Source organism: Coregonus lavaretus (genome assembly GCF_964263955.1).
Source record: "Coregonus lavaretus genome assembly, chromosome: 13".
Lineage (NCBI taxonomy): Eukaryota > Metazoa > Chordata > Actinopteri > Salmoniformes > Salmonidae > Coregonus > Coregonus lavaretus.
Genome location: NC_140000.1, coordinates 15,365,234 through 15,427,457, shown reverse-complemented (window position 1 = coordinate 15,427,457; position 62,224 = coordinate 15,365,234). Strand labels below are relative to the sequence as shown.

The window sequence follows — 62,224 nt, the reverse complement described above, 5'->3', positions numbered from 1 at the left end:
ACTCAGTGTTTTGATCGTGTGTAATGTATACTCACATGCTTTTGAAGAATTTAGTACTAACCTTTGTGCCCTCAAACCAATGTATGAGAGTTTCATTTATATGGAAGCTTGGTGTGGGGTTGGTGAGGTATGAGCCAATGTTCACATTAGAACATGTTCCATATTTGCAGTCCCAGTGTACAATGTCGTAATGAGCCGGTGGGTCCCCATTCTCATCAAACTCTATACTTTGATTGTCCAATTTGAATTTGACCAGTTTTAGTGCCTCAGTGACCTGGGAATGCAAGATGAAATAGTCAACTTAAACGATAACGTCAATGAATAATCATACTTTTGGTGATGTGGTTGACCATAAGGTTTCATGTTGAAGGAGATGCAGCGCACTTACCATGTAAGGATAAGCGATGATTTCTGAGTTGGCACAGATCCGTGTCCCACACTGCAAAGTATTGTGGAGTGCATGAGCCACAGCATGCACTGCAGAGTAGATGACAAAGCTGTATGTCGGGTCCTCTCCAATAATTGTCTGGGCACTGGTGGAGATGCAGTCAGGGCAAATCTGACCACATCTTTCCTTCAAGTCCATGTCAGTGCATTCATTCTCATGTCTGGATTTTACTGTGTTGTTAATGAACTCATCAAATCCTCTCAGGTCCTTGTGCCTCTGGACAGTGACACCTAAGACCGTCCCTATGCTCTCAATCTGACTCTTCTTGATCAACTCTTTGTTCATAGACCATGTCTCACTAGCGATCCATATCTTCTCCTTCACTCTGAGATCTATGGCCTTCTGGATGAAAGGAATGACAAACTCCACATTGGCAAAGACTACAATAACCCGGACATTGAACATGGCTATGTTGTTGAATAGATGCCCTATTAAGGATTGGTTTTGGGGAATGGTGTCTTGGTAAGCCAAACAGATGTTAGCTGGTCTAATCTCATCCTGAAAAACTGTCAAGGCATCTCTGCTGTAGTCATTGTCACCACCGATGAAAGCCACCCAGTTCCAGTTAAACTGTTGGAGTATACGGACTATAGCCTCCACCTGATATTTGTCACTGGGAATGGTTCGGAAAAATGAGGGAAATCTGGTTTTGTAGCTTAGTTGGACACTTGATGCCCCATGAGTCACCTGTTGAAGTAAAACATAAAACGATAATGCTTTTGTGAGAACAAGGATTGTCATATTTGAACAAGCATGCAATGCCCTTCATATCCATTCCCTTAATTACTTTACAGCATTATTCAAATCATTACAGTACAGGTACATTTATATTGCAGTGTTCTACAGACCCAGTCCTGAAGAGTACAAACAAGGCAGCTACTGTATAAATAGCACCATTATGAGGTTATATTGTGTCATAAAATACTCCTTACCATTGGAATCATCTCCGACATATACAGAGGGGCGACACTGATGGTTTGGCTGCTTCCAAACGGGCCAGTGACTGAGATGACTTTAGGTCTGTGGTGTGTTCCGTTCCACACAGGGATGGATCCTCCTCCCTTTTGGGTCAGAAAGTCCAGAGCAGCCCAATAACTGAGCAAGTCAGAGCAGTAGTCGAAAATCTCATAGCCCAGGCTCACACCAGGCAACAGCTCTGTGGAGTTGTTGATCTCTTCAATAGCAAACCTCATGACTTGGATCTGCTGGTAGCTTGCTGAGGAAAATTTAAACCTTGGATGTAGAATAAAAGGTTGCATAGGTTTATTGTCAAAATGTGTGCAAAAACATTTGACATTTACCGTATAATTTTTTTCCGGTGGTGAAAGCAGACTTCACCTTACCTGTGACATTGAAACGCTTCAGGTTTTCTATTCTCAGTATCAGCCGCTGTATCAGTCACTCCATACTTCTCATGCAGCTGGAATAGACCTCCCAGAATGTAGTCTCCATTCAGACGGAGTTGTGGTAAAGAGGAGCATGTGTCACTTTGTTTCATCAGGTGAAATGACACCATCACCACAAGAAACAGCATTGTAGGTTTCTAAGTAAGAGTGAGTTGTTAGATCAGAGGCTGAAATTCTCTCCGTCTACTGAGGTGACAGATACTAATCATCTTTCACTCTGTTTTACACGTTGCGTTACTTCCTTGTTTGTGTTCCGTGCCTCAGATACCTGGAAAACCACATCCACCTATCCATGGTCAGGCTATTATGGAAACATGTCGAGGTTTATGAAAATGTCTGTCAGGTCTTTCACACATCCCTTTATACAAAATAGACATTTCCACCAGAGGAGGCTGGTGGGAGGAGCTATAGGAGGACAGGCACATTAATGGATGGAATGGAATAAACAGTAGCGGTGCGTGGATAAAATCACTGGGGAAGCCAAGCCAGAAAAAAAAGCCATATTACAACCTGTGTGTTGCGATAATTAAGTAGTTTGCTCTGTAACCTGTTAGTTCGTATGCCTTGCCACTGTGATATATAGGCCTAAGGCCGAGACAATAAGACACTGGCAGAATAAATTCAACCACACCTTTGTTTCATCACAAAACTGGAGAGCAACCACTGTCTGGTGAAGTCCACAAAGCATATTGCATGTAACAAACAGTTACATGACCTACAGCATGGTCAAGCAAGTTATTGTTTCCGACATTTTAGGACCACTAAACAACTATTGATTTAGAACCACGCAAAGAAAACATGAGCTGCCTCCACTATTCCAGCACCATTTCAACATCATCAAATCACCTGTGCTTAGTATAATACAGAGACAACTAAAAGACACCAAAAACAATTTAGTCCAATCAAAATAAGCTAAATATGTGGCTGTCCATGGTTCTGAATTCTGTGTGCGTGCGTGTTCGCGCAAATAGAAAAAACATGTTGACTCACCCTACATGTAGAGAAACGCCAATGCCATCCTCCGCTCTTTCATATTGACGAAACGACCTATCACTCTGTCATACAGTAGACACTTTCATTTTTTGTTGTCCTAGGCTACCTGTCTAAAATGCTTGCTCGCTAGCCTAATTTCCTTCCATAGGCAATGTTAGCTAGTTAACATTAGCCTTCTACGTCTAGCTACATATTGAACTTCCATTCTCTCTGGCCAGGGGCACAATGTATGAATTTATGGTTGGATCAGAATCATTATAATCATTGGCCAGTACAGAGAATTAAGTAAAACCACAAGTCCAAATCCCTATCTCCATCCATGGCTAATTTAGGAAAGGGACAATTTTAGCTAGCTAGCTAGCCACCAGAGGACAACAACACAATGAGATTCACAACGAGTTTCTGTCAATGATGTATGCTCTCGATGCAATGTGATTGGAGTGAAGCCAAATCCAAAACGGGCTTCCCTTTACACTTTTTTTTTGTGCACCAGGACCATTCACAGTTGAGCTCAACACTGATTGGCTATTCTTTTATACTTTTTTTATCATCAAGGGAGGCCAAATGCTCGCTGGCTTACCTTGCATTCAATGCCACACTCTTTTGGACCAGACAGTATCAGATAGATGGCCTACACATAGACAGAGGGGCGCTGTTGAGCTCGCTCTGATGTTTTCTCCAGTGAGATACAGAGTGACAAAATAAATTATTTTATGTTTCTTTTTTTCTTGGTCCAATTTTTTGGGAAGCCTGGCTTCCCTTGGCACTCATGAATAAATGGAACGGTATCAAACATGGAAACCACAATGCGCCGATCCGTCTATACAGTGCATTCGGAAAGTATTCAGGCCCCTTGACTTTTCACATTTTTGTTACGCTACAGCCTTATTCTAAATTGTATTAAATCATTTTTCCCCCTCATCAATACCCCATAATGACAAAGTGAAAACAGGTTTAGAAATTCTTGAAAATGTATTTTAAAAAATTAAACACTGATATCACATTTACATAAGTATTCAGACCCTTTACTCAGTACTTTGTTGAAGCACCTTTGGCAGCGATTACAGCCTATTTTCAGGTCTCTCCAGAGATGTTCGATCGGGTTCAAGTCCGGGCTCTGGCTGGGCCACTCAAGGACATTCAGAGACTTGTCCTGAAGCCACTCCTGTGTTGTCTTGGCTGTGCGCTTAGGGTCATTGTCCTGTTGGAAGGTGAACCTTCACCCCAGTCCGAGGTCCTGAGCGCTCTGGAGCAAGTTTTCATCAGGGATCTCTCTGTACTTTGCTCCATTCATCTTTCCCTCGATCCTGACTAGTCTCCCAGTCCCTGCCGCTGAAAAACATCCTCACAGAATGATGCTGCCACCACCATGCTTCACCGTAGGGATGGTGCCAGGTTTCCCCCAGACGTGACGCTTGGCATTCAGTTCAAAGAGTTCAATCTTGGTTTCATCAGACCAGAGAATCTTGTGGTTTTTGCTCTGACATGCACTGTCAACTGTGGGACCTTATATAGACAGGTGTGTCCCTTTCCAAATCATGTCCAATCAATTGAATTTACCACAGGTGGACTACAATCAAGTTGTAGAAACATCTCAAGGATGATCAATGGAAACAGGATGCACCTGAGCTCAATTTTGAGTCTCATAGCAAAGGGCCTGAATACTTAAATAAGGTATCTGTTTTTTGCAAACGTTTCTAAAAACCTGTTTTTGCTTTGTCATTATGGGGTATTTTGTGTAGATTGATGAGGATTTTTATTTATTTAATCCATGTTAGAATAAGGCTGTAACGTAACAAAATGTGGAAAAAGTCAAGGGGTCTGAATACTTTCCAAATGCACTGTAGGTCCTCCCACCAGCCTCCTGATTTCCACAGTTTTTAAACCCAGAGGCGCAACATCGCGAGACATCCGGGAACGCTTGCGAAACAGACAAAGCAGACCAGGCCAGGGTTTGGTGTTTGAGAAGTCAATGAGAGAAGTGAAAAATTCTTCCTTAGTTAATTTTCTCTAAATCTAAAGGCACAACCTAGATTCGAGCCAGTGTTTTAAGTATTACATTTACATTTTAGTCATTTAGCAGACGCTCTTATCCAGAGCGACGTACAGTTAGTGAGTGCGTACATTTTTTCATACTGTAGTTGAACATGTTAATACGCCAACCTCGTGAAAGTGACAAGTTTCATTTTTCGTCAAAAAAAACTTTATCTAAGGAGTGCCTTTGACTTGACCGCCTACACATGCGCAGTTCGGTGCAAGACCTCATTGCATTTTGGTACACTAGAAGTACCTTCATTTCCAATGGGACGCTGTGTTTGCATTCCAGCATTGCGTTCTGTGTGGTGCATACGTTGGATTTATCGAACGTATGCGTCAAACTGTATGCGTAGACGGCTGGACAGAAATGGTAGGGGAAGGTGAATATTGAACTTTTGTTGCACAAATATCCAGATGATGCTGCATACCATTTTACGCAAAGACAATGTCGGTGTGATCGAATCGTTAGACCCGATGACGAGTTTGTGCACAAGCTTAGCTAGCCAACTTCGCCATGACATTGCCTACAAGCGTTATCTGGGATTTCTATTGGATAAGTAGGTCTACTACGCTGAAAGAGTCAAGTATGTGTGTGTGACAGTGTGAGTGCAAGTTCTCCAACACTGCATTATGCAATTTACATATGCTCATCATTCATTTGCATGTGAAAGGCACTGTTCATGCACCACTTGTTGCCATCCCCACAAAATAGCTTGAAAGAGTTTTACATCAGTCCTGCCTAGGGTTGCATGTAGTGACCAAGATTGCGTCTATAGACATGGCAGCTCTGTTTCTAGCTCCTAATGCTAAATATGTGTATGCGACCAATACAATTTGATTTGAAAGGGAGGGTATATTACTGGTAACTTTCAAAGTTTACCAGTAAACTGCCAGAAGTTAGGTAATTTCAAGTTTCTTTTGAATTTTATCACAGGACATCTAGTGGCCTTTTTGGGTACTTCAGATTATCAAAGGTGTCTATCTCTGGCCCTCTGTGTGGACTCATCACATGTAAAATATATAAAATAAAGAACATGATTAAAATGTTTTAATAAATAGTATGACAAAGCTGTAAACATGATCCTAAATATAAACCATCAACCTAGTGAATACAATTGGTGTTTAATATGAGGATTTCCACATTAAATATTTTTTTTTTTTTACACTTTTTTGTTAATGTTTTGGCACCAAACTGGTGACAGTTGTGAAAAAACTTTATTTAAAATAATGCCATTGTTTCGATTTTTTCATTAATTAGGCTATTTTCTCATTAACCATGTGGTGTATCCACTAGAAACTCATGGACAATATGGACCCAGATATGAAAATAAAACACTATGAATGCATTTTTTAAAAGTTAAAGTATAAAGTTACCTACACTACCATAGATTGCCTGTTAAGTACCAAAATAACAATGTTCCAGGAACTTTGGTAAATTACCTGTGGCTTTGCAACCCTAATCCTGCAGTCTTCCCTCTCTCTGAGCTCCCTGTCATTTTTTGTGTGTAAAATAGTTGTACCTTTCAGAGAACGCCATACGTTTACATCTTCAATATGCACTCCCCCCCCCCCAAAAAAAAAGATGTATCCCTCAAATGCCCAGCTACCATGAAAACATTGAGCTTTGTTCATTGCTTATAACAATTCAAGTGTAATTTAATATTCAATCATACAAGGACACTTGTGTAATTCTTCTTATGAAATATTTCATTTAAGTTAATTTAATGTCAATGTTCCAATAGGGACAGAAGTTTCCAGCACAGCAAGCTTGTCCTGAAAATAAGAAAAAGGTCAATTTTAAAACAGCTGGTATGACATGAACACTTGAAATGATTGCAACCGAAACTGACATTAAAACTCAAGTACGCGGCATTGAAACATTCACTAGACTAGATGAAAACGCGGCATTGAAACATTCACTAGACTAGATGAAAACTAACCTTTGTGGATGGTTTCCAAAACCTCCCCAGCTCCTCCTCCTCTAGGGCTGGTCCTTGGTAGTCTTCTCTCCACTCGGCAGGCTCCACGTACCCCTGCAGAAACACTGCCGCTTCGTCCTCCAAAGGCATCTGTCCAACCCCCACTATCTTAACCTTCGACCCTTCTCCCCCAGCAACCTGCTCCTTAACTTTATTTGACACCTCAGCATTCGCGGTGACGACACTCAACATGTTCCTCTGAGCTACCTCCGTAACCATCACAGTATTTCCCTCAGAAATATTGCCAGTCTTGACCTCCTCAGGTACATGTTCCAAAGTTACACTTTCTGTCACTTGGTCTGTGCCATTCTCTACAGCCTCCACGTCAATCACCTTCTCAGCCCGTTTGTCCTCAATCACCTCCTCCACAGCCACTTCTTTTCTGGCTAACACCCCCTCCTCTCTCACGCCTATAACTGTCCCTTCCTGCGCCCCCTCTTCCACCACCTCTACCTTATTCATAACAACGACTGACATGTTTTTCTCCTCCTCCCCCCAAGGAGTGACTGCCAAGCTTTTAAACTTCACCTTCTCCTCCACTCTATAAGTGACTGCCAAGGTCTCCTCCACCCTTTCCTCACTGTCTGGCTGTCTCTCCTCAGCCTGAATGGGCAAACTCTTCTCCCTGCCCTCCAACACTCTCCAGGGTTCACTGGTGATCAGGCTTTTCACTGAAGGAGACATCAAGGCTGGCCCTGGTTACAAACATCAGGCAAAACCACAGGTTACAGATCAGCATACATTGTATCAAAGAATGAATCTAAGATGAGGGAAAAAAGCTGGTCCAGCTTGAACTATGTTGTATACTTACAAATCTCTGACACCTCACAGACAGAATCACAGCAGGAGCACACAGAGGGAGGGCCATACAGCTCCTCCCACCTAACAGGACACATAACCATGACAATCAGGGGTGTAATCATTAGTCTGAAACGTTTTGCAACAGAGATTGTTTACTCCTAACAGAAAACGTTTTGCAACAAAAACGAGTGGTTTGCTTCCGTTTGGTTTCTAGTGAATAAACCCCTGGTTAACCAGTGCAAAAAATTATGTAGCATGACATAACTGAATGACTTAATGATTTCATTATTATCTGTGTCCAAAACACACTAATCATGACCATCGTCTATGTAACTTGTGACGTAATTCTTGAGACCATGATTGTGATAGACAGTGGTGTAAAGTAAAAATACTTTGAAGTACAGCTTTTTTGGGGGTATCTGTACTTTACTATTTATATTGACAACTTTTACTACAGTTATTCCTGAAGAAAATGTACTTTTTACTCCCATGCATGTTCCCTAACACACCAAAGTACTTGTTACATTTCGAATGCTTAGCAGGACAGGTAAATGGTCGATTTCACACTTATCAAGAGAACTCGCGGTCATCACTACTGCCTCTGATCTTGCAGACTCACTAAACACAAATGCTTTGTTTGTAAATTATGTCTGAATGTTGGCACCATAAATAAATAACTCGTGTTGTCTGGTTTGCATAATTCAAGGTTTGAAAAGATTTATAGCATTTACTTTTGATACTTAAGTATATTTAAAACCAAATACTTTTACTCAAGTAGTATTTTACTGGGTGACTTTCACTTGAGTATTATTAAGGCATCTTTACTTTTAATCAAGTATGATAATTGGGTACTTTCCCCACCACTGGATATAGAAATAGATCAGATTGGGCAAGGTTGCTGATGAGACTCCAAAAATATAGTTTACCTTCCCACTGCTCTATTGTACGTGCAGGATTTGGCGCTCCGCTTTGAAGTGGATTTCCTGACAGTCATAGTACAGTGCAGGTAGAGACGCTGTGGAACAGAGTATGATATTATATAGGTCACTATTCACTAGTGTAACATTTGTGTGCCATAAAAGGATATAGCCTAACCTTAGCAGTGATTTGGGGGAACAGGAAAGCATCCACAGTGAAAAGCAGGACATTTGACTCTCTGGAGAAGAACTGGGATTGACTGCCTTTCCGCTTGCTGTCCACCATACATCTAAAACACATACATGCGGATATAACCATCACTAGAATAGACACAAACGCTATACCGTCATCAGTGTGTGAGAACTTAAGTGTTTGATTACCCAAAGTTGTGAATGACCTCGAGGCGGGGTGTGGTATTTGGGTCCTTGGATGGCGTAACAAAGCAGGAATCAACAAACACATTCTCATCTTTGGGGACAAAAGCAGCGTAGGCTTTGAAGTACATTGGCTCCCCAAGCATGTAGCTCTCTTCTGACAACAAGTGTTCCCATTGCGCTAGATTTGGAGAGAAAAATTGGCCCCTCTTTCTCTGTACCTTAAATCAACTTGGCAACTCTTGTAATGGGACATGTTTACTTACCATTGCATGCAATGAGCCTAAATATGTGTTTGCCATTCATACTCTTCAAGAGAGTGCGGTCATGCACCTCGGGGACATAGCCAACTTTGTAGGAGTAGTGGAATCTGGTAAGGAAATGGATGGTAAACGGCAAAAACCACTCACACAGTAGAAGTAATATGAAGTATAAATGCCTACTGTAGGCTATTCTACTGGGCACTATACCGGTTATAAATGCACTGAATGGGGAGGTTGAGAGGTATGGCTCTTATCACTGGCCCTTGTGGTTCTGGAGAAAAGCGAAGTGAGCTGGAGTACACCAGCTGGCCATTCATGGTCTGGAAGTAATTAACAGCATAAAAGTACATATTTTAGCGTCAGTTTAAGTGTGCGCCTAATGGATAGTGTGGTCAAAATGTATCCAAACACATTTTACCGTTTGAGTACTGCCACAGTCATTCAGGTTATAATGGAAGTAAAAGAAAAGTGTGGTGACCCGGGTGACGGGGCAAGCGCCCAGGAAGAGCATTGAGGCCAGACACCTAAACCGTAGTTGACCTCTGTTGACGCGAACGGAGATCTGGTTGTACCCGCACAACACCTCCACTCCACGTGGATTACTCACGGGAGAGACTTGGTTGAGCTCTGGACTATTTTGTGGCGGGAGTAAGAGGTTGGTCAAGATACTGGGAAAACGTATTTTCCCGGCGACTGGTCTGAACAAGTCCCTATCGACGACGGGAACCGCCGAGTGCTGGAACATGGGAAGTAAGTAGTATGGTGGTTCTGACCGCGGGGCACCGATGGCATCGTCTTCCCCTATCCGAGGCCTGATCACCTCACGTACTGGTACATTGCCCGGGAGGTGCCGCTCCGCAAATTGGTAGTTTTGATGCACTTGACCACCCCATCTGTCGACATTAAAATCAGCTTCCGCGGACACTTGTGTGAATGGAAAGGCAGAAATGCAAACAGACAAAAACATCCACGCAACTTGTTCCATGTTCAAAGTGGCCAAAGCCGCAGAAAAAATAATAAAACGCTGTAGCCCAGAGCGCCTCCCGGACACACTGTTGTAAGCAAACGGTTGCAAATTAGAGTGACCATTCAAAGATTCATCTTGTAGGCGCTTGATAATTGCGCTCACCTGGTTTTGGCGCAACAATTACGCACTTGGCACACACGGGGACGTTCGTTGCATGTAGGATACTGGGCGTAGTTGATTAAGTAATGATTCGCTTAATTGTATTTGCAATGATATATGAACGCGTATTTTGCATAGCCTACTATGTTGTTACAATGTAAACTTTCTGAGTATGTAATTCACTTACCTATCCACCAGATGCCAGTAAAACGGTGCTCTCTATTTTACTCAGTAACTTGTGTGAATAAAACACTTGACCTTCACCTGTTATATTCATATTCAATAACTCTCAACTAGGAAGAATGCAATGTATGCTGAACATGAGTCAAACTGTCCTAAATTGGTTCTAATTGCATGTAGTTTTATGGTATAAGTCACCATACTGCCCCCCCCACAGTCAACATTTTGAACTAAACAGCATTTGCCATTGACAATTGAATAGATAATTGGAGGATTGTGCCAACGTAAGGTGCAACCAAAGATACAGCTAGGGGCATAGAGTAGGCCATTAGGGTAACAACAACCTGTCTTCTAACACTTCCAGTAGCATGTGTTCATCAATCGTTACCTCCAGGAAGACACTGGTTCAAACACAGTGGAGACACTATGTGTACTCAGTGTAACCTTGTGATAGTCAATCATTAATGTATCTAGCTATACTGCTATGTTTACACATACTTTACTCAGAGCTTCCTGCTACTGTATATTGGCAACAATAAAATAGTCGCAACAGTGCAAGACTCTCCAAACGATGAGACTGATTCCTAATAAGTTCATTAGTAGCCACACCAACTTTGTGGTTCTTCATGGACATCATCCCCACCACACCCAACACCAGTTACACTCAGGTACAAAAAAATAATGAAATAACTTGAGGTCAAACGCAAATCTCAGATTTATTATGCCATGTCAGTGATCACTTAGTTATTAGCTTGCCACATCAACACTTTGTCTTTGTGCAGGCCTACTACTGTATGCACATTGCTCAAGATGAGGGTCTGTCGACTGAAAGATGAAAAAAGCAGAAAGCTGTGATTTGCATTTGACCTTTGTGTGCAAAAGTATACTCTTTATTCTTATATATCCACCTTTATTCTTACCCAGTTTCCCCCATTCAGGCCCCGCCCAGTGGCTGACTTAAACTAAGTCAGTGTTTTAATACCACCTTTAACTGTTACATTTAGTCAATGCCCAACTTTCACCTGCAGGAAGAAGGCAACCAAACAAAAAACAGAAGAAAACAGGTTAATTTTTACCTTTTCTTTTTCTTGTTAAATAGTAATAAATACATGAGATGCAGTGGTTTATTTTTCCATTTTTTCTGAAGCAGGAGGGTTAAAAAGTTTCATTTTTATTTATTTATCTCTGTCTGTTTTCTTTAGCAGCAATCCGAACATGGTTGAAAGTGGAGATAGCAGCCGAGAGAGAAGTAGTTCACTTTTTTGACTTGATGGCAAACAGCACTCACAGAGTGTTGTGAAGGAGGGAGGGGGAAAAAAAATACATGAGAAAGAAAAGGGGGCAGAGAAGTCAGTCAGGGGGGCGCTGTAGGGGTAAGGAGGGCATGAAAGTGTCCCCTCATATGTAAGTACTCCTCCCTCCTGCTATATATTGCCCCCCTCCCTTCCTTCCAACAGAAAAATGGGGCAGAGAGGAGAAGAGAGCGAGAGATTGAGACAGAGAGAGTGAGCAAGATTTGGCTTAGCATATCCAGAGTTAATCCAACCCAAAATGTGTTACGTTTCTGTAGTTTACGGTCCAAAACAAAATGGAGTAAGAAAAGACAGAGAAAGAGAGAGAAAGAGGGTGAAAGAGTCTGGTTAGATGGTGAAGTAGAAGGCAGACTATTTTTAAACAAACAACAGGGAAGCATTTTGGTTTTCCTTGTGGCAAAATGTTTTGTTGTTTTTCGTTCTTCTTGAATCACTTCCTCCTTTTGTGTAAAGTTTTGTTCCCCCTCTCCTCTTGAAAGCGGCTCACTTCGGCAAATGTTTCAGCCTCCTCATCGTATAGTTTCTCACTGTGTGGTGACTACGGGTTTTGTCATTTGCTTCATTTTATTTCTATGATCTGTTTCATAGTTTCAGATATATAAGCCATTGTGTCAAGCAAGAGAAGAATGGAAACATTTAAAAATAAAAATGTGTTTCGGGGGTGAGATATACTGAACTGGAAAACAAACTAAAAGACTCCAGTTTGTTTGTTTCTATGTGTATGCGCAAGTGTTTTCTGTCGGTCAGCAAATAAAAAAAACTAAACCTGTATAAATAAAAGGGGTGAATAAATAAAGCTCTTCTGATCTCCCCACTTACCCTCCTCCTCATGTAGTGATGTTTAATAAATAAAACATGTACAATTAAACCTAGACTTCAGAAAAAATAAACAAACAAAATTAAAATAAAAAAGATTGAAAAATAGCATAAGGGTACTCTCTCGTGCCTCCCTCTTCTTAACCAACAATTACCACTTTTCAAACCATTCATCTACCTTTGCGGTCTTCATTCCAAAAAACAACCCAAACAACAAAAATCTCGCTGCAAACCTTTCCTTAAATCACATAAAATCAAATAATATAATAATAATAATAATAATAATAACAATAAAAACAAACTTATCTGAAACTTTCCATTCCAACTACTGAGCCCTGTTTCTTTCCTTCAACAAAAGAAAAACAAAGTGAAAAAAGGATAAAAATAGTTTCAAAGCCTTCCCCTCTTACTCTCCCTCGACCTTCTCCCATGCAAAACAAAACTCAATTCCTTTGATATTTCACAGGTTTGTCTCTGTAACTCTGTATGTGTGGCCATATTTGTTTCAAACTCGAGTGTGTGTAATGTATATGTGTGTTGAAATTGTAATGTTGTCGTTGTTAAAATTGTATGGCTTTTGGAATTTGTTCAAGATTTATCAAGAGTTGGCCGCGTTCTGACCGCCGCCTCCTCCACTGCCGCACACACCCATCATGGTGGACTCATCAGAATCCGGCCTCCCCCCGCCGCCCCCTACTCCCCTGGGTGGGGGCCCCCCGGTGAGCATCCCACCCCCGACCACGCTACCCTGGGGAGGGTTGTTATTGTTGTTACTGCCCGGGTAGCATGGGGGGATGTATCCAAGCCCGGAGGCAGCGACCAAGCTGTCCTGAGAGGCTGGGGGCTGGGCCAACTGTTGCTGGGAGCCGGCGGGGAGCGGCTGGGGGGCCGTGACCGTCCTAGTCCGAAAGGCAGAGAGGCCCAGGTGGAGGTTGGAGGAGCCGTACTGGCTGGAGTCCAAGCTGGATGGGGGCGGCATGATGGAAGACTGACCCAGATGGTGGTGGTGTGTGAGGCTGAGCTCGATGCTGTCCGGCATCTGTGGGGAGGAGATGGGCATCAGCGGCTGGCCCTGCTGGCCCTGTGAAGCCTGGCCCTGGGGCTGGTTCCCCTGCCCAGTCTGCCGCATGCCCCGCCCGTTGCCGTGGTGACCGCCGTAGATGGGGTGCGGGTGGTGCGGTTCCATCATGCCCCCGACGCCGCCACCTCCCAGGAAGTGGCGCGAGTGCTGCGTGGCCGCCGGCTTGTGCAGCAGCAGCTGGGGGTATGGGGGGTCGCCGACGCTACTGCCGCTGTTGGACAGGGGACCCATGCCCCCCTCTCCACCCGGCCAGAGGCGCAGCTGCTGCTGAGATGGAGCCTTGGAGGTGGGGGTTGAGGAGGAAGATGGGTCATCGTTAGAAACAGAGAATGCAGTATCTACAGCATATCATACAGTGAGGGAAAAAAGTATTTGATCCCCTGCTGATTATGTACGTTTGCCCACTGACAAAGAAATTATCAGTCTATAATTTTTATGGTAGGTTTATTTGAACAGTGAGAGACAGAATAATAACAAAAAAATCCAGAAAAACGCATGTCAAAAATGTTATAAATTGATTTGCATTTTAATGAGGGAAATAAGTATTTGACCCCCTCTCAATCAGAAAGATTTCTGGCTCCCAGGTGTCTTTTATACAGGTAGCGAGATGAGATTAGGAGCACACTCTTAAAGGGAGTGCTCCTAATCTCAGTTTGTTACCTGTATGAAAGACACCTGTCCACAGAAGCAATCAATCAATCAGATTCCAAACTCTCCACCATGGCCAAGACCAAAGAGCTCTCCAAGGATGTCAGGGACAAGATTGTAGACCTACACAAGGCTGGAATGGGCTACAAGACCATCGCCAAGCAGCTTGGTGAGAAGGTGACAACAGTTGGTGCGATTATTCGCAAATGGAAGAAACACAAAAGAACTGTCAATCTCCCTCGGCCTGGGGCTCCATGCAAGATCTCACCTCGTGGAGTTGCAATGATCATGAGAACGGTGAGGAATCAGCCCAGTACTACACAGAAGGATCTTGTCAATGATCTCAAGGCAGCTGGGACCATAGTCACCAAGAAAACAATTGGTAACACACTACGCCGTGAAGGACTGAAATCCTGCAGCGCCCGCAAGGTCCCCCTGCTCAAGAAAGCACATATACATGCCCGTCTGAAGTTTGCCAATGAACATCTGAATGATTCAGAGGAGAACTGGGTGAAAGTGTTGTGGTCAGATGAGACCAAAATCGAGCTCTTTGGCATCAACTCACCTCGCCGTGTTTGGAGGAGGAGGAATGCTGCCTATGACCCCAAGAACACCATCCCCACCGTCAAACATGGAGGTGGAAACATTATGCTTTGGGGGTGTTTTTCTGCTAAGGGGACAGGACAACTTCATCGCATCAAAGGGACGATGGACGGGGCCATGTACCGTAAAATCTTGGGTGAGAACCTCCTTACGTCAGCCAGGGCATTGAAAATGGGTCGTGGATGGGTATTCCAGCATGACAATGACCCAAAACACACAGCCAAGGCAACAAAGGAGTGGCTCAAGAAGTAGCACATTAAGGTCCTGGAGTGGCCTAGCCAGTCTCCAGACCTTAATCCCATAGAAAATCTGTGGAGGGAGCTGAAGGTTCGAGTTGCCAAACGTCAGCCTCGAAACCTTAATGACTTGGAGAAGATCTGCAAAGAGGAGTGGGACAAAATCCCTCCTGAGATGTGTGCAAACCTGGTGGCCAACTACAAGAAACGTCTGACCTCTGTGATTGCCAACAAGGGTTTTGCCACCAAGTACTAAGTCATGTTTTGCAGAGGGGTCAAATACTTATTTCCCTCATTAAAATGCAAATAAATTTATAACATTTTTGACATGCGTTTTTCTGGATTTTTTTGTTGTTATTCTGTCTCTCACTGTTCAAATAAACCTACCATTAAAATTATAGACTGATCATTTCTTTGTCAGTGGGCAAACGTACAAAATCAGCAGGGGATCAAATACTTTTTTCCCTCACTGTATAAATGTCAGTTCCAGCTGGTATAGAGGAAGAACATGTTGTTCCATGTGATGAGATCCGAGACATCAGAGTGAGGTCAGATTTAAACCTCCGCTCACCTGTGGACTCTGCATCTCGTAGTCTGAGTGAGTAACTGCACTGTTGTAGTACCGGTTACTGTACCGGTAATTCCGGTTGTCATTGGAAGAACCGCTAGATCCACCTGGAGAGAATGAGTAGGGGATGAGACGGGGAAAATACACTTGGTCAGTCAGAATACACAATAGGTTTGTTACATCAACATACTGAGTCCATCACTGCTGGGAACATAACCTGCTGCTGAACATGGTGCTGTAGCTAAGGTGACTATCTGTTGCCATGGTGAATGGGAGCTGTAGCCGTGGCAGAGGAGAGGCCGCTGAGGCTGAGCTGTTGCTATGGTGACGCTGTGCTGCAGGCTGTAGGGACTGAGCTGCGGCTGAAGTGACTAGGAGCTTGTTTCTATGGAGACTGTATAGCTGTTGCAGAGAGAGGGGCTGTAGGGGCTGGCTGAGATGTAACATTGAACCACCATCATTATGACGCAGTAGACTGCAGTGTTCCCCCGAAGACTATGTAGGTGGGAGGGATCTCCCAGACAATATCCTTTACAGTACTGTACTAACCAACATTGCTTCAACGGGCTTTCAATAGCTCTCAATCTAAGGACTGTGTTTTTCACAAACATAGGGGGAATTATCTGGGGGGAAACACTGCAGTAGGAATATGGGATCGAACAGGCTGCCAATGTTTAGAGTTTGTTCTATTGAGGTTTGACCTCTGCAGTGGCTTCCGCTAGATGTTTCCCCATGCAGTGGACTGTGAGTGTGGCTTATGGTAAAGGTATACTGTATACTAACTGCTGTGTCCCGTACCGGAGCTGGAGACGGAGCTGGTGGTGGAGGTGGAGTGGCTGTGGTCCATGGCCGGGCTGGTGGAGGTGGAGCTGCTGGTGTTGGTGCCCTCGTCCGTCGTCTTCTTGAAGAAATTGTGCTGCAGCGCGTAGAAGGGCGTGATGCGCGTCTTGGGGTCGTAGTCCAGCATGCGCAGGATCAGGTCCTTGAACTTCAGGTAGTCGCAGGGAGCGTGCCCCTGCTCCCCGCCCCGCCTCCCGCCAGGACCCCCGGTCTCCACCCCCAGGATCTCATGGAGCCGCCGCGTCGCAGGAGGCTTGTACTCCTGAAGAGGGGGATAGAGGGAGATGGAGAGGGGGGAGAACGGAGAATATGGATGTGGGGAGGTGCAGAGAAACGCTGTTGAGTTCTCATTTTCTTCGAGGCAGTTTTTGTGACTTTTAGTTATTATTATGGTTGAATTTCACACATGCAAGCATGCATGTTGTTATGATGGTGAAATGGTTGATGGTCAGTAGAATGCATATTATGAATAGATAACTTTCACTTATTAGGCCTACTTTATCCTTTTTTACATAACACCAAGCCAGTGATGAGAAGCTTGAATGAATGAGACCTCCAACATGTATCCTTACATGGTCTCCGGTCTAAAGACCATCAGCTCCTAGTCCTAAAACTAACAATAAGTTGTCTTGTCTTATCCTGCAATTCACTTAACCCCTAATCGTCTAGTGAAAATACATGCTAAGACCCATAGGTGTGCACGTGTGCTCACACACACACACACACATACACACACAGGTGTGCCTGTCTCTGGGGTGAGATGGCTGATCCCCACCATCTCTAATGTCTTTTGGACAGAGTTAATTAACATCTGATCCAAACCTTTCTCCCCCTCTATCTCTCACCTCCACCGTAATCCAGGCCTTGTTCAACCTCCACCTTTCATCTGCTTTTACTCCATCTCATCCCTCTATCCCATAAAAGGGTTAGCGTAGCTATGTAATGCTTCTGATACAGACAGAATAATGTAACAACAATACCTTTTTAAACAATTAGGGAACGCTATATGACCAGGGGTTCTGATGGATTAGATGATGATGATGATTGGAGAGGAAGATGCTGAGGACTCTGATATCATTCCTAAGAGTGTGAGTTTAGGTTAGAAATTAGAAAAGGGAGAAAATACCTCTTCTGCACAAACTACTTTCCAAAATCAAGCTAACCCTCCTCCCTTACTTCTCCACATCTCTCTTTCCCTCTCTAGGGGTGAATGGTTAATACAAGTAGGAGTAAGTAGAGAAGTTGCCTCTAACCACTGACACTAGGGTCAAATATTTTTCCATCCCCCTAGTAGTTAAGTTTAGGTTTGGGGGTAGGAGCAAGGTAATCTGATCCAAGATCTGTGGGATGACAAGGGAACTTGAACCTACTGCGTTGTGAGTGACAGGAGGGATGTGTTTCGGAGATGAGATGAGAAGATGAAGTAAGAGCAGAGTTTTACTCACGGAGGCCGAGGGGTAAAGTACCTTCTTTATGTCCTTGTTCTTCTTGACGGTCCACAGGCCGTCAGACAGCTTGTCAAAGTACTTCCGTGCTTTGGGAGCCTGATCCAGCATGTGGTTGGGAGGGACCCCCAGCACCTCCACTATCTTATTCATCTGATCCACCTGGAGAGAGAGAGAGAAACAACAGGACAGGTCAGGGGCAAGTTTGGCATTGACACCCAATGCTGTGTGTGTGTGTGTTCTCACAGCCTACCTCGTTGGAGCCGCTGAAGAGGGGTTCTCCCGTGTGCATCTCCACCAGGATGCAGCCCAGGGACCACATGTCGATGGCCAGGTCGTAGGGCATGCCCAGCAACACCTCCGGAGATCTGTAGAACCGACTCTGGATGTACTGGTAGATCTGTGGTAGAGAAGAGGAGGAGAGGACGGAGGGAAGACATGAAAAGAGGTGAAGAGGGAGAGAAGGGAGAAGGGGGGAGACGACAGAGGAGGGATGGACAGGTAGGTAAATAAATAAAATATTACCAAAGAGAAAATGAGAGAGAGAGAGAGAGAGAGAGAGAGAGAGAGATGGAAAGACGAGGGGAGAAAATGTGATGAGAAAAGAGAGAGGTATTAGCTCCAGTATGTTGGTTACATCAGAACAGAGCTGTGGCCCTTTAATAACATTTCTAATCTAAATTAGAGCACACCCACTTGTGGAGGGAGACAGGACGGTGGAGGAGGTGGTGCCATGACACCGTTCATCCACAGGGTGGCAGGCCAAGCTGAGTAGAAATATCTAAACTGGGTGCAGCAGAGCCGCTGAGATTCTATACTTGAGCACTGTAGTGAGGCCCATTTCCTCATCTTCCCAAGAGTCCTCAAAGACGTGCTGTGAATGCCAGTTCCTATTCAACCTGGCAACGGCCTCCCTCCATAGCTTCCCTCGCCATTTCTATTTACCGTCCGCAGAAAACGGAGTGCATTCTCTTTTAAAACTGAAGAGAGGGAATCATCATCTGTGGGCTATTCCTGCTCTCTCCCTCATCCATCCATCCATCTACCCCACCCTTCTCTTCTCCCTCTTCCTGATATATCCAGAGGCATTAACACACAAATGATAGCAATGTTTTAGAAAAGGTTAATATACATTGAACGTTTATCTGGTTTACAAAAAGCTGGCTCTTATTCATTCTACCTCTTCTACCATTCCCTCCCTTCCCCTGCGTCTCTCTCTCTCTCTCTATCCCCCAATAGCTCCCTCCTCCCTCCCTGCCCCAATTTCCTTCTCTACCCAACAACACCCCCCCTAGCATCTAGAGGGGATATAGTGTGCATTAAGGGCCTACTATATAAACCACAGTCGACTGCTGATGTATGCAATGGTTTAGGTCTATCTTAAATATAATAGACAGAAGCATGCAGATACCCAGAACAATTCACAAAGGATCCATTGGGATTGGGAGTGGTGAACTGCAATGCACTGATTTCAGGAGTGGACTGTGTATATTGATGTGCTTGGTAAGGCGTAGTCCTCCCTCCCCTTGCCTCTCCCTCTCTCCTAACCCAATGGTGTTCTCTCCTCAACACCCCTCCCGACCCCCACCCAGCACATACATTGGGTTCATTAGGGTCCTCTATATCTCTGTGCTTGGTTAGTCAGCTAGTCTCCTCACCCTCTGGCCTAGTTGACATGAGCTGCCAAAGTCCACGATCTTGATGGCGCTGCGCTTGGGGTTGCACAGCAGGATGTTCTCGGGCTTGAGGTCGCAGTGGATGATGCTGAGCTCGGGCGTGGCCAGGAACAGCAGCGCCGTGCACAGCTGCTGGGCAAACTTCCTGGTGAGGTTGAGAGAGACGCCGCGGAAGTTGGTGTTGCGCAGGAGGTCGTACAGGTTGTAGGAGAGAAGCTCGAACACCAGGCACAGGTGGTTCCGGAACATGAAGTGCCTCTTCAGGTGGACTAAAGGGGGAGAGGAGGGAAGAGGGGGAGGGGAGGTTAGTAGGGTATACTGCAGTAACCTATCCGGGTGCTCTACTCTACATGGGTAGTGGTTGAGGGGACTTCCAGAGTGACAGTGTGCCCTTAGAGTGGAGAGCAAGGTGCTTTGACCACATGGAAAACAGCTCGGCCATATAAATGCCATCTATTATTGTGTGTCAATCACCTCGCCCAGTGCTATAGGAGCTTAGTGAAGTAGAGGTGATTCTGTGACAGGTTTATCATTGCCAAGGCTACTGGATTGATATGTATGTAGCATGATATTTATATATAGGGATATATGAGAAGTAGGGCGTTGGTCTATATTTCAAGTGAGATGTTAAATGTGGAGCGGGTTGCATGTGACGTCAGAGGCACAGTATCAATTAATTTTAGTAGATGGTATACAATGCAATAGTGTTAGATCTTAAGTGCGAGCTTAAAGCACAGATAGAGTGTGTGTGTGCGCGCGTCCTCACCTATGTAGTACTTCATCTCAGTGTCGTGTTTGTTCATGAGCTCCAGCAGTCGCAGCTCTATCTGGGCCTGGTTCAGGAAGGCTTTCTTGTTCTTGATGATTTTGATGGCCACCCACTCCTGCTCGTGGTGGTCATACGCTTTCACCACCTGCGGGATGGCCAAGGTCACAGGTCAGACAGGCAGCCATGTTGTTTGTAGTATTTGCAGGTGGTAGGGGCGAAGGCAAAGCTCCTTCACCAAACAAAATACAGTCATTATCCCTCTCCTCTTTCCTCTGGCCCACAAGAGCAATGACCCCTTCGTTCTCTTCACGTCTGTAGACATACTTCATTCACCCCATGCAACTCTTCACACCTTCAACTTTGGAAGTGGTCCTCCTCAAATTTCTTCCATCCTCTTCTTCCTCCCGCCTCCCCTCTCTCCCCCTGACCTGTCCTCCCCTCTACCCCCTGACCTATCCTCCCCTCTACCCTCTCTCCACTGACCTGTCCTCCCCTCTACCCTCTCTCCACTGACCTGTCCTCCCCTCTACCCTCTCTCCACTGACCTGTCCTCCCCTCTACCCTCTCTCCACTGACCTGTCCTCCCCTCTACCCGCTCTCCTCTGACCTGACCTGTCCTCCCCTCTACCCACCGACCTGTCCTCCCCTCTACCCTATCTCCACTGACCTGTCCTCCCCTCTACCCTCTCTCCACTGACCTGTCCTCGCCTCTACCTTCTCTCCACCGACATGTCCTCCCCTCTACCCACTGACCTGTCCTCCCCTCTACCCTCTCTCCACTGACCTGTCCTCCCCTCTACCCACTGACCTGTCCTCCTTTCTACCCTCTCTCCACTGACCTGTCCTCCCCTCTACCCGCTCTCCACCGACCTGTCCTCCCCTCTACCCTCTCTCCACTGACCTGTCCTCCCCTCTTCCCTCTCTCCACTGACCTGTCCTTGCCTCTACCTTCTCTCCACTGACCTGTCCTCCCCTCTACCCACTGACCTGTCCTCCCCTCTACCCTCACTCCACTGACCTGTCCTCCCCTCTACCCGCTCTCCTCTGACCTGTCCTCTACCCTCTCTCCACCGACCTGTCCTCCCCTCTACCCTCTCTCCACTGACCTGTCCTCCCCTCTACCTTCTCTCCACCGACATGTCCTCCCCTCTACCCTCTACCCACTGACCTGTCCTCCCCTCTACCCTCTCTCCACTGACCTGTCCTCCCCTCTACCCTCTCTCCACTGACCTGTCCTCCCCTCTACCCTCTCTCCTCTGACCTGTCCTCTACCCGCTCTCCTCTGACCTGTCCTCCCCTCCAACTTCTCTCCACCGACCTGTCCTCCCCTCTACCCTCTCTCCACTGACCTGTCCTCCCCTCTACCTTCTCTCCACTGACCTGTCCTCCCCTCTACCCTCTCTCCACCAACCTGTACTCCCCTCTACCCTCTGACCTGTCCTCCCCTCTACCCTCTCTCTCCTATGTCCACTGACCTGCCCGAAGGAACCCTTGCCGATGAGCGAGTCTATCTCGTAGCGGTCCAGCCACTTCTCCCCGTTCTTGACGATGTAGTCGTAGTTGTCGTCGTCGTAGCCGTCGTTGTACACCTTCCGCTCCTTCTTAGTGCTCGAGTCCTCCGGGGGCACCTGCTGGGCACGCCGCTTCTTCTTCGTGTAGTACACCTGGACACAGAGAAGAGGAGATGGAGAGAGGAAGGGACGGGCGGGAAAAGAGAAAGAGGGGTAAGTCATTGATGTTTCCCATACTACTGTTTGGATAGATCTCGGAGAACCAAACCAATGATAAAACTGATATCCTTCACTAGTTCATCAGTTTATGCTAATGAAGTTACATATACCTAGGGTTGCAAAACTCAACTGGGATTTCTGGAAAACCAGGAACATTTTGGTAAAGTAACCAGAATTTTGCAACACTACATCTAATGTTTATACCAGGGGTGTAAAACTCATTTTGCCCTGGAGGCCGCATTCGTTCTTCAACGAGGTCCGGAGGGCCACACTGAAAATTGGTTATACTTCCTCACCGTCAATATTCACACAAAAAAATCCTCTATACATCCATTTTGGGAATTTCTGATGTTCCCTGACTTAATAGCTTTCATTTCGGTGATTATAAGAGAGATGGACAGTCAAGAAACTGTATGTAGGTCCATTATCACTTCTACAGAATTTTGATTTGGTTTTAGTCATTTGAAAGTATAATAGTATAGTATAAAATAAATACAAATAAAAACATTTTTATTTTACTCAAACCACCCGAGAGCCGGATTGGACCCTCGCGGGCCGGATCCCAGCAGGTCAGCTGTGAGGTGATGTTTCCTGGAGATCACGGCTCCTGCAGCAGTCCTGGCTGACAGACACACTTCACTCACCTCATTGATGTGCTTGTAAGTCTTGATCAGATCGACAGAGAGTTTTCTCAGCGGGGCGCTGGCGGGATCTCGAAAACTTGGGGGGATCCTCCTCTGCAGTATGGTCGCATCAGACAGCACCTGGAGGGGACAGGTGACAGGTGGTGAGGGGAGCCCCAAAACTGGCCAAGACATCCCTGCAGTGTTCTAACTAGCAGTTATTAGAACTAAAGTATGTAAAGGACACTATTCAATGTGAGTGGAAGGAGTCATTTCCAATGACATAACTGTGCATGTTTGAGTTAACCTATGTATACACACAACACTGTTGCCTAGCCACAGAATAGTATCAGTGATGGTGGTTGTAGCTGTTTGTCAATAGAGTACGTGATGCTGATGTGTTTGAGGTTGTGGATGTATATTACAATCCAACAGGTAGGTAGCCTCTCATTATGTCCATCCAGTATGTGATGCTAATACCTACCTGCACGTGATGAGTTGTGGGTGTGTATAGCCTCAGTATAAGGTGTGTATAGCCTCAGTATAAGGTGTGTACAGCCTCAGTATAAGGTGTGTATAGCCTCAGTATAAGGTGTGTATAGCCTCAGTATAAGGTGTGTATAGCCTCAGTATAAGGTGTGTACAGCCTCAGTATAAGGTGTGTATAGCCTCAGTATAAGGTGTGTATAGCCTCAGTATAAGGTGTGTACAGCGTCAGTATAAGGTGTGTACAGCGTCAGTATAAGGTGTGTACAGCGTCAGTATAAGGTGTGTACAGCGTCAGTATAAGGTGTGTACAGCGTCAGTATAAGGTGTGTACAGCGTCAGTATAAGGTGTGTACAGCGTCAGTATAAGGTGTGTACAGCGTCAGTATAAGGGTGTGTACAGCGTCAGTATAAGGTGTGTACAGCGTCAGTATAAGGTGTGTACAGCGTCAGTATAAGGGTGTGTACAGCGTCAGTATAAGGGTGTGTACAGCGTCAGTATAAGGGTGTGTACAGCGTCAGTATAAGGGTGTGTACAGCGTCAGTATAAGGTGTGTACAGCGTCAGTATAAGGGTGTGTACAGCGTCAGTATAAGGGTGTGTACAGCGTCAGTATAAGGGTGTGTACAGCGTCAGTATAAGGGTGTGTACAGCGTCAGTATAAGGGTGTGTACAGCGTCAGTATAAGGGTGTGTACAGCGTCAGTATAAGGTGTGTACAGCGTCAGTATAAGGTGTGTATAGCCTCAGTATAAGGTGTGTACAGCGTCAGTATAAGGTGTGTACAGCGTCAGTATAAGGTGTGTACAGCGTCAGTATAAGGGTGTGTACAGCGTCAGTATAAGGGTGTGTACAGCGTCAGTATAAGGTGTGTATAGCCTCAGTATAAGGTGTGTACAGCGTCAGTATAAGGGTGTGTACAGCGTCAGTATAAGGGTGTGTACAGCGTCAGTATAAGGGTGTGTACAGCGTCAGTATAAGGGTGTGTACAGCGTCAGTATAAGGGTGTGTACAGTGTCAGTATAAGGTGTGTACAGCGTCAGTATAAGGGTGTGTACAGCGTCAGTATAAGGGTGTGTACAGCGTCAGTATAAGGTGTGTACAGCGTCAGTATAAGGTGTGTACAGCGTCAGTATAAGGGTGTGTACAGCGTCAGTTGTGTGTGTATAGCATCAGCGTGTGTGTGTTGTGTGTGTATAGCATCAGTGTAAGGTCTGTTCCTAAACAGAGTATTATTCTAAACAGAGCATTAGAGGAGTGCGCTGTGAGGGTGTTAGCCGCTAGGTACCTGCTGCTGTTCAGCCATGGAGTGGATGTTGCTAAAGGAGGGGTGGCTGTGCTGGCTCGACATGGTTGGCTCAGCGGGGGAGAAGCCCAAGGCGGCAGGCTGGCAGAGGGTAGAGGAGGGGGGCTTGCATCCTGAGCTGCTTCCACCTTCGCAGGATAGACGGAGAGATGGAGGAAAGGGGGAAGAAAGGATGAGAGAGAGAGAGGGAGAGGTTTTTAGAAAAAACACATCGACATGAAGCTTCCTCACGCATCATACATGCACTGGCACTGCCGTGGGTGTGGGCACGAGCACTGCACTGCAGAGGAAAAGCACACGTGCTCTCACACCCTTCTTGGCTGTTCCTTGAAGTCACACACATACACCCTATCAAAGATGTAGAGCAAAAGGGTGGGGTGGGTACTTAGTAGGGTACCACTACTCAAGGCCATTTAGCTCCCTGCCAGAAAGACCACAGAAATAATGGTGGAGTGAAATATCTCTATGCAAAAGGGTGTCCTGTTTCAGCAGAAACAGCATTAGTGCAGGTCAACCTGACAAGGCCGGTGTGTCTGTGTGTGTGTGTGTGTGTGTGACGGCGAGAAAGATATAAGAGACCTTTGTGGAGGTCAGTAGACCATATTGTCACACCTCAAAACCAGGAGGACATTTCCAAGCAGAACTCTTTCTCTCCAACTCCTGCTTTTATATGAAAAGACAGGAGGAGAGGTGGCATCTCACAAGATATAAAAGATGGAACTTAACCAAATCATTTTTGTTGCTGAATGTTGTGAGCACTAAAATCTTCTGATTCTGTCAAGGGAGCTAGCAAAGATGGGCAAAGTGGGTTAGAGCTTCAAATGGGACAAACCACTGTATGACAACACTGTTGCATCATCCTACAAAAAAACGACGAGTCACTGTTTAATGTGCTGCTTTGCTTTGTCATTAAGTTCCACCACACTTGTTTTTCTGTCAGAATCCCAGGTTCAACTGGACTGAGATTCTCGGCAGCCTTGAGACTTTGCTTTGACTGCAGTTTAACTGCAGTCGAGCTAAAAGCATGGCTGGAACACAGCAGGCTTGGTAAGAGCAGTCCGGTGTGGTGGTGACAGCGCTGCACGCTCAAGCCTGATTTCCACCAAAGCCAAGACACAGCAGTTTGGACCACTGGCTCCTGGGAAAACTTTGGCCTCTGCAGAATTTTGACCTCACTCACACTTACTTAGCTAGAGAGGGGCTGGTTGCTCGCACAAAAACAAAAAACATCCGCCAGTGGCTCAGCAAACCAGCCTGGAAACTCCTTCCACTGGCATTAAACACATAAGGGGTCAGACCATGCTTTGACCTAGTTGTGGATGGTAGAAGGTTTATGACAAGACGTTCATCCTGGTTGTTAAGTTAAAGTTTGAATCAAAGTTTAAGTTCAGACCAGGGTTTCCGTTAGCCGGTAATAGACGGCTTTTGGCCGATTAAAAAAAATTGAAAAGCCGATGAATAAAATTGCCGGTCAATTGTCTGGGAGAATAATGCTTTTTAGCCTATTCATTGATGGAAATACCAGTCGATGGAAATACATTTGACTGGTCATGCTTATCAGTCTATAGGTTAATTTGCATAATTTAGTGGAATTAAATTGGCGCATATACAGTATATTCGTTATGTATCATAGTGGAAAATCTGTTCGACAGCGCGAGAGCTGCTGCTACAGCGTCTCAAACAGCAAATGCATAGTAAACAGAAAGCAGGCTTCATCCGCGTGTCACACACCATTTTGCAATGAGGCAGTACGCATTTTGAAAACATATCCTTAATTGTTTGAAACCTGAACTTTTTACTACATATTATGAGGCATGTCTTACCTTGCCTCAAAGTAGCCTAGCCAAAATCAGACCATATTAGAGGCAATTATTTTATAATAAACTTTTCTTTCATTGTCCAGTAGCCAAAGGCACAATACTAGTCATATTAGCAACCCATGCTAGTTGTTGCATATTAGATCTCCCTCTAACAACAACATGTCCTGTTCAACGGTTTGGTTACTTTTAGTGCAAACCCTTTCAACACATCTTCCAGTGTAATGTCCTAAGTTGCTGATGAAAACCTCGACCACTGTGCTAGTGTCCTGCAAAACCAACAGATTAATTGCATGTCTCCGGTAAAGTGCAGAAAGAGGAATATGAAAAGGGGGTATATGAAATTGATGAGATATTTCACAGCCAATGCTTTCATCACTGGCTTTTAAAGTGAGGAGTAATGGGGGTGAAATTTATCAACGACACATTACAACTTGAAATAGCCCGCCGATCAATGGCCGTAGTTTAAACAAAGTGCAAAACAGCACGTCTGAGCACCATCAATCCTGAAGAGTGACTGCATGCATTCCCTCCTATGATAGGAGGAGTCCCAACACTGGCATCAGGAGGGGGGCTGAGAGGGAAGGAGGAAACATTACATACGTGACTCATCTCAAACTGCTTTCTCTCTCCGCACAAATACAGAGAAAAAGAGAAACACATGGACACAAACATATTTATAATATTTCTTATTGTTGTTGCATTGTCGAGAAGGTACCTGCAAGTAAGCACTTTGTTGAACAGTGTATGCCATGTGTATCCTGTACATACGACTAATAAAACTCGAAACAAACACACACACACACACACACACACACACACAGTACATTTACATGCACACTAATAATTCAATATTAAATTGATTATGGCAGTAGGCAGATTATGCAATAGTCATGTAAACACCTTACTCTGTTCATCTTAAAACACCTGGTTTTCTGAGCAATCTTTTTAATTATTAGGACATGTAAACACCGACATTCCAGCGGTGTCTTTGATCTGCGCATGTGCTAGCACCAGCCGGGCGAGCCTCCCTCTTTAGCCTCTTTAGCGCGAGTGAAGTGTGTTCGGAACAACAATGTATGCATCTTAGAAGTCATTTTCAAATACAATGTCCGAACTCAGAATCAAATATGCTCGCTGTGGTACAACATCTATTTTCAGGTAGCCTGATTTCAGATGTGTCCATGTAAACAGCATTATTAGGGAAATCGTTCTTCTTGCAAAGCATGTAAACGTTTGAATCAAACAATTATATTAATATGACTATCCACAATAATCGCATTATTGTGTACATGTAACTGCACTCACACAGACCTGTATCCAGAGCATACAGAGTTACAGTTAATCAGCCTTTCAGATCAATGTGACAATGTTCTACAGCAAAGACTGTTTAATAAATCTCCATCAGCATTGGCCATGCATTGTGAGAGTTTAACAATACAACACAGCTTTAAATGGTCAAACTAAATAGGACAGCTGCACCTGCAATGTTGTGGTTTTATGCTACAGTAATGACTGTAGATGCACTTGGATCAGAATTGCAAAGAAAACGGTAGAAAATCGGTCTACAAAAAAAAAACAGAAGAAAATCCTCATAACGCATGGAAACTGCTGTTGTTATGAGAGGCCTTGTTCTGCCCTGGCCTCAGTTGGGAGGGATATGACGATAGTTATGAGGGCTATCTGCCGAGCACTGAGTAATGTCACACTGTGCCTTTAAATGCTGAAGTGAACACATTGAGAACTTCCTGAGTGTGACACCCCCTTCCTCTCTGGCTGCTCATTGGCTGCTAGTATCCAAGGGCTGGGCGGCGAGGTCTCTATAAATAAACCTGGTAGCTTGTGCTGTATCAGCAACCCTTCCCACAATGCCGCTCTCTCCCTCCCTATTCCTCCTCTATTTCTCTCTGCCTGTTACATCTTTCCCTCCCTCTCTCGCTCTCTCCCCCAACCGGCCAAAGCACTCACACAAATGTTGTCTCTAATGGGGCTGGATATTAATAAAATATAGTAGGTAAGGGCACACAGCCATCTATAGACAGACACACAGGTGTACTGCTTAGGGTAGAATTCATCCTCACTTATGCAAGTGTCAAATCGGAGTGGGTTAAATATATACAGACAGGGGTGTCTGAAGTAATCATTTGCACCAATTAACCATGCATGGACCATGAGGAACCCACCACCCCCCCTCTACAGCTGACCAAATACAGCTGCCAATCAGGGTGTCACCATAGCAACAGACCAGCCCACTCCCTGTCTCTAAGGAACAGGAAGGAAATGGGGTGGGGGGTGTAAAGCCAACAGCTGAACCACCCGTCCCTCCCCCCTCCCCGCCCCTGTCCGTGTTGACCCCTCTTATACCCTGTTAGGGTAACAGGAGCAGTGGTGCCACCAAGCCAAAGTTGGACACAGGGCAAAAGGCAGGGGGGGAAAAGAGCGAGATAAGGAATGATGGAAGGGAGGGAGAGTGGAGGTAAAGAGGTAGATCTGTATTCTTCAAAGCAAAAGGAAGCTTTTTGGACTCCAGTTTCCCACTGTACCAGTCACTGGTGTCCGTTTCCCTCCCACTCACTCACGCAATGACACTGTGGATGCCTGGCTGGTACACTGACACACTAACAACATACATTAACACACTCGCCGCCACAACAACACGGGCAAGGAGGACCACCGTCATCTCTCCACTGTCCGGTCATGATCTCCAGCTCTCATACAGGCACACCTGACAGAGCCAGGTAACAGCCAGGTAATGCAGTACCGTTAGAGCTCCCCTGTGAATGGAAAGATCACCTTGAACTTTGAAGACAGCAACTCATTCACAAAGCTGCCAAAAAGTTACTTCAGTGTTTAGAACAACAGTGCATAGAACGCTTTCCCTTCCGTCACGCTGACGACAGCCAGACTACTTTCCTGACTGACCTTGTCCTTTGTCAGTGGTCACAAGAGAAGGCACCACTGTCTATAGAAAGTTCTAAAAGGTAAATCTTCTTCTAGAACTGTCTCTGAGCTAACCTCGTCCTGAGCGAGCCGAGGAAATAGGGTGCAGACCCAGCGAGGGCGAGGGAGTGTGGCAGGGGCAGGGGAAGCTAAGCCCATGCCCTCGTGGTGCCCACTGTGTCTGGGTCAGGTCAGGTCGCTGAGGACACTCATGCTCCTCTCTCCCTCCATCTCTCCCGGCGCGGCCGGCTCGCTGGCACTGAGGGACAGGCACAGCTGAGACACAGATACTGCGCACTCTGACACTGCGCTTTTCAGGCCCAGACTGTGAAAGAGTGTGAGAGATGGGGTGTGAGAGCGAGGAAGAGAGATAGAATGTGTGTATGCAAGACTGGGTGCTTGTACATCAAGAACATGACATTCCATCAAGTTCTATCTCATAATGTACCTGTGACTCCCTCCACATGAAACCTCTAGTTGTCCAGAATCTTAGTATGTCTCTCAGTGTAAAGGCTCTAGACCCTCACTGTACTGACCCTGACCATTAGCTTCTTCTCAAAGGTCAAAGGTTATACTCTTGCTTCCACATGCTGGGCAACAATCCAATCAGGACACAGCGGTGATGTCCACTTCCAGCCTGCACTGCAAAGCTGCCTGACATGATTGGTGCATCAGATCATTGTCATGACATGACTGGCTTGTACATCTGGTCATTGTCAATCACTGGACTGCAAATACAACCACCTTGGCTTTGGATACAATCCAACAGGATGAAGACAGGCAGGAGGGAAGTACCTAACATCATGTGACCGATCACAGTAGTTTGATAGATGAGGAAGTTCTGGGCATTCACTTGAAGTGTGAGCCATCCTATTGAGTGGAGCTGACTGACGATTAGGGCTTATAAGCAGAGTCCAGGTCACGAAAACCTCCTTGGCCTCCTGGTGACAATCTCCACCTGCCAATGCCCAGACACCAACTAAACAACCTCATATCACTGGCCTGCTCACAGCGCAGGCCGGCGGGCAGCAACAGAATGCTTTATTTATTTGAGAGCAGCCAATGCTCTTCTTCGTTTCCTCTTGACCACCCACACACTGACTGTGCCTAACACGTCTAGCAGCAAGGAGTGGAGAGGAGGGGGAAGGAGGGCGAGGGGGGCTGGTAGGATTCTCAGGAAGTGAGAGATGTCATCCCTGTGTCTGGCAGTGTGAGTCAAAGTGGAGGAGGAGGAAACAAGATTAGTCATCAGGACAGGAGCGGGAGGGACACGAATGGGAAAACTGATGTCCCACCCCACACGCCCCAGGGATCCACAGAAACATCTGAGTGGGTCTCTCGAGTGGAAGCGGCTGTGTTTGGGTGTGGAAGTGGGGGCAAGTTGAGAGGGAGAAGGGGTCCAACATGCAGCCACCCAAAAGGTCTCTGAAGACCAGCCACAGTGTCATAGTGTCAAACAGAACACTACATAAGTCATGACTCAAAAGTCCCCATGACGGAGGTGTGATTTCTCAGTGTCATCAAACAACTAGAGGTCCATGCCAGCTTCCCCATACCTGGTGACCCCCTCGTACCAACCCCTCTACCCCAACACCCCCGCTATGCCCCCAATGAACTTTAGACAGTCAGTCCCCCAAAGCTGAGTCAGACTGAAAGCTATAAATAACACCCATCTGGGTCGACCTCTCATCAAACAGTGGCACTGGTAAATTGAGCGCTCACACGGTACATACAAATATAACTACATCCTCTCCCAAATGCAATGGGAGAGGAGGGCCGACACCAGCCCTGGTACAGGACGATTTGTGGCCGTGGTACTTTCTGGGCTCAGACGGGACAACTTCTACTACAGAGAGAGAGCTGGACCGGATGAGGATGTGCTTAGTACCCAGCGTTTTATGTATTATATTTTTTATTATATTTCTCTTCCTGTTGGCCAATCCAAATGTCCATCTTGTCAGCAACAACTGAAGCTAATCTGCAGCCTGAAACCCCTGATGGCACATAGGGTGGCACAACAGGAGGTATCAAACACACAATGCCGTGCTAGCTTTCCCATGCTTCTCGGGTCAGGTGGGCATGATTGTCATCGTTGCCAAAAACGTAGCAACCTACAGCCGCTCACCTACACCATCTAAACCACTTCCCCTTTCCCAACGAGTTTCAACTGTGACCCAAAGGACCTTAGGTTCTCATCCCCCTTTGAGAAGGGCCTGTTCACATCTTAGGACGGCTGCAGGTTCTCCTCAGCTCTGGACTAACTCATTAGACAGACCAGCTCTAAATCGAGCTCAGAGTGACCAAGCTCCTTTGGTGGGCAGCAGCCTGGGCAGCTCAGCTCCTGTACAGGCAGCAGCAGCTATCTATCTAGTCCTGCCTGCCAACAGGAGAGGTCAGTCTGATTCTTCAAGTGGAGGAAGCAGAGAGGGAAGAGTCACAACTCAGGTGTGAACTTACATACAGCCCCGCAAATGGCCTATTTTTCTTATGAAAGAACAAGAGAAAGACAGAGAGAAAAGGAGGAGAGAGTCAGAGAGAGAGCGAGAGAAGCAGGGGAGAGTTTGAATGCTAAATGTTTTATGTGCTTTCCGTGATGGAAGTGGCTGTGTCAGCGTGGATACTGTGAGCGATGCGCAGCAGGGGGGAGGCCGGGGGAGGAGGGGTGCAGAGCGGGGGTTTTGTTTGTCTGCCAGGAGATGTGGGACAGCCGGGGCTACACCGCCGCTTGGTCACGCAGGTACAGGCTACAAGCACACTGAGCTCTGCTTCTGCTGCACAATAACATGTTTTCCTTTCAAACTTGCGTCATCAAAGGGGGTGTTGGGGAGGGGAGGTTAAGAGGAGGTCGAAGGGGTGGTAAACTAACAGAATGTATAACTTTAAATTAAACCACATCGTTTGCACTCATGACTATTGGTTTCAATTACATTTTCAGCCAACTTACAAGCAAATACTTTATGAATGTATTGTTACAAATCAACTTGCAAGGTTGCTAGCCAAATAGCCTGCTAACGTTAGTCCTACTAGCCTGCTAATGTTAGCCCTACCAGGCTGCTAACGTTACGTTAGCACTACGAGTCAGCCAGTTGCTATTAACACCTAGCTTGTAGCTTCATTCAAGTAAACCAAAGTTTTAGAAATACACTACCAGTCAAAAGTTTGGACACACCTACTCATTCAAGGGTTTTTCTTTATTTTTTACATTGTAGAATAATAGTGAAGACATCAAAACTATGAAATAACACATATGGAATCATGTAGTAACCAAAAAAGTGTTAAACAGATTCTTCAAATAGCCACCCTTTGCCCTGATGACAGCTTTGCACACTCTTGTAGGTAACCAGATCGTGACTACAACTAAGTTACTAAGTCTTTGACCACACTGTGTTACACTTTTTAACTAGTGTGAAGCGAAACACCACCACCACAACACAATCACCTCAACCCTCCCCCACACACAAACACTTAGCCTACTTCCTCGCCTCCCTAACAATCTCTAGTCCACACATCCCTATTGCTTCATCACCACAGTCTAAAAGTCACAGCCACAGAAAAGGACAAACTTACTTTCCCCCTTAGCTACTGTCTGAGGGAGATGGAGGGGTGAAGCCTAAAGGGCCATTTTGACAGACTTGAGAGTGTTGCAGAGAGGTCCCCCCTAGCCCTGTATACCAGCTCCTCCCAGCTAAGCTACAACAACAAGGATACTCAATCCAGATCCTGATTTATTGGACGGTGCATTTGTTTACCTCCACATGACACCAACTTCCACATGAATCACATTCCTCAGAGGGGGACAATCTCAAGGGACAGCAGTTTATAGAGCACCACTCCACCACCACCTCCTCTACACCAGAGGATGCTGGTGGGAGGCGCTATAGGAGGACAGGCTCATTGTAACAGGCACCTGCCACTAACTGTAACCACACCAAACACAACACAGTCCAACAGGCAATACTGTCTGGGGATCTTGTTAAAAAAACACAGCAATAAAGAGAATTGATTGCATCACTTCAGTCACATTCATGGGAGGGGGAATGAATGATAATTTCAGTATCTTGTTTACTAGAAAGTCAGAAGGATAAACATGGGTCAACCGCAGTAAGCGAGTGGACGAGACATTTCACCTTTAGACCATACATTAGTGCAGGAGACAAACAAGATCAAGGGAGGGAAAGGAGCAAAGGGCAGCGGTGGGGACGTGGGGTTTGTGTGACTGCTTCAGATACCGCTGCTTTCACAGTCTCACAGTCCAAACTCCACTAACGGAGGGCCTAACCTGAGATTTGTTTTCTTTCCCCAGCTATGACATGGCCCTGGTCTTCTCCCTGTGATTTTCTACTTCAGGATGCCTTTACCTTTGACCTTAGTAGTTAGGTCGATCATATTTTCAAGATTTCCAAACAGAAGAGAAATGACCCAGACAGAAAGTCACTCTTTCTCAAGAATGTTACATTTCTCTCCAGCATGTATACGTTTCAGACAGTTAAATCAAACCAAAATGTTATTCGTCACATGCTTCCTAAACAACAAGTGTAGACTAACAGTGAAATGCTTACCCAGTTACTCAGGGCCCTGAAACTAAGTCAGTAACCTACACACGGCAGCTCAGCCGGCACCACACTGTGAGGACGGAAATAGACAGCAGAGAAAGAGTCAGTTGGATACTCAGATAAAAATAACTTAAATTAAAAGGGGGGAATAGCTGAAAAGTCACCCAGATCTGTGGGTATAAAGACTGCACTTTCCCCTCCTGTCCCACAGAGTCTGACACATCTTAAAGTCCAGAGAGGAGCTTTGAGTTACAATTGACAACTACAGCCGTGCGTTGATTTACAATTAGCCTGCTAAAATCGCTGTTACTAGGAAGTGATAATGGCGACATTAAAAAGTTATGCACTCAGCTGTAAACGTGGACTCAAAGTGTCACCATCTCCCCACCCCCTTCCAATAGAGATAGCAATATTAGGAGTGAGGTCGAGGTCTGGCCAGTAAGAAATACTTCTGGTTGAGGGGAGGCTGGGCGACTAGATAACTTTCCAACTGCCAAAACGTTCTGGCCACCAACTTAGGTAATCCCCAAGTCAAGTTAATTCAGTGCATGAGAAGTGAAGTTTCTAATCAAGTAGAAGCCTTGGTTAATATCGACTAGACATCTATCAACCATGCTATGGCAGACAACAGAAGGTTAGCTAAGTTTCAAAGTAACCCCCAGACACCATGCCCACTTCAGTGGCGGCTCACTGTGTCACAAGAGGGAGTCTCTCAGCAGGGGGATGGGACAGGCCAGCGAGGGACGCAGACAGCCCTTTCCTGAGCCATGCTGCAATCCAATTTAAGGCTTATGGGGGTGAATCTGCATTAAACTACTGTACACTAAGCAGTCTACAAGGTGAATCCCGTCGGCTATTCAACAAGTGTCCTCCTTGTGCTTCACTTTTCAACCCAACCTTTCTCCTGGCCTCTCAGCCGCATGCCGATACCTCGCTTAAGTTTTATGGGACATTCCTGAGATAAACGGCACCATGGAAAGCCGTGACCTTCAAATAAGTGCTACAATGTCAAGCATCAAGGGCACAGCCATGGACAAAGTGCATGACTGACTGTGATTGACTGTCTGACCAATGGCAGTGTCAGAGGTGGCTCCCTGCTACCATGCTGGACCAGCTGGTCAGACTGGGATCAGTGGGTGTGGTGGCTGGTGTGGTCATCCTCATAGAAGCTTTAGATTGCTTGTTTGAAAACTTTTTATTTATTAATTTTTTTAAATGGGCCAATTAAGTAATTTATATCTAAAGAGCATTAAGTGGATAAACGATTGACGGATACTGAACTGGGCAAGAATGGGAAACCCTTAATAATAAAATGAAAGGATAAACAGATAAACGGAAGAGCATTTTTAAAAAACTGGAAAATTGTCCCCAAACTCAGTATTCATTCATGCCTTCGTCTACCCCCATCCCCAACTCTCCCTCCACTTCCACCTTTATTCTTCCGTCCATTGAATAGGCATCACCATCTCCACAAGCTGCTTCCTGTACTAACACAGACCTGGCTGTTCACTGCCTGAATATCACCACACTAAGGCATCTTTGTCATGATGAATAAAACAGGCTACATCCTCTGTAATAACACAATAATAAGCTTGGTGTTCAAAAGTAGTTCAAACCCCTGCACCTGTAGATCCAAGTGTTGCTTTTGATTGACCTGTATTGATCCAGCAGGTCCAGACAGTGAGTATCTATCTATAACAGTCAGATACTGTGAAACATGACAGAACATAAGATATTGTTATTCCCCAGGGGCAGGGATTCCGTCCAGCACTTTACTTATACAGCAAAAACATAAATATGTCATGCTACTCGTAAAATAAACTGTGAATTGCCCAAATGTCAAATATTATGTAACCCTGTGAAACTTTAAGGGAATCTCCACAACAGGTGATAGAAACGTCATCTGAGAATTAAAAATAATACGCATCAGGCCCCTAGAAAAGGATAGGACACATGGAGGTGAAGAGGGGAGAGGGGCCCCATCACAGGCTTTGAGGTTTAACACTCAGATCAATAATGTTGTTTTGCAACCTCACACACACACAGACTTTGGAACTCTCAGCTTCGCTAGGATTTCCCAGCTGCCGGGCAGTCATGGTAAAACACGCTGACGTGTGAACCACACGACTCGTACAAGTAGAGCACAGCTGTGCAGAACATAAGGCATGTGTCCATCCATGGAAACACTGGGACCAAAAGATCAATGGACTGCAGCAGTAACGCCTGGGCAACGGTAACCTTGAAAGGGAATGCATTTATTCCCACAATTGTTTGAACAAGTGGCTGGAGACAATTGTGGGAAAGGAGAAGGGGAGAGGGGGTTGGCAGGGGTCTCCGAGGTGGAACACCTCTAGGTGGGGTTTGCTTGAGTCTTTGTGATCAGTATTCCTGGGAATCCCCGGCCCTACTAAAATAAACCTAAAATCAAAGCTAAAACAACTTAAAATGATAGAGCATAAAAGTTTAACACAGCTATTGTTGAGGAAGGTGTTCAAAAAATGTTTATCCAACCTGAGGTCCAAAATGAAGTCAGAACAATATGAACTGGTTGATTCTGTAATTAAACCATTGTTATGCCAGTGACAAAACATTACAGTATCTCTGTATTAGTTCCATTCTATTACGGTAAATCGCGTGTACGCTATTCCACCGAAGCGCTCTACAACAATGATAAAAACTGTACAAATTCACCAAGTGTTTATAATTCTCCATCAAGCATCATCGATGACCAGTGGTCTACTTGATGCATCCTTGAGAACAGTAGTAGGACCCCGACCAATGCCGATCTGCAGCTTCAAGTGTAATGGAAAGCATGGATAGGTCTTTCCCCAATTCTCTCGCCCTCCTCTCGTTTACGTCATCACTATACTGTGTGCTTCTTCTTTTTTTTTTTTTTTTACAACTACGATGGCACGCGGTTTTGTGATTGTTCATGACTTTTGGAAGAGAATAAGCATCACAGTGTCATCAACACCACAGATCGCAGAAACTACGCATGAACAATGCTCAAGTGACAACTATGCAAAAACAACACTCAAGTCAAAACTATGCATGACCAATGCTCAAGTCAAAAGAGACCACAAACTGCTTCAGCTCACAACACCGAACATTTACATGCTGGAAAAATCTTGAACCAACCAAGAGAAACCAGGGAGTTGTGCCATAGGCAGACACTTCATGATCCGACTCATGCTATGATGAACATCGGTCTTATCGGTTTGTGTCATACAGGATGAACATGTAAGGATATTAGGACCGTTTTAGTGAAATAAACTCACACTAAAGAAACACAATACTCATATCTCAACTAAGAGCATTCAGGATATTACATGCTACAAATCTCCATGACAACATACCACAGAGGTGATGAACCTTTTGGAAGAGAGGAGAGGGGGTCTCACAGAGAACTACACAGGTGATGCAATAGCAACATACTTTACTACTTATAATTCCACACTCATCATTCAAGTATGACAAATAACTTCATCTTTGCTTAGATTGTTCCGCTAAAAGTTTACAACACATGTGCTTAGTGAGAGAGAGAGAGAGAGAGAGAGAGAGAGAGAGAGAGAGAGAGAGAGAGGGAGAGATTAAGTGTGTCTGTATGTTCAAGTGTGAGTGTGAATACTCACTCACAAACCAACAATATTGGTACTAACTTTTTGTCGGTTTCCGGAGTAGGTGTGACTGAGTTGGTAAGTAGCGACTTTGCTCTGGGTTGTTGATCCAGGATTCGGTCGGCAAGTTTGCGACCATTCTGTTAGAAGGCTGCGGCTTCTCCTCCACTGACGAAGTGATCACCATCGGAAACTCTTGTGTGTTGGGCCGCTGTATCCCAGAAATCAAGTCAATCAAAGTTTATAAGTTGGGGACTCCAAAAATTACTTTGGAAAACTATGAGGATGCATCAAGTGTAGATTGTAGGGGTAATCCTCGCCTCAGAAATCTTTGCAATCGAGCAATATACATCCAACAACAATAAAACTCAAGTTTGAACCGGAAAGGCAGGTATACATAAGGGTTTCACACAAAAATATTTATTTGTCAACAACTCAATCCTGAAGTGGTGGAGACATTAGGAACCATCGAAACTAAAAAGGCACCATTAACTTGTTTCCAAAAAAGTTTCATGTCGGCTTTCCTCTGTATTCTTTATTACTGTTTCTCTAAGGCAATGAACTGGGTTTCAGGCAACAATGCTTATTTATTTCTGACGTAAAAATATAATATAATTATTTAAACTATGTATTCTTATATAATTCATAGATATATTTCTTATTTAAGATATATATGCTTCTCTGTGTATATGGGGAATAAAATATTTGGTTACTCAAGTTCGCTTCTTATAAGTGCGGAGCTTCATGCATTGTTCCTTGTTCCGTGCTGAAAAAAAGTTTCATTCCAGTCAAAGATGCAAAGAAGATACAGTCAGATAGTAGACAAGGGTGAGATGTATATCTGGGAGCTTGACTGAGACAGGACCCCCACTCGGATTTCCAGTTTTGATAATTCAGCAGCTGACAATGGAACCAGAGCTAAAGCTGGAAGTGTTGGTGGGCTGAGGGTGGGGGTCTCAATTTCCAACTACCACCATTTACCCCATCACTCTCCCTAAAAATAGCCTTTGCCTCTTAGATTCCGTGTAAGTATCCTATAGTGAACTAATCAGTCAAAAAAAAAAAAGCAGGTGAAAGCAATCCAAAACATCTGTGCTGTTTTATTTATTTCCCAGACTTCAACCTCGTGGTTTAATCCAGTGACACAAAAAGGTACAGTTCAGAGAGATAAATCATCCACAGGAAAAGCTTGTTGTCTTTGTCTCCTCCACCAGATGCACAAACATGAAAATATACCCTTCCCCTTGAACGGAACTAGCGAAGTCCGCAGTTAACTGGTGACCTTACGCGCTGCCAGGTCGAAAGGGTAGGAGGAGAGGGACACGGAACTGAAAACACGAGTGACAACAACCTTTAGCTGGTGAAAAATGTTATCGTGTGCAGGAAGAAAAATGAACACGTGCATGCAAAAAGAAATACGACAAAGCAAAGTGCTGATGTGCAAGTAAGTGTATTCCCAGGCACAACCAAATTAAAACCAGTTTCAGTTTATTGCTCTCTATTCCAAAATATCTGATCTTGGAAGAGTCAATGCGCCTCTCTTGATGATAAAAAAAAAAAAAAAAAGGTGAATCTTCAATTTTGATTTGCTCTGATGTGCCAGAGACGCGTCCTCATACGCAGCAACAATGTATCCTTCTCTCTCGACCCTTCACTCGGGTGGCAAAGGCTGTTAACTACAGAATGTCAAATACTTGAATACAATATTTAACATATCCAATAGATCAGGTCCGCACTCTCCCAGAGAATATTTTAATTTTAATTGACGTATCTCGTCTGACAAGACATTGACGACAGTACAATATTCCGGTTTTGGAGTCCCTTCGTCAGTTTTGATACAAAAACTGTAGCGACTGCACAAGTGGGTTTCCGGAAGTGAGTCGTGATCCCCGCGAAAGTAAAATAAAAACGTGCTTTAAAACAAAACCCAATACTCCGTAGTTCAAAATCAACAAAAGCAAGAGTCTTTTCAACACTGTCACCTCCCTCTCACACTGTCTTCTACGCAGTCGTTCGCTGCCAGTCAGTTCGGAGCTTCCGTATGTGGCTCGATGCTCTCTCCTCGCGCTCCTGTCGCCTTTGATACCTCCAGGTCAAACAATGAACTATATTTTCATTCAATCCTCTGCTTTTTGTCGCAGGATATTCACCTCCGAGGTGGTGTCCTTCCCGGGTAGCATTAACTCATATTCACCCCTCTCCCGTTATTACTCCCTGTGCTGGCTACCCTTTCTGGCCGGCTCCGGATCCACACCCTGCGATGCGGATTGTTCCAACAGCTATTCGAGCGCAGGGGGGCTGTGGAGATACACTCGGAGAGCAGCTGGGTTGACGCAGATCCACGCACATTAATGTTTAAAACTCTGAAATTAGTGGGGCTACCTAGTCACAGTACAGCAAGGAGACATTACGCAGAGTTTTATTTCCCTGTTTATGTTAAATTACATGCGGGCTACATGATGTCAACCCTGAAACTTTTCGAATCCCCCCTTTTCGAGAGTAGTTGCGCCACCAAGTTGCTCCCCTCCATTTATAGTAACCGGCAGATATATATACTGTACACACACACACATATACATATATATACACATATATACATATATACACACATATATATATATACACATACATACATATATACACACATATATATATATACACACATGTATATATATATATACACATGTATATATATATATACACATGTATATATATATATACACACATATACACATATATATATATACATATATGTACATATACACATATATGTACATATACACATATATACATACACACACATATATATATACACATACACACATATATATATATAGACGAGGACTACATTGATGGGGCGACCCTGGGTGCGCGTGCCCAATTATTTATTTTTTTTTACAATTTTTTAAATTTTTTCAAATAAAAGCCCTTACCACTATTCACACAATATCTGAAAATGCCAACAGCAACAATATTCCTGAACGAGATGCTAGTATAAAAACAAACTTGTCCACTCATCTCAATCTATAACAAAAGGATGAGTCCGATGGAGCATAAGGAAAATATGCAAGTGAGTTATAACTAACTAATAACTAAGTTATTGGATAAAGTCAAACAAGTTACCTTAGAATCAGTAATGTAATCAGTAACGTAAAGCAAGCATTTTGTGACACTATATTTGAGTCAACTTGAAGCTGTAGCCTAGTTGACTTTCTATCTTTCAGAAGTTTATTACAAGTCATGATAATGACATAACAGTTTCTTCCTGTTCCTCAAGTTTATTCAGAAAATAATAACTATGACAGCTATTTGTTTGCTGTCCTTCACCAGGTCTATTTCTGTAAGCTTCATTTCGTTCTACCAGTCCTTGAGAATTATTTCATATTTTCTGTGCTAAAGCACGCACACTGGCAAAACCCTTCCCCTTCTCTTATTTCTTTCCACCGCCACTACTCTCCTCTCTCCCTGACGCGCCTTCCTCGATCGTGTGCTCCACACACTCTCCACCCCCAGTGTGCGCGTTCGCAGGCTCTGTTGCTATCCGACGCCACGGCAGCTCGAGCGTGATTGGTCAGACGACTTCCCTTCAGCTGCTTGAATTGGTCAACTTGGATATGTGGGCGGAGATAGAAAATGAGGCTGCCCTGTCCCCTTGCCTCCTCGTAGTCTCCAAACGCATCGCGGAGGCAGAAAGACGTGCCCGCGGAAACATTTAAAGACCTCAGGTAGACAGACAGGGAGGGGGTAAGACCATTAGAAATGCGACCAAAGGGGTAGCTCATGAAGTCATGCAAAAAAGGAAGCTATAACAGTTTCCTACATAACAGTTTCCAATAGAAAAGTTCAAACAATACTTTAAACTTCCCATAAATAGCATGCATAACTTGATAGGGCACAAAAAGACACAAAACGAGAATATCTAATGCAAGCACAGGGACATCTGCCAGGTGACCTGCCAGGTAATCTGTTTGCATATAATTAAAATATTCTGTGCAGTAAATTGCAAAAAACTTGACTGCAAAAGTTACACAAACTAGGCTAGTGTAAGCAAAACAGGCAAAGACATAATCCAAGATATCTGAAAACACAATCTGATCGCACAGTTACTTTTTGGGGTATATTAACAAAATATACTTTGTTTCTTCTTCAGCTCAAACAAAGGAAGAAAATAAACTATTTTACACCTTTATGACACCAATAAATGGCAATGGGGTAAATTATTATCTATATGACATAATAACAGACGACTTCAAAAATGTATCTGTATCTCAATCCAGTAAAACACAAAGGGCAGGTTAAGTAACGTTGTGATAATTTAGCCTTGGTATTTTGAAAGCTCTGAAAATAATTCTCTGTAACATGGTGGAACCGAAACATTGTCTGTTCAAGGAGATTGAGTGTTGTGAATCCCTGCTGTTCATGTTGGCTATTCCTTTCCCTATTCTCCCCCAAAAGAACAGCAACTGGAGAGATGGGAGGGGATGTACAAAACGAGGTTAACCATGCCGTCATTCATCCTCCACGGTAGCCAGTGAATGTGCGTGTGCCCCCTTCAGAAAAACTTTAACTTCACTGCAGACAGCTACTGTCGTCATGCAAGGATTGGGATAGATTTAAGCACACAACTTTATCAAACCGCGAGCTGGAGATTTTTGCAATAGCTATGCAGCACGTGTCACTTCCATGAGAGAGCACTGTTGATGCAAAAACTAACCCCAATTACAGGTTATAGGTTAGGGATGTTACTGAGGTGGTGGGCGACATGGGAAGGGGGATGTGGGTGCTCACACCCAAAATAAATGTACAATTTGCATGCAGGACAAGGACTTTAGGATGACTTTTGCAATAGCCCTGGGGTTGCTCTGCAATTGCCCTGTGTATGCATTTGCTATATTCTGGGGAAGACTGGCAATTTAAAAGTCGTATTTCTATAGTATATATATATATTTCTTAATTATGAATGTTCTCTAGACCACAAATTAGGACGTTAACAGCCACCAACAACAATGATTCAATGTTCTTAACATTTAAAAAACCTGCGTTACCAGACACATACAAATGATGAAAAAATAACAATAGGTAGCCTAAACAATACATTTAATATCTAATAGAATAAATAACAATTATGTCCCCAAATGTATGTGTAAACTGCTTACAACCTAATTCCAAAATGCCAGGGACTTTGACAGACTTTAATCTGATCTGGAGAAACTGACACCACAGCCTCTCCGCATCTTTGTTCCAAAATATGACACAACAAATATGAATAGCAACATCATAACGTTATACTAAACTTGGTTGAGCAATTAGCCAGCAAATTCAGTCCCCCCTTAGCGACGAACATAGGCACAGCAAGGCACATACAGTCCAAACAGAACTGTTGCAGCCTCCTTGTGTCATAACACTATTTTGATTGTATACGCACAAATGTATAGATAAATGTGTACGTGTTATTATGTGAGCTGACTCTCGAAAGGGAGTGTGACTCGGTTCCAATAAATCACGTTTGCAAAACTCCCAGACACCCGAGATTAAAAACGCAAGGCGAAGACTCCGGGACTCACGTGCCTTGCAGCAAAATTCCACCCGGCAACTACACACTGTACCATGGTAACAGCCCTGCCATTGGTCCCGGGTGCGTTTTGAAATGACCAATGGGAGGGCCGGCAGCGGGTGATGCGTGTTGCTAGGTAAACATGATGCAGTGGGAAGATACGGTAGTCGAACTCTACAGAAGAAGCTAGAGAGCGCCAGAGGAACCGAGGGGTAACACAGCAGCGAATTACAATTACACTGCGGGGAGGTTGCCGGGTTTGCGTTTCAGCTCAGCTAAAGCTTGGGAAGATGTTTTATAAGGTGTGTGTATACTGTAGAGCTAAATGTCCTTTAATTTCGTCGATAAGTAGACCCAGAGACAAGCACTGATTTCACCCATCATAATCATTACTCATTCTCACCCAGCGCAGGGATGGATGGAATCCTTACCAACAACGAATCATATGCTTCTCTGCTGTATTTTCAACCTCCCTATCTACAGGCAGAATATCCAAATATATATCATAGCCGACCAGTGAAATCCTGACAACTAAATAAGGTTACATGGCGCCTTGTGACGCCAAGGTCTCCACATTTTTAAAATAGGCACCAACCTTTTTACTACCCTTTGACACCCCATGCCAGTCCCTTTGGAATGGAATGGAATAAAATTAGCCAATAATACAATTCACTTTGTAAAAACATTGAAAATTATGTAATAGAAAGTGATGTAATGCTTGATTAATTAAAGTTATCTAGAATTTATGCAGTATGTTACAGTTGTTACATCAAGCTGCAACTGCTAAAAGTAACACACTGACAAGAAACAGTTTCAAATATCAAACTTTGACTTGAGTGAAACAAAGTAAATCAAAATATACATCTATGCCTCATCCTCTGTTACAACATGCCCCTCTGATCATCACAACAGCTCAAGGACCTCAGGGAGCAATGGGAAATGCTGTGGCAGAATTCCTGGTCATGGCTAGAAGGAATCCAGCTTTTGTCAAATTAACATCAGATTTGACTTTTTGTAGCAGGTTAGGAGAATTAGGTTAAGGTTAGGAAAAGGTTTAGGGTTAGCTAAAATGCAAAAAAATTATACCTTTGACATTAATTTGACAAAAACTGGATCCCTTCTAGCCATGACCCAGAATTCCACCCGGCAACTACAGGCGTTTACAAAACAGGCGCAAGGCATGTCATAGGTGATGAGCATGAGCATGTGTTATGTTTCCCAGTGGGCTATATAGTGTACAGGAAAGGTTGGAGTTACATGTGACAAAAATGGCCCAATGTTGCTACTGCCATGAGAGTTCTGCCAAGAAACCCAAGAGCAGGCAGAGAGTCAAGTTGAACACTGAAAGAAGTTTGAGGCGCTTCGTCCATAAATAGGACCCGGGAGGTCCCTGCAAGGACAGGTGGTCCCCTGCAAGGACAGGTGTAAGAGTGTAGCAAAGGGATAGGGAAATATTCGGGCCGTGCTGGGAATACTGGACAAACAGATTGAGCAATCTAGACAATATTAGTGGTCCTCTGTAGCTCAATTGGTAGAGCATGGCGCTTGTAACGCCAGGGTAGTGGGTTCGATCCCCGGGACCACCCATACGTAAAAATGTATGCACACATGACTGTAAGTCGCTTTGGATAAAAGCGTCTGCTAAATGGCATATTATTATAAAGTTATGACATTTTTTTATAGCAGGGGGTAAACTTAAAGCTGTTTGCTTTCTTGCGAGTAACCATGCAGATTTACAAATAAAATCCAATACAGAAAGCATTTCAGAAAGTCCCATAAGCTCTTATGTTATGTTTTTGTTATGTGATGCTTATAAATGATAACTTTAATAGAAAAGAGGAAATACTTTTTTTGCATGATCACTTAAAAAAAAGGAAAATCTTTCTAGTCAATGTCTGCTGATGACACCTAGAGGTCTCCATTCTCCTGTATGAAAACGCTGAACATAACTGAGGTATAAATGTGTTGTGCTCAGAGTTACCATCAATTCCATGTAAATTCTAATAAATTCAGGAAAGCATTCTACAACATAAATTATAATTTTTATCCCAATTTCATTAATTATATTTCTCTATAATTTTCTTTTACAATATTTTAATTCCCAAATTTATTTTGGCTCCCTATTTTTTTGATTTTTTTTGCCAGAAACTTGTAACCTTTTCTCAAGCAGGAGCAGGTCCACCCTCATTTGTGTGCATTACTGTGTCTGTATTAAGGGGAGAGGGATAATGGCACAGAGAGACAGCTTACGCGGCGATACGCGCATCACTCTGCATGTGTCTTTGCGCTTATGCCTGACCCTTTTCTGGAGAGAGACAGTGGAGAATCCCCACTGTTAATCCCTGATGAGGCTCCCCCTCCCCCCAGCTCGACCTTTCACCTGAAAAGCACACATCCATTCCAGCACAGACAGACGGGGCTAGTCGCACATACCACAAACTGTGTCACACAGACCCAAAAGCGTTAGACAGGATGCGCATCTATTGCACATTACACAATGTTGTCTCGGCATGCGTGTGGACATTTCCAATGTTGCACTATGTCATGGTTCACAATGCCAGGATTAAGGGTTATTTTTTCTTAAGGGGTCAGAGGGAGAGTTTATGTTGAGATCAGGTTACTGTTTGGGATATTCCCATGAAAGGCAATGGCACAGTTCAAGTTGTGACAGTCTGTCTGTGTGCAAAAAAAGATTATCCTGCGCTTCCATTTAAATTAACAGCATACATTTCGCATACAAATAAAGACAGAAAATAAATAAATACAATTTAATCAACTGATGGTAGTAAGAGGAATTGGAACTGAGGCTTTGTGACAGCACCGGGCTGACTCTAAGACCAGGATAAACATCCAGAGAAGTAGATTAACGGGTGTGATGCAGGCCAAAGGTTGTGATAATTGAGGAGGGTCTGGTGGTCCCTCCTTTGCTGCCCCCAGTGGCCAACCCTAGGTATTACAACAAACCACTGGCTGGGCACTGCCAGAGGAGGAAGAGTGATGTATTTTCTGACTAGCACCAACCAACTGCACTGTGTTATAGGGGAGCAACTCACTCCAGTGCAAAGTGCAATTAAATACGACATGGATGTTGCTAGTATCACATCACACAATGCTTTTTTAAATGTATGGCAACATTTTCTAGATTCAGTGTCAAGTATAGGGAAACTCCTTTTTAACATCAGCTCCTACTTCAAGATGAACGTATAACCCCTAAAATAGCTGCAGTTTATACTGTCAAGATGGATTTGGAGACGGATAGGCAGGTAGACACATTTCACAGTCACCATTAACATTATTAGAAACGGCTCCGGCAGTATGTCTTGCCTAAAGACAAACGCATTACAAAATCAATTGGAAAACAGAACAGCCAGAACTAGACCCTGCACCGACTATCTAACTGAAATAGCATCACAACAATAATGTGCAGATTTTCTGGAAACAGGCTGAAGTTATTTTTAGCCCACAGTTTGGAGAGTCAAATCTACCTGCTCTCCATCCTAGATTCGTTACAATATCTAAGCATAATGATGAAGAAACAGTGACATAATATTGACTGAAATTAATAAATAGTAGCCTAAGTACGGGCCGGTCGTAGACACTGACTCATTTCTGATAGGGGAGTGAGGAGGACATTATATATTGTAGGCGGCGGTCTCTCCCAAAACCCCCAGCTGAACACCACACGGTTAGCTGTTATCAATGAACAGTAGTGGCAGCTTTCTTTATATAAATGTTTACATCTGCCTTAAAGGGACACTGCGAGATTCTGGCATTTATCGTGAATACCATTTTTATGTCTCTGCGTGCAGAAATAAGTAAGTTAGCGGTAGTTTCGCAAGCCAATGCTAACTAGCGTTAGCGCAATTACTGGAAGTCTACAGCTATGGTAGCATTGCTACAAAAAAAGTACAGTAAGAAAGGACAGACAGACAGGGACAGCATCTATTCAAATGTCTAAACTGAGACATAAAATAATAGGAAACTCAATTTGCCATCCAGCAAGCAACCGATCCAGACCAATTTGACATTGAAATGTGAGTTATAGATCTGTCATTCTCATTGAAAGCAAGTCTAAGAAGCGGTATATCTGTTCTATGTGCACTATTTCTATGCTTCCCGTTCTTAAGTTTCATTTTTGCGTCTTTTACTTTCGGTTTTGTACACCAGCTTCAAACTGCTGAAAATACAATATTTTTGGTTATTGAAAATATATTTCACAGCGGTTTAGATGGTACAATGATTCTCTACACTTGCTTGGTCACAAACTGAAATTAGGCGAACTATTAGAATTCTTGCGACCAGGAAATGGCAGAGCGATTTCTGCATATTGCACGTTTAAACTGATGACAAAAATGCACTGGAGGGCGGAGGCCCTCTTAAGGCCCTAGAAGTACAATCACCCTAAGAGGTCTCAAATGTGGTGGTCTTTTCCTCACTGGAGCCCAACCCTGTGCAGCAGAATTTTATTAGGGTCTTCCTGTCATGTCCAGTGATTCACAACAGGCACATCTGAGTATTGAATAACATTTCATTAACTTCAGGCACAAAGTTAACAGGCCAGTGTGGGTTAATTGACATGGATCTGTCACAGATGTGGCCTCTTCCTGCAGAGGGAGGGGTTGTGGGGGATGTAGTCAAATACAAATCCAATCAATACTAACTACTTATCATCACATTCATTGGGTAATAATTGTCTCAGAAGGATCCAGCCAGCCCAGCGCTGCGTCGGCACTAGGATACCAGGTTGCTCTGTAACTGACACAGCACCGGTCATGGGACTACTAACACAGACAAAATGGGTAAAGATGGATCACGGTTTATAAATAGCTGCACAATTTAATTCCAACTGACACCATACGAGTAAAGGAAAGTCCCCAAGAGAAAATCTGACGACTGTAATTTAAAGGATCATGTTTGACAGTCCGTCGATAACAAGGACGGCGTTGCTCCTGTGGTTACTGGTTTGCCTCACAAAAGCACGTTTGGCTCTGCGCTATGAGTAAAGAGTGCTGTCATCAAGTTTATCTGAAGAGTTCTGACTTCAGTGACTCAGCTAGCAGTAGTGCAAAAACCTTGTGAGATGTGTTATAGCACAAAGAGCACCGAAGGTAGCTGGTGTTGGCGTAAGGGTAAAACAGGCTTTTATTAGGGGAACCTACACCTACCATTCATTCTACTCAACTCCACAGTAGTAGAGCTGTAGCCTGCAAAGTCCCTAAAATAACAATTTCCCATCTCCTTTTAAAGTCCCCTCCCAGTCTTCACTGTAAAAATGTTATATATATATATATATCCCTCCAACCCTCTCGGTCGCTGTTCCTTTCCTATTCACCCTATACTGCACATATGATGTGATTAAGCTTCTGTTAAACCAGCCATAATCTCTAGAAGCTCTGGCTATTTAATTCTTGCTGTGCCAGTTTAGAGCTGGCATGGTGGCTGGCAAAGGGTATGTGCAGGCACACAGACCGTCACTTTGGCTGTCATTGTTGAAGCTGGGAGCAGTCTCACACTCCCACAGAGACAACAGGGCCTTTCACATACACGCATACACACGCACACACAAACACACGTATGCGAGCACAAATGGCCTGTCCATGGGAGCACACGGTCTGCGGCACAAGCAAAGGTGCACAAGCGCAGGACGTCAAAAGGGACAAAATATGTAAATATTCACAATCATTAACACAGATGGATAGCCATTACCTAGAGAGTCTACTGGGCAGACAGACGAGCTAGCTAATTAATTTATTTGGATGACACTTTTAATCCAAAGCCACTTACAATTTGTGGAACCCATTTCTGTAGTAGGGGTTTATCTCTAGGGCAATCCGGGTAAAGTGCTGGGTGTTGCCTTGGGGCAGACCAGCCGGAGGGGGCACATCCACCACCCCCTTTCCCCACCCTACCCCACACGCACCTGGAAATTCCAAGCGCTGCTTCATGACGCGCCCACATAACTCTACCTCGTAGGGCCCCTGTTCCAATAGTCGGACAATGTTTCCTCATTCCAATAGGTAATTACTGATCTATAGGTGATTGGATAAGGGAGAGCTTTCACCACTCCATACCATCTCAGATATGTGTTTACTTCAAGGAAGTGATTAAGGAATGGTGCTCTTTGTCCATAGTCAAACAGGGTCTGAGTGGTCTGGCCAATCTACTGGTCACTCCTGTGTCCAAACAATGGATCTTTGTGGCAGGTGGGTGGGCTGGGCGGCTCGGATTGGCGGCACGTCTTGGACCCTGCCACTCTTTGCCAGTGTCATATGGATGCATTGGGGTATACGTGCACATGAAGGTGTGTGCGGGGGTTGGACATATGTCAAGGCGGGTTGGCATGTGTCTGCTTGTCATGGGCTCAGCGCGTGCATGGACATGGCCTCAGTATGCTTGAGGGTAATGTGGCTCCTCAGGTGTCTGAACATCTTTTCTGTCAAATGTGTCTGACGGATCAAGCCTGTCTATGAGTGCAGCCGACCCTGTGCCTGCTCCACTTACTCAATGCTAGCCTGCACTGGGAATCTGGGCTGCAACCATAGCCGAGTGAAGTAGGGGTGCTGCAGCACCCCCTGATAAATTGAAATAATTTTGCCATAATTAGGCTATAAACAATAATTTCCCCAAAATATATTTTACTACAGTCGGGAAGGCCGCAATTTGGGCAGCACGCGTGCGTTCCAAATATACACTGAGTATACCAAACATTAGGTACACCTTCCTAATATTGACTTGCACACACCCCCCCTTTGCCCTCAGAACAGCCTCAATTCATCGGGGCATGGACCCTACAAAGGTGTCGAAAGCGTTCCACAGGGATGCTGGCCCATGTTGACTCCAATGCTTCCCATAGTTGTGTCAAGTTGGCTGGAGGACCATTCTTGATACACAGAGAAAACTGTTGAGTGTGAAAAACCCATCAGGGTTGCAGTTCTTGACACAAACCGGTGCGCCTGGCACTTACCCCGTCCAAAGGCAATTAAGCGTTGTCTTGCCCATTCACCCTCTGAATGGCACACATGCACAATCCATGCCTACTGCTGAAAAGAGAAGAGTAATCTGTCTGTAGAAGCTAACCATTTTTTTCTCAGCAACTTTTGAGCGTGTCGGAGCGAACAGCACTGTTTTTCAAAGTAGCTTATCTTGAGATATTGGCACGAGTGCATCGGCCATCTCCGGTGAGTAGCCTATGCTTCATCTTCATCATTGGGTGAGTCAGTGTCACTGGAAAGTTTATTTTGTACCCTAATGAATAATTCAATGCATGCACACACTCCTATTGAATATGCATTCACCTGTATTGTGGATAGGCCTAGGCTACATTTTGATTTACCCAATTTATCAATAGAGATTTACCATTCAAATAAGTGATTACCATAATGTAATTAGATTGGTAAAAACAAAGTCAAATTGTATGATTGTATAACTGATTCATTAATGCATACATGGCTGTCTCTGAAAAAAATGTATGTAAAAAAATGCAAACGTAATGATGAACTCAAAAGATGCCCAACGATTGAATAGAGCAGTAGCTGAGTTTGTCTGGATCAAGTGCTATTCTGTGACTTTGGCTAATATGCCTTCTTTTTATGCCGTGGTATCGTTTTGGTGTCGAGTATAGTGACGGTATCGAGTATTGTGATACTAAACCTGGTATCGAAGTCAACATTTGAGTATCTTGACAACACTACTCTACCCCGCATTGATGTTGTCCGATTTATGAATTGTAATAGGATCGTTCCACCTCAAAAAGCACAAGAAAGAGGATTTTGACACGCACCATCTCAGATTTTGCTGAAATTGTTTCTGTAATTATTAACATAAGATTAGCATTCCTGAAACATTTTGTTGAAATATAATTTGATTTGAGAAATTAAGCATACAGATTGCACCCACATTGGCCATTTTAATTCATAAGATTCATATCTTCAATAAATATAGTACTGAACATTCGATTTGGACCATAATTCTTCCTAATAAATGAGTAAGACATGAGGAATCCAATAAAATGATCAAAAGCCACCCATGGACCCCCCCCCCCCCCCCACGCCAATTCCACCCCAACAACCAGATCTCTACAATTCTCTACAATTTCAGAACAATCTGGGATGGTGGGTGTCATGGCTTGCTTTCTTCCAGTGTCATGGCTTGCTGAAACGACATGGAACAAATAAATTATTTCCTGCTAAAATAAAATATAGGTTCATTTTTTTGTGTGTGTCAAACAGGGTCATATTCAATGATATATACAGTACCAGTCAAAAGTTTGGACACACCTACTCATCCAAGGGTTTTTCTTTATTTTTACTATTTTCTACATTGTAGAATAATAGTGAAGACATCAAAACTATGAAATAACACATATGGAATCATGTAGTAACCAAAAAAGTGTTAAACAAATCGAAATATTTTAGATTTTTGATTATTCAAAGTAGCCACCCTTTTCCTTGATGACAGCTTTGCACACTCTTGGCATTCTCTCAACCAGCTTCATGAGGTATTCACCTGGAATGCATGAAGGAGTTCCCACATATGCTGAGCACTTGTTGGCTGATTTTCCTTCACTCTGCGGTCCAACTCAACCCAAACCATCTCAATTGGGTTGAGGTCAGGTGATTGTGGAGGCCAGGACATCTGATGCAGCACTCAATCACTCTCCATCTTGTTAAAATAGCCCTTACACAGCCTGGAAGTGTGTTGGGTCATTGTCCTGTTGAAAAACAAATGATAGTCCCACTAAGTGCAAACCAGATGGTGTCGTGTACTCGCTCTTTGTTGTTCGCTTGCTCAGTGTTAAGTAAACCTTTACATTGTTGATTCCTGTGTCTGCGTCCTGCCTCTTCGTATCCTCAGTACTCGTCACAGAATCACACACCTATCACGAAGATGGATTCAGCAGGTAATCCTCCTGGAGTTTCCCAGCGCCTCGACCAGCACCAGCAGCAGATTGCCCAGCTGAACGCCGCCATGCAGGAAGTGCTCCAAATGCTGCATGAACTGACTATCGCTCCGGTTCCACCTCAGCGAGCGGCGAGTGCACCCAGTCCACCTCCTCCCATGCCATCACCAACGTCTAAGGGACCCCTCGCCCTGCCGGAGCGCTATGACGGGAAAACTACGAAATGTAGAGGCTTCCTGCTACAGGTTTCACTGTATCTGGCGCGTCAGCGTGGGGTATCTCCTTCGGACCAAGCCAGGATAGCGCTGGTGATTTCGCTACTGAAGGGAAAGGCGCTGGATTGGGCCACGGCAGTCTGGAAAGGAAGTGAGGCCGTGGCGCTTCCCTACTCCATCTTCCTTGCTCGGTTCAGGGCGGTGTTCGATCATCCCACGGAGGGAAAGGACGGGGGTGAGCGGCTCCTCCGGCTACAACAGGGAGAGGAGGCCGCGTTCGAGTACGGCCTGAGCTTTCGTACGGTGGTGGTGTCTTCCGGCTGGAATGAGCGTGCTCTGCGCACGGTCTTCAGGAGAGGCTTACGGGAGGACATCACGACGGAACTCGGATGTCGGGATGACGAGATGGACCTTGATACCCTCATTGCCACGTCCATTCATCTTGACGACATGTTGAGAGACAGACTGTGTTCCCAACACCACCCGGAGCCTCGACGCTCACCCCATCTGAGCTATGGAAGCCGCGCTGCCTCCGAGTCCTCACCCATGGAGGTGGGCAGCACCCCCTACACCACCACAGACCACAGATCTCCTGGAGGCTCCCTATCTAGGCGGTATGACTCCCGTTGCCGCTCTGTGAGTGTTTTTACTTCCCCTAACGGTGAATGGTTCTTCCTTCTATTCGCTTTCCATGGCAATGATAGATTCCGGATCAGCGGGGAACCTTACCGATAGGGAGCTGGTCTCAATGGGGGTTGCCTACCGTGCCACTGCCTTATCCGCTACACGTCACCTCGCTGGACAAAACCACTTGGATCAGGCACCATTATGCACGTCACTCCCCCCATTACCATCACACACTACCGGAGCACCACGAGGAGCTGTCCTTCCACATTGTCACGTCACCCCTTCACCGGATCGCCTTGGGATTGCCCTGGCTCAGACTACACAACCCCACCATCAATTGGATCACCAAGAGGATCACAGCCTGGTCCCCCTCATGCAGGAGGACCTGCCTGCCGGTGGTTTGTTGTTCCACGTCACTGGATAGTCAAGAGTCTGCCCTCCAGCCCAACATTCCACGTGAGTACGCAGATCTCTCTGATGTCTTCTCTGCCTCTAAAGCTAAGTGTCTCCCTCCTCACAGGCCCTGGGACTGCGCCATTGACCGGCTGGAGGGACAACACCCACCGAAGAGTCGCATTTACTCCCTCTCCATAGCGGAGACTGAGGCCATGGAGAAGTATGTGGCGGAGACCCTGAATCAGGGGTTAATCAGACGCTCTACCTCTCCTGCCTCCGCAAGCTTCTTCTTCGTGGCCAAAAATGACGGAGGACTGAGGCCGTGCATTGACTACCGGGGGCTGAACGCAGTCACCACCAAGTACCGGTACCCCCTCCCTCTGGTTCAGTCAGCCATCGAGCAGCTGCAAGGGGCCCGGTACTTTACGAAGTTGGACCTGAGGAGTGCCTACAACCTGATCCGAATCCGGGAAGGAGACGAGTGGAAGACGGCATTCAGCACTACCTCAGGCCACTATGAATACTGCATCATGCCCTACGACCTCGCTAACGCACCTTCTGTGTTCCAGTCCTTCGTCAATGACGTGTTTCGAGACATGCTGAGTAGACAGGTGGTGGTGTACATCGACGATATCCTGATCTACTCGGCTACGTTCGAGGAGCAGGTCAGGGACGTCCGAGCAGTCCTACTCCGCCTCCGGGAACACAGCCTGTTGGTGAACGGGGGGAAATGCGAATTCCACCAACAGGCCATCTCCTTCCTGGGATACAGGATCAGTCCCCAGGGGGTGTTCATGGAAAAAGCGAAGACTGACGCCGTCAGGTCATGGCCAGTCCCCACCACCATCAAGGGCCTACAGAGCTTCGCAAATTTCTACCGGCGTTTCATCAGGTCCTTCAGCTCCATAGCCGCCCTGCTCACCTCTCTCCTAAGGGTGGGCCTCAGAAGCTGGCCTGGAACCCTGAGGCTGACGCCTCCTTCAAGAGGCTGAAGGAGAGGTTCACCACAGCGCCCCTCCTAAAACACCCAGATCCTTTTATCCTGGAGGTGGACGCATCTGAGGAGGGCGTGGGTGGGGTGGGGGCTCTGATTCGCCGGTCTACTGAGCCAACGGTCTGAGCGCACCACCTCGGCAACACCGGAATGGAAACCCAACGCCTCCAGCGCACCTACACCTCGTCATCTCATCACCACCCCTATATAGCCCTGGACTGTTCAGTGTTGTGTTGTGTGTGATTGTTAGTGTCTTGTCGTGTACTCGCTCTTTGTTGTTCTCTTGCTCAGTGTTAAGTAAACCTTTACATTGTCGATTCCTGCGTCTGCGTCCTGCCTCTTCGTATCCTCAGTACTCATCACACATGCAGAGATCATCCGTTCATCCACACCGCGTCTCACAAAGACACGGCGGTTGGAACCAAAAATCTCAAATTTGGACTCCAGACCAAAGGACAACTTTTCACCGGTATAATGTCTATTGCTCGTGTTTCTTGGCCCAAGCAAGTCTCTTCTTCTTAGTGGTGTCCTTTAGTAGTGGTTTCTTTGCAGCAATTCGACCATGAAGGCCTGATTCACAGTCTCCTCTGAACAGTTTATGTTGAGATGTGTCTGTTACTTGAACTCTGTGAAGCATTTCTTTGGGCTGCAATTTCTGAGGCTGGTAACTCTTATGAACTTATCCTCTGCAGCAGAGGTAACTCTGGGTCTTCCATTCCTGTGGTGGTCCTCATGAGAGCCAGTTTCATCATAGCGCTTGATGGTTTTTGCGACTGCACTTGAAGAAACTTTAAAAGTTCTTGAAATGTTCCGTATTGACTGACCTTCATGTCTTAAAGTAATGATGGACTGTCTTTTCTCTTTGCTTATTTGAGCTGTTCTTGCCATAATTTGGACTTGGTCTTTTACCAAATAGGGCTATCTTCACAACACAACTGATTGGCTCACATTAAGGAAAGAAATTCCACAAGTTAACTTTTAAGAAGGCACACCTGTTAATTGAAATGCATTTCAGGTGACTACCTCATGAAGCTGGTTGAGAGAATGCCAAGAGTGTGCAAAGATGTCATCAAGGCGAAGGGTGGCTATTTGAAGAATCTGAAATATAAAATATATTTTTGGTGTGTTATTTCATAGTTTTGATGTCTTCACTTTTATTCTACAATGTAAAAAATAAAGAAAAACCCTTGAATGAGTAGGTGTGTTCAAACTTGACTAGTAGTATGTCATTTGTCATATGTTTGAATAGGCCATATGTCACACAGGTTCAGACACGTCATAGGCTCTTCTACATTTACATTTACGTCATTTAGCAGACGCTCTTATCCAGAGCGACTTACAAATTGGTGCATTCACCCTATAGCCAGTGGGATAACCACTTTATAATTATTTTTTTTTTTATTATTATTTTTTTTTATTTTAATTGGGGGGGGGGTAGAAGGATTACTTTATCCTATCCCAGGTATTCCTTAAAGAGGTGGGGTTTCAAATGTCTCCGGAAGGTGGTGAGTGACTCCGCTGTCCTGGCGTCGTGAGGGAGCTTGTTCCACCATTGGGGTGCCAGAGCAGCGAACAGTTTTGACTGGGCTGAGTGGTTACTATGCTTCCGTAGAGGAAGGGGAGCCAGCAGGCCAGAGGTGGATGAACGCAATGCCCTCGTTTGGGTGTAGGGACTGATCAGAGCCTGAAGGTACGGAGGTGCCGTTCCCCTCACAGCTCCATAGGCAAGCACCATGGTCTTGTAACGGATGCGAGCTTCAACTGGAAGCCAGTGGAGTGTGCGGAGGAGGGGGGTGACGTGAGAGAACTTGGGAAGGTTGAACACCAGACGGGCTGCGGCATTCTGGATGAGTTGTAGGGGTTTAATGGCACAGGCAGGGAGCCCAGCCAACAGCGAGTTGCAGTAATCCAGACGGGAGATGACAAGTGCCTGGATTAGGACCTGTGCCGCTTCCTGTGTAAGGCAGGGTCGTACTCTCCGAATTGTAGAGCATGAACCTGCAGGATCGGGTCACCGCCTTGATGTTAGCGGAGAACAACAGGGTGTTGTCCAGGGTCACGCCAAGGCTCTTCGCACTCTGGGAGGAGGACACAACGGAGTTGTCAACCGTGATGGCGAGATCATGGAACGGGCAGTCCTTCCCCGGGAGGAAGAGCAGCTCCGTCTTGCCAGGGTTCAGCTTGAGGTGGTGATCCGTCATCCATACTGATATGTCTGCCAGACATGCAGAGATGCGATTCGCCACCTGGTTATCAGAAGGGGGAAAGGGGAAGATTAGTTGTGTATCGTCAGCGTAGCAATGATAGGAGAGGCCATGTGAGGATATGACAGAGCCAAGTGACTTGGTGTATAGGGAGAAAAGGAGAGGGCCTAGAACTGAGCCCTGGGGGACACCAGTGGTGAGAGCACGTGGTGCGGAGACAGCTTCTCGTCACGCCACTTGGTAGGAGCGACCGGTCAGGTAGGACGCAATCCAGGAGTGAGCCGCGCCGGAGATGCCCAGCTCGGAGAGGGTGGAGAGGAGGATCTGATGGTTCACAGTATCAAAGGCAGCAGACAGGTCTAGAAGGACAAGAGCAGAGGAGAGAGAGTTAGCTTTAGCAGTGCGGAGAGCCTCCGTGACACAGAGAAGAGCAGTCTCAGTTGAATGACCAGTCCTGAAACCTGACTGGTTTGGATCAAGAAGGTCATTCTGAGAGAGATAGCAAGAGAGTTGGCTAAAGACGGCACGCTCAATAGTTTTGGAAAGAAAAGAAAGAAGGGATACTGGTCTGTAGTTGTTGACATCAGTGGGATCGAGTGTTGGTTTTTTGAGAAGGGGTGCAACTCTCGCTCTCTTGAAGACGGAAGGGACATAGCCAGCGGTCAAGGATGAGTTGATCAGCGATGTGAGGTAGGGGAGAAGGTCACCGGAGATGGTCTGGAGAAGAGAGGAGGGGATGGGGTCAAGCGGGCAGGTTGTTGGGCGGCCTGCAGTCACAAGTCGCAAGATTTTATCTGGAGAGAGAGGGGAGAAAGAAGTCAAAGCATAGGGTAGGGCAGTGTGAGCAGGACCAGCAGTGTCATTAGACTTAACAAACGAGGATCGGATGTCGTCAACCTTCTTTTCAAAGTGGTTGACGAAGTCATCCACAGAGAGGGAGGAGGGGGGGGGGGGGGGGGTGGGGGGGAGGATTCAGCAGTGAGGAGAATGTGGCAAAGAGCTTCCTAGGGTTAGAGGCAGATGCTTGGAATTTAGAGTGGTAGAAAGTGGCCTTAGCAGCAGAAACAGATGAAGAAAATGTAGAGAGGAGGGAGTGAAAAGATGCCAGGTCGGCAGGGAGTTTAGTTTTCTTCCATTTCCGCTCAGCTGCCCGGAGCTCTGTTCTGTGAGCTCGCAATGAGTCATCAAGCCACGGAGCTGGAGGGGAGGACCGAGCCGGCCGGGAGGATAGGGGACACAGGGAGTCAAAGGATGCAGAAAGGGAGGAGAGGAGGGTTGAGGAGGCAGAATCAGGAGATTGGAGGGAGAAGGATTGAGCAGAGGGAAGAGATGATAGGATGGAAGACGAGAGAGTAGTGGGAGAGAGAGAGCGAAGGTTGCGGCGGCGCGTTACCATCTGTGTAGGGGCAGAGTGAGTAGTGTTGGAGGAGAGCGAGAGAGAAAATGATACAAAGTAGTGGTCGGAGACATGGAGGGGAGTTGCAGTGAGATTAGTAGAAGAGCAACATCTAGTAAAGATGAAGTCAAGCGTATTGCCTGCCTTGTGAGTAGGGGGGACGGTGAGAGGGTGAGGTCAAAAGAGGAGAGGAGTGGAAAGAAGGAGGCAGAGAGAAATGAGTCAAATGTAGACGTAGGGAGGTTGAAATCCCCCAAAACTGTGAGGGGTGAGCCATCCTCAGGAAAGGAACTTATCAAGGCGTCAAGCTCATTGATGAACTCTCCAAGGGAACCTGGAGGGCGATAGATGACAAGGATATTAAGCTTAAATGGGCTAGTGACTGTGACAGCGTGGAATTCAAATGAGGAGATAGACAGATGGGGTTAGGGGAAAAATTGAGAATGACCACTTGGGAGAGATGAGGATTCCTGTGCCACCACCCCTCTGACCAGATGCTCTCGGGGTATGCGAGAACACATGGTCAGACGAGGAGAGAGCAGTAGGAGTAGCAGTGTTTTCAGTGGTAATCCATGTTTCCGTCAGCGCCAGGAAGTCGAGGGACTGGAGGGTAGCATAGGCTGGGATGAAGTCAGCCTTGTTGGCAGCAGAACGGCAGTTCCAGAGGCTGCCTGAGACCTGGAACTCCAGGTGTGTGGTGCGTGCAGGGACCACCAGGTTAGAGAGGCAGCAGCCACGCGGTGTGAGGCATTTGTGTAGCCTGTGCGGAGAGGAGAGAACAGGGATAGGCAGAGGCATAGTTGACAGGCTGTAGCAGATGGCTACAATAATGCAGAGGAGATCGGAATGAAATGAACTAAACATCTGGGAAAGGAGAGAGCAGGGCCTCCCTCACCAAAAAAATATAACTCTCCCAACTTCCACCTCAGAAACTATAATTGTTTCACTGAACCACCCGAATAAAACTCTCCCAACTTCCACTTTAGAATTGTTGTAAACTACAGCGGTTCAATGTTTCAAGGAATAGACTCAACTTACTTTATTCAGCTAACTAACTATGACGCCATAGCTAACTAGCATGCTAGCATCCAATAACACACAGTTTAGCACCAATACTTGGTTACAACAAATGACCAATAGTGTGTTAACACACTAAACAGATAATTCGTGTCCGTGTCTAGTTCTTTCATAACGCAGCAATAATTAAACGTTGGCTAGCTAGCACAAATATATTGTATTTAGCTACTACAGTACAGCTAGCTGGTAGTGTTGGCTAGCTAGCAATGGCTGCTGTGTTGACTTTGTTTGAAAAACGGCGTCGCTGCGAACGAATGTAGCTGGCTAAAAGGATATTGTATTTAGTTGCTACCGTTGCTAATAGCTACTCGCCAGCTAGTCCAGGATGTGAGTTAGCTAGCTAGCTTCGTGCTACACCCGGCACCGCCGAATACAAAAGTAACCTACAATAACTACATACAACAACTACCCACAACAACCCACGATGCCTAGCTACAATACCCTTCTACCCTTGCCTAAGCCCCTATTACTCTGTCCATTAAAAAAATGGTATCCTCTCCTTGTATCCTTTCCCTCAAACCCTTTTCTGAAGGAAAGGATGAGGTGAAACCAATGAAAATTCATTAAAGCCCATAACTGTAGCCTGATACTTTTATTTCAGGGATCACAAAGCAGAGGCCGTGAGGCAAGCAGACTATTTACCAGTTTGGGGACACGGCCCCTGGGTTGGCCTGAAAGGGATCAGGGTATCTTTCTGTTCCTCGACTGGGTCTAAGAACCCACAGAAAGACGCAGACACATGCGTCAACCTGGGTGTGGAAAGGTGGACACCCTGGTCACGTCTGTGTTTGACAGCATCATGATGAAATAAGAGGCCCGCTCCATCCATGGCTGTCTCTATGTGGCATGTTTTCAGTGTAAAGCTGCTGCTGGCCTGCCTCTCCTCTCCTCTCCTCTCCTCTCTTCCCCCAGTGCTGACCCACTTTCTGCTCCCTGTGAGGAGAGTGACCCAGCCAGCATCGTCCCTGATACAGATCCTATACGCTCTCCACACTGCACATTCTATCCTATAGCCATCATACGCCACAGCAAACAGCCCTTAGACAGCACATACATAGCCACCCTGTTCCATAAGTCAAATTACATCAGTGATGCCTTCAGCGCCTGAAGAGCCAGGCTGTGAGAGGGAGAGACAGAGACAGAGAGAGAGCGAGAGAGCGAGACAGAGAGAGAGAGAGAGAGAGAGAGAGGGCGAGGCAGAGCCAGACGGAGAGAAACTGCAGACTTGTCAATGGTCACGGACACATCCCCACCACCACCACCCACTAGAGCTAAAGTGCAAGCGCCAGGAACAGCACAGTCACCATCAGCGACAGCCCATTTAGAGCTATTGAGGAATAAGCAGTTGTCACACTAAATAGCTTCCCCCCCTCTTACAACTAGTGTGTGGCCAGGGAGACGCACCAGTTTTACTATGTAGATTACAATAGTTCTGCTGACAATACAGTCCTCTTTTGGGGGGAAATGAGCAACGCTACTTTACATGGCCTCAATGATTTACAATTACAGTGATGTAAGACCCCTCAGTGCAGGAATCAGTTCATCTCAGAAAAGTCACAATGCCACACCTGTCAGTGGCACCATGCACAACCGCTCTGTAAACGTCCTGCTAAGAGAAGCCACATAACATATACAGGCACACCATTCAATGCTTTCAAAACCCCTCATGCCAAGATAAATGGGATGCATGTCCTGACACTGACAATTTTCCTGATACACAGAAGGGTACAGTATGTCCACAGAAATCAATCCATTCTACTTTCCTCTCTTCTCTCCATAAGAGGGCTGGGAGGCAGCCCCACTACCCCCCTGCTGTCCACCACCCGTAGCATTAGTGTCCCAACATCATGCAGGCAGGCAGGGAGCTGCAGACTGGAGTGGGAGAGGGGAGGGATGAGTTGCATAAGTCACAAACATGGGGCAGGGTGAGTGGGGATGTTAGGGGAAGGGTAAAAGATGGAGTGAGGGGTATAGAGAGTAGAGTTCTCATCCGGTCTTACCCATGCCTGTTGAACTGAAGCCTGAACCCAGGCCCAGTCCGACATCACAGAAATGTAATAAGCCCGAACACAGAAAAACAGCCTGATTTCTAGAAAATTGTATATTGATTTAAAGCTGGTGTTGAGAACAATGAGAGGAAAACAGCCCTCATCTTAGAAAAGCGAGGAGAGAGGAAAACTCACCGTAGTTATGAGCAACTGAATGACAAAAAATATTGGAATAAAGTAGGCTAATGCAATTGAAGGCACTGCATGTATCAAATTGTTGCTTATACTGAAACTCCCAAAGTCATATCCAACAGTTATACTAAATTTAAAGCAATAGCTGTGTGTGGTCAACAAGTTGATAATTTCAGCACCGTTTTGATTGGGACAGCGCCATCATGCTGCTTTGAGACAAGGGTGGGGACTCGTCTTGATAAATCAATCAATGTCAGATTTTTCCTTTTGGATATCTGGTTACAATTAGGCTGGGAAAATGTTAGCTTCATTGAGGTGAGTGCTCATGATCATCTTTATTCCAGTTTGCTCATTTAGGCCTATCACTGATCAGAACATTTTGATAGCATTTCATGTAGCATAACACGTAGATTTTGCTCTTCACTCACGTAGTAGCAGCCTGTCCTACTCCCAACCAAAAGCCTGTGACTTGTCTGATAATCAATCAATGTGATTTTGTTTCACTAATTGATCTCTACATGGCTGGGCAAACAAGGGGAGGTGGTAGCTCATTTATTCATTTGCTCATCTATCACTGATCAGAAAAATTTAGAATTCAATTATGTGGCATAAATATTCAGACCCTTTACTCAGTGCCTTGTTGAAGCACCTTTGGCAGCGATTACAGCCTCAAGTCTTCTTGGGTATGACGCTACAAGCTTGGCACACCTGTATTTGGGGAGTTTCTCCCATTCTTCTCTGCAGATCCTCTCAAGCTCTGTCAGGTTGGATGGGGAGCATCGCTGCACATCTATTTTCAGGTCTCTCCAGAGATGTTAGATCGGGTTCAAGTCTGGGCTCTGGCTGGGCCACTCAAGGACATTCAGAGACTTGTTCCGAAGCCACTGCTGCGTTGTCTTGGCTGTGTGCTTAGGGTTGTTGTCCTGTTGGAAGGTGAACCTTCACCCCAGTCTGAGGTCCTGAGTGCTCTGGAGCAGGTTTTCATCAAGGATCTCTCTGTACTTTGCTCCATTTATCTTTCCCTCAATCCTGACTAGTCTCCCTGCCACTGAAAAACATTCCCACAGCATGATGCTGCCACCACCATGCTT

The 62,224-nt window shown here is 45.3% G+C and overlaps 2 protein-coding genes across 5 annotated transcripts; both read right to left on the bottom strand.

The window, feature by feature from the left end:
* Positions 1-6,571: 6,571 nt before the first annotated feature.
* Positions 6,572-11,084, bottom strand: zp3d.1 (zona pellucida glycoprotein 3d tandem duplicate 1). The gene is made up of 9 exons (XM_084174464.1): positions 9,638-11,084; positions 9,427-9,539; positions 9,223-9,326; positions 8,963-9,137; positions 8,760-8,871; positions 8,591-8,679; positions 7,675-7,745; positions 6,825-7,558; positions 6,572-6,657 (listed from the first exon to the last, which is right to left on the bottom strand). The coding sequence occupies exons 1-9, from the start codon at positions 10,202-10,204 to the stop codon at positions 6,601-6,603; spliced, it is 2,022 nt and encodes a 673-aa protein (XP_084030590.1). The 5' UTR covers positions 10,205-11,084; the 3' UTR covers positions 6,572-6,600.
* A 132-nt stretch (positions 11,085-11,216) lies between these two features.
* LOC311139564 (dual specificity tyrosine-phosphorylation-regulated kinase 1B-like) lies at positions 11,217-39,916 on the bottom strand. Of its 4 annotated transcripts, none has more exons than XM_084174459.1 (11): positions 37,634-39,916; positions 24,647-24,792; positions 22,895-23,014; positions 21,996-22,184; positions 20,518-20,665; positions 19,734-20,020; positions 18,329-18,475; positions 18,076-18,237; positions 16,574-16,892; positions 15,794-15,897; positions 11,217-14,014 (listed from the first exon to the last, which is right to left on the bottom strand). In XM_084174459.1, the coding sequence occupies exons 1-11, from the start codon at positions 37,776-37,778 to the stop codon at positions 13,253-13,255; spliced, it is 2,529 nt and encodes an 842-aa protein (XP_084030585.1). In that variant the 5' UTR covers positions 37,779-39,916; the 3' UTR covers positions 11,217-13,252. The 4 variants fall into 4 exon arrangements, with proteins under 4 accessions (XP_084030585.1, XP_084030586.1, XP_084030587.1 ...); XM_084174460.1 differs by having other exon boundaries at positions 16,589-16,892; positions 37,634-39,915; XM_084174461.1 differs by having other exon boundaries at positions 18,097-18,237; positions 37,634-39,915.
* Positions 39,917-62,224: the final 22,308 nt, after the last annotated feature.

Excerpts from the sequence above, each read along its gene's own strand:
- LOC311139564 (XM_084174459.1), bottom strand. The coding sequence starts at position 37,778 with ATGGTGATCACTTCGTCAGTGGAGGAGAAGCCGCAGCCTTCTAACAGA. Across the intron at positions 22,185-22,894 it reads CTTACAAGCACATCAATGAG|GTGTACTACACGAAGAAGAA; the intron begins GTGAGTGAAGTG and ends CTCTGTGTCCAG. Across the intron at positions 14,015-15,793 it reads ACGAGATGCAGAGTCCACAG|GCTCCATCTCAGCAGCAGCT; the intron begins GTGAGCGGAGGT and ends CCCACCTCCAAG.
- zp3d.1 (XM_084174464.1), bottom strand. The coding sequence starts at position 10,204 with ATGGAACAAGTTGCGTGGATGTTTTTGTCTGTTTGCATTTCTGCCTTT. Across the intron at positions 8,680-8,759 it reads TCCCCCAAATCACTGCTAAG|CGTCTCTACCTGCACTGTAC; the intron begins GTTAGGCTATAT and ends TCTGTTCCACAG. Across the intron at positions 7,559-7,674 it reads CTGTGAGGTGTCAGAGATTT|GGCCAGCCTTGATGTCTCCT; the intron begins GTAAGTATACAA and ends GTTTGTAACCAG.